General features: G+C 41.0%; 3 protein-coding genes across 16 annotated transcripts in view; 2 read left to right on the top strand and 1 right to left on the bottom strand.

Annotated features, from left to right (window-relative positions):
- tcf7 (transcription factor 7) overlaps nt 1-3772 on the bottom strand; it is a 68400-nt gene extending 64628 nt beyond the window's left edge. For 5 of the 12 annotated variants that reach the window (XM_014136871.3, XM_014136872.3, XM_014136880.3 and 2 more), the window contains exons 1-3: nt 3369-3771; nt 3143-3212; nt 2266-2369 (exon numbers count right to left, since the gene is read on the bottom strand). In XM_014136871.3, the coding sequence (XP_013992346.3) occupies nt 2266-2369; nt 3143-3212; nt 3369-3551 (357 nt within the window). In that variant the 5' untranslated portion in view covers nt 3552-3771. Of the gene's footprint in view, nt 1-2265; nt 2370-3142; nt 3213-3368 lie in introns of all 12 variants that reach the window. The other 7 variants (XM_014136877.3, XM_014136878.3, XM_014136879.3 and 4 more) reach the window with 3 other exon arrangements.
- Nucleotides 3773-18142: 14370 nt separating this feature from the next.
- On the top strand, nt 18143-34484 carry LOC106567523 (non-selective voltage-gated ion channel VDAC1). 2 transcript variants are annotated; one of them, XM_014136870.3, is made up of 9 exons: nt 18143-18280; nt 22328-22397; nt 23316-23365; nt 25638-25790; nt 26168-26220; nt 26453-26680; nt 30689-30839; nt 31017-31074; nt 33484-34484. In XM_014136870.3, exons 2-9 carry the CDS (start codon nt 22331-22333, stop codon nt 33573-33575), a joined length of 852 nt encoding a protein of 283 aa, XP_013992345.1. In that variant the 5' UTR covers nt 18143-18280; nt 22328-22330; the 3' UTR covers nt 33576-34484. The 2 variants fall into 2 exon arrangements, with proteins under 2 accessions (XP_013992345.1, XP_082816366.1); XM_082960240.1 differs by lacking the exons at nt 18143-18280; nt 33484-34484 and adding an exon at nt 20298-20318 and having other exon boundaries at nt 31017-31079.
- A 385-nt stretch (nt 34485-34869) lies between these two features.
- c13h5orf15 (chromosome 13 C5orf15 homolog) lies at nt 34870-64247 on the top strand. 2 transcript variants are annotated; one of them, XM_014136760.3, is made up of 3 exons: nt 34870-35178; nt 55705-56912; nt 62662-64247. In XM_014136760.3, exons 1-3 carry the CDS (start codon nt 35067-35069, stop codon nt 62794-62796), a joined length of 1455 nt encoding a protein of 484 aa, XP_013992235.1. In that variant the 5' UTR covers nt 34870-35066; the 3' UTR covers nt 62797-64247.
- The last annotated feature ends 7842 nt before the right edge of the window (nt 64248-72089 follow it).

Raw genomic sequence — 72089 nt, 5'->3', positions numbered from 1 at the left:
AAGGGCGGAGAGAGACGGGTGGGGAGATGAGGAGGAGTGCATTATGGCGAGGATACCATGAAGAGGGAGAGAGAGAGGAGAGAAATACACAGATCTGGAGGAGTGTATTCTGGTGGCTCTCATTTGGAGCCCTTCATCCGCAGGAGTTTGGCTCCTTCAAACGACCCTCTTCTACTGATCCCCTCAAATGAAACAATGTCTTCTGGTAATCCACAGCATTACACACACCCTAACCCTTCTGGCGTCACAGCTACACACTCAGGAGAAAAGCTTTGTTCGCAGAAAAGCTAGGGGAATCTAGTAAAGCATCTGGGATTGTCTCAAATCGCCTTCTTTTGACACTTTTTCTGGAAGGACAACTGATATCTACATTAATGTTACAGCCAGAACATAATTCCCTGGCATGTCCCATGAAACGACGCTGTAATAATTGTATTAGGACCCGTTGGGCTTAGAAGGAACACGCTTTCCAGCCTCATGTGTTTTCTTTTTAGACATTGTAAAATGATTTCTGTAAAGAGAATAGATTTTTAGTGAAATTCTTTTGAAGGGTTAATAACATTAATTCCAAAACAAAAAAGGAGTGCGATTCAACTGTCTGGGGGAAGAATCAGCTAATTAGACAATCTGTTTAGTGAGGCCTTTCAACTAATTGAAGAAATGTACAAATTTTGTAACAAAATGGTTTCAAATTCTCCTTTCAATAGTCGAATACTAGTCTTATAATAGTCTTATATATTTTAACAAAATGAATTGTTACCCTGTGGATAGTCTAGAGTTTTTACAAGGACATTTGACATGTCTAAACAAAAGTTCAACAGACAAAAATAAATGGAAAGAAAAGAGAATATTTCTTTCATAGTTTCCCGGGAGGTAAATTCACAAATTGCTACCAAAACAAATAACAAAGAAAGGCATCAACCAAGTGAAAACCGACAAATGAACCCAGCTAAAACAATGAGGTGATAGAGCGCCTGAGCTGAGATAGAAGCAGAGTGCCTGAGCTGAGATAGAAGCAGAGTGCCTGCCTCTGGGTGAGGCGAGGTGAAGACAGGCATCACCTTGTTCAACGTAAACATCAGAACTGGTACACCAAACAGGAGGGGATCCACAGCCCTGTTTCCCCTCGCGCCCCACTGCCATGTCCCATGCTATAATCACCATCTCCACCATCCTCCCTTCCTTTTGAAGTGGCAGGTAGATAGATCTGCAGCTACAGTACTGCTATTGCTGCCGGGTAATTACAAGGGAAGCAACAAGTGAGCATTGTGTGGAGCCGTGGAGACACACACACACACACACACAAGGAAGAAAGTGCTCTTTATTCCCAAAACAATCTTTAGAACCTATATGCTTTGCACTGCGGGGCATTTAAGGATAGAACGGGGGAATTCATTTATAAGAAGAAACAGGTAGCAACACATTCGTTTCTGGGCATAACACTGAAAATAATTCAGAGTATTGTGTCTACTTTGTAATGACAACTTTATAATGTCTCAATAAAATGTGTTAATTATTTTATAAATGATCTGATGCATTTGGAGGCATATAAAGCCACTACGTAGGGCCTAACAAATGGAAGACTGTTTTTGGTCTGTATACAATTAGATGTCTCACACACACACAGACACACACACTTGACACTTTTGGGAAATTTGAGTGGCAACATGACTAGGCCTCATACCCAACCCTGTTTAAACCTGAGCTTCTGATTGTGCTAGCGTTTCTTTCAGAACCCTTGGAGTGTTGATGACAGAAACGTTATGACCCGAAAAAAAAGTATGCTTTTTGAAAACGTCATGCCTAATATGAGCGTTTCTTTTCTGTTTTCGCAGATTTAACAGAATGTGCTTCACCTAATCAAAGAGGCATAGTTCCTTGTTAATGTTATAAGCTACCGATACACAGAAAGCATACAAATGTGTGAGCAAAATAAGATTTGTTTTTTGATGTGCTACCGATTCAGGCCATACTCAAACTTGTATAAGGGTGCGGATGTATACTTCATATCAGAGTAATACCATGGCAATACAACAATCAAAATCTACTGGTGTACACATGGCTTTGAATCATTTTTTCCAGACTTTCTAATTTCCTTACAGTTTGTTGTCCTTGCATTTGACTTTCAGGTATAGATGTTTAACTGATCGTGCACCTGTTATCGCAAATTGACTCCTTCTGAGACCTAGAATAACAATCCATTATAACGCAACAGAGTGATTAACTCTACATTGCGATGTGGACGGTAACGTGACGTGGACTTACAGATGGTGACACTGATCCGTTGGGGATGTATGGGTCAGGCAGCATGAGAAACGGGTACCCCGGATACGCTGTTTTATACATTCCTCCATCTTGATGTTTGGAAACTGTGGAGTGAGACAACAAATGTGAGATAACATGTTTACTCATGTTCACTTACCATCCAAATGACTTTCATTTTTTGTTGTTGTTGCCTACTGGAGTTAAAACTGGTATAATAAGCAAAAGTATTTTCAACAAATAATGACCGAGAGTTCTTTGACAGATTCTAGGTTACAGGCTTGTTTTACTACTGTCACATATTTGTGTGACAAAGTGACAGCCCTAATCTTGCATTACAAAAACAGCCAAACCCCAATGCCTTGCTGTTGTTGTTGTTTGTCACACACCACAGTGGTCTAACCACTGATCTCTCAAGTCTTGACTGTTGATGGTAACAAAATGTGTGATGCATCTTTACAGGCTGTCCAAAAAAAACTCCCTTTTAGGTAATCGCATGAGTGGACAAATCTTTGTGATTTATCATATTCAAACATTTCTACTGAACTAGAGCTCATTATAAACTTTAAATAGCGTTTAACTTACCTGCCCTGAAATGTGAGGTTCAGCACAGCCAAAAATCTATTTGTTTTTTTGTTGTTGACAGAATTGGTCCCATATAGGGGCAAGAAATAAACCTAAACCTAAGCTTATGCTTACTTTATGCTTTTGGTTTTCGTTAGGTCTTTCAGAATGAAGTTACTTGAAACATTATTACCACGTCATAACCTATGTAGCCCAGGGAATGCATGGTCACACAATATTGTCAGAAATCCCATGAAACTTATTTCACCTCAGCTGATGTCTGAGAATACGCGAGCCTGTTAACGTTAGTTCTTACCGCCGTCAAGATGCTCCCGGTGTTTCTCTTGATAACCTCTGTGTTCGTTTTGCTGTCCCCGTCTGACCGCCTGAAAGTGTCCAAAGCAATGACAGTAAACATAGATTAGTAACCTGAGAATAACTTTGAACAGGCCAGGCGACAAAAGTTTCGTACCAAGACCCCTTAATAACAACCACTTTCGACCTTGCCAACAGCGCATAAGAATTATCTCTCTTGTACCTACCGCTGCGTTCGGACTTTGATTTGTCTCGGATTCATTCACCAGAGACGACTTGAGGTCAGCTAAGTCCCTTTCTGTGAAAGCGTTTTCTTGAATTTTCTCATCTTGATCGCCTTCATCCTTAAAGGATATCATTTCATCGTTCGCTCCGAGATCATCTCCTCCGCCGCTACTGAGCTGAGGCATGTTGCTTTGAAAATAAAAAATATTGTCCTAGCCTAATCAGCGGTGCGCTCCTTAGGAAAAAAAAAAAAAGAAACGAAACTTTCTATTAACCTAAACCTCCCAAGTTTGTTGCACTCAGATACGGTCAAAGTATAAAACTAAACAAAAGTTGCTCTGCTGTGGAGCGGCCCTGCACGTTGAATGTAATGCAGCCAGGCAGCAACAAATAGCGCATTTGAGCTCAAGACAAGGCGAGGACTCCCAACATCAAAGAGCGCCGACCGGTGATTGACAGATTCAATGACTTGTTGGGGGTTGTACAATTGTTTCCGCAGAGGGTACAGTTCTTAAAGAGACATCACCTAAGAACCCGCTGGGCATTAGCCCATTCATGACGTTTATCACCTCATCATGGATAGAGTTACTTGTTTTTTTAACAAAGGGGACACTTTGTAATCTTTCAGATTATTGTGCATTGATAGATATTTCCCACAACGTTATCTAGTGTGTAACATTGTTATATATTGTTATATATAAATACACACACCACACACACACACACACACACACACACACCACACACACACACACACACACACACACAGAGATCGGGGATGTAGAGTGTAAAACATGATTCCTTCATAGTATGTATCTGTATCTGTATCATATACAGATACAAAACCTAAAACCATCTTATCCCAACATTTGTGAAGTTGTAGAAATATTTATTTGACATTTGTATTTATGTAGTGAGAACATCAGAGACATGTAGGACATCCCCTGTAAACCATCTGAAAAAGACTCAATCTCATCAATAAGAGAGACATGGCTCGCTAGTCTCTACAGCACTTGGATTTTGATTGATGGAAAAACACAATTTGGAAGGGAAAAGATGTAGACTGGGAATCTGGTATCTTGTCAAACAAGTATCTGTCTTTTCAATTTTTTCACATCAACGCATTTTTTATGCTGATACAGTAGCATGGTCTTCTGAGTTTTAATTGAGAATATTTATACGCTCCCATGCTGTGACTTAATATTTGGCTTAATCTGTTGCCTTGAATGAAAATGATGAACCACAACTGGGAAATAGAATTAAATACAAACAGAAAATGTGCCTAGTATTTGCATAAAGCTGCATATTTATACAATATCGGCCATGCATATGAATAAAAAGATTAAAATGAGCTGCTTAATGTATGCAAATCTAAATTATAAATGAGTTGTTTAAACTCCTTGTTTATTCGCTTTGATTAAATATACACAGCTGTTTTTCATCGAACCAGTTTCACTATGTGGCTTACTTCACAAGTTCTTGATTCTTTGGCACTTTTTGTGTGTGTGTGTCTCTCTATGTGCTCACATTGGTTTCAAATATCCTTGAGGTGGCGTATGCACTCGTTCCTTTGTTGGACTTGACTGTGTGTGAGTTTTGGATTTGATTAATATGATAGATCTATCTTTGTCGGACTCCAAATCGTTCCTTATCAGTGTTTGTGTGTGCATTACTCACTCACACACCAGCCTCTGTATCCCCATCTCTTATCTCCTCTATGGGAATTGGAGACATGACGTCAGATGTCAGTAAATTCTACTCTCTGCTCTGTCTTAGGGGCAGGAAACACCAAAAAAGGAAAGAAAACAGACAACAAAAATCACTGTCTGCCGACACTAGCGCTTCATGTCGAGAGAAAAATATGTACAATTGGTAATATTACCTCAGGCAACAGTTCATGCAAACTCAATGCAAATATTAATGGCACATTAATTAGTCACTTGAATGTTTAGGGGTTAAATTTAGAGCAAGTTTCTAAGACCGAAATATGTCTGGGGTGGTGATGTTGTACACTTTACAAGCAACCTAATTATGTGGCTTTACAATGATGTGGAATCCTGCAACGTACATTTCTCAAGTTTCACATACGTCAAACGTGTTTGTTATATGTAATATGTCATTCCTAGTACGTTGACATATCAAGTGACATTTCATTTACATTTAGTCATTGAGCAGGGCAGACACGAGTCAAATACATTTATCAAATACTTCAGGTGCGCTTGATTTAGCTTGACTGGTACTATTGAAGCAATGGAATAGTCCCAAACGTGCAAACTCCTCCTACCCTACACACCAGTCAAAGGTCCTGTGAGCAGTCTTCTGTAAACTTCCGTCATGTTTTAAACCACTTATGTAATACTTTTGTCTAAGTCGGAATGAAGCTTTGAACATCAGCTGAAATGCATAGAGTCCATATTGAACAGAGAGGGAAATTAGATAGAGAAGACGAATACCAAACAAAAATCCAAAGTTCTTTCATTTTCCCTTCTCAGATATCAGTAAGCTCAAACAATTTGGAATCATGGAATGGTTTCAAGTGAAAACTTGGATTTGACTAATCCCTTTTCCATTTCTTAATCATTTGCAAGGGAAACCATTCTCTCTTGCACAGATTTTTATGGCACAAAGGATAAATTGCAGTTCCTACAAAAAAATTATATACTCTGCTTTCTAAATAAACTTCAGGCACATTAAAGCAGCAAACTAATTAAATCACATCCTTTCATTGAGGTTAGGCCACATCGAAGGAAACAGTTCTTAACTGTAGCCATTTGTATGCGCTTTATTGGTTTCCCTTCAACCAAAAACATGTTCTCTCAAGCAACATTCAACGTGCAAAACTGAACCTTAGCAAATCTTTTCGACAGCCTACATTTTTATGTAGGTTTTCCCCCATGAAATATTCCACCCTTCAACACAAGTATGAATGAAGTATGAAGGACCCTTGAATGTGAAACCCTGTAAATGACAATAATTCAATTGGATGAGTGAATTGTTAATGTAAATTGTATGCATCCCAAATAACACCATATTCCCTACTATAGGTGGTGCACTATACAGGGAATAGGGTGCCATTTGGGATGCATACATGGTTACTACATTGTCGCTGTGACCTGGTCAGTTCTCTCTCCTTTTCTAAACTGGAGTTTGCTGAAAAATGACCTTTCTGTCTGTTTATCTCCTCTAGAATGCAGGACAGTTTTTAGACGTTATATCTAGGACTTTTACACAAACGCTATTTGAATACATCTCCGAAGTCTACATTATTGATACATTATGTCCCCTCTGAGTACGTTGTAAGGCCGAGCCAAACTGAAGATAATTAACACATAAAAGGAGCCATAAGGAATGTATCAGTGATTATGCAATGTGCTCAATAAAGTGATGTTACTTTAAATGCTGGACCAATCATTTCACAAAAAGGTTAAGAAGGCAGGTAAAATGCTATGTAAAAAGTAAGCTAAACTTCTGCCTCATTTTGAGTTAAGGGAGGACTTTTTTGAGGAGAAGAAAGCAGCACACCATTATTGGAGATGTTCCATCTTGTCTCACGACTGCTTTGGCTCATGTGCTTCTAAAGATGTTACAGTTAAAAGAGCTGGACTGGCTCATTAAAAATGCTCTCTGATGGGAGCTACCATACCTCTACGTTCCAAATGGCATTCTATTCCCTATATAGTGCACTACTTTTGACCAGGGCCCATAGGGCTTTGGTCAGAAGTAGTACACTGTATAGGGAATAGGGTGTCACTTGGGACGCAACCCAACTGTCTCACATCACACAACGTTTGCTGAAGGAGCAGCCATTTGCTGTTGCAGAGTTAATGAGGGATAGGGAAGTTTATGGACGGGTGAATCTGCTATGGACCAGATGTAGGGATAGTAGTTCAATCACAATGATCCTTATTCATTTCTATGAGTGGGGTATTGTGATAACTGTTCTACCCTAAACCTCCCCTACTCTACTGGGCTGTAGTGTTGGCTGTTACTGAGGAAAAAGCCTGGGTCCTGAGGTTACTGTGCTCTCCCTAGCAGAGCCTGAACCATTGCAGTGGAGGGAGAAACCTGTTGTAATCTGTGAGGCAGGAAACAAAGGGCCTCGTTAATGCAGAGTCTTGCAGGGGCCTTTGATGTGGAGCCAAGCCATTCACTCCTCGCTCCTTCCACACACACAGGCGTGCGTGCACACACACACATACTCACAAACACACACACACATATATGTGCACACTCACACAAACATATGTACGTACGCACGCACACACGCTTGTGCACACACACACACACACACACACACACACACACACACACACACACACACACACACACACACACACACACACACACACACACACACACACACACACACACACACACACACTGCTATTTAAAGACACACTAGATTGAAACAACGATGTACGTTTGTACAAAGATGTGGCACAAGCAGCAAGTTGCTTCAGTGGAAAGATATTTTTTTCTACAGCACCTTTTCCCCTCGTTGAATTTATTCCATTACTTGTTGAACTTATGCTAACATGCCAATGTTGCAATTCTTTTTTCTTTTTTTTAAGTGCAGCTTTTTTGGCACCTCCCCACAACTTCACCACAGTACACTAAGATCACTGACATGCAGAGCTTCAATTTCAGATATTTTCATTAACAAAATAGTACCTTGGATTTGCTCTAAAGTGTGTGAGTCAGCCCTGCCTTGCCTCGGCACCTAACATGATATTAGCGGTTTTACTGATATTAGCATTTGTTTTGTTACCACAGTCCAGCAAGGTCTTCCGTGGGTGGTTAAATAACTCTTCCTGATTACGTTTTCACCCAGGCACAATCTAACTACATCACAGATACCCTGAAAGCCCTAATTTAACCTCATCAGTCTCTGCTAATAAACACTTTGGATTGTTGCTTGAGTGCCATTGACTCAGATGAGCTTCATTCAATTGCTAATCAATCTTCAAAGTCACGTCTGATTTGGTTTTGATATGTTCTCTCTACAGTCTGTCCCTCAGGATTTAGGTCACATTTTACATTGAAAAGAAACATTTGTGTATGAGTGTATGAAAATGTGTGTGCTCTATGTGCTTGTGTGTGCATAAAGCTCCTACATGTGTATTTGTGTGCGTCTCTATGTATGACCATGTGTCATATGTGTGTGTGTTTATGCACAGTATATATTACCTTGTGTGTGTGTGTGTGTGTGTGTGTGTGTGTGTGTGTGTGTGTGTGTGTGTGTGTGTGTGTGTGTGTGTGTGTGGCCAGGGCTCTGGGGCTTGTGCCTGGTGGGACAGCAGCAGGCTCTGACCACAGTGGTGGGCAGCTGAAGGTTGATGCCTGAGGACCCCCTGACTCCCTTCCCCAGTCAAACCATAAATGGAAGTCAGGGGGGGCCTCAGGCATCAGCGGACGTCAGGAAACTCAAAAGGAATTAGTGTACTTCAGCATGTTAGTGGAGTGGCAACAGTGGTACAGTGAGAACAACTAACAAGAAAATATGTGACCACTTTTTAGCTATATAGTTATTACAATGTAGTTAAGTGGCTCATTAGATCGCCGCACAAATCACACGCGCGCCCGCACACCGCACACACTGATGATTTACTTTTGTTATTACTTCAGTTTCTGAAACTGCGTGGAGATTAATATGACGTCCCTTAGAAAGCCACCTAAATAAGCCATCTCACCTCAGCGTCATACGTCGCAATGAATGAAATAATGACAGTTATAATTCCGCAATTGCGTTGTTTCTTTTTTCTTGGTTTGGAGAGTGAAACACATGAATGTCATACATAGAAAAAGATCAGAGTGGCCTTTCACGGGACTTATGGCACGGCTATTAAATGTGTGCGTTCACGGTGGTCGCTTTCTAGTGGTGAGTGGGCGGGTTGGATTTTTTGAGTTGACAGTTCACAGCAGATCCCGGGATCAGTTTTTCCGCTGTTAGTGGACTGTTGTGGCAAAGTAGAGGATGTATACATCTATCAAGGGGATACATGCTTAGTCTCACACACACACACACACACACACACACACACACACACACACACACACACACACACACACACACACACACACACACACACACACACACACACACACACACACACACAGACACACACACACACACACACACACACACACACGCGCACCAATGATCTGGGTATTAATGTTTCACAAGACCTATAGAGAAGCCACCAATTGATACCTGCCAAGATACCAAGAGGCAAGAAAGCAATTGTTCATGTGTTCTGATTGCTGTTATTCCTGCTTTAGGCTAATGAGATGACTTGGCAGACCGCATGCCCGTCCTCAGGGGGGACATCCCCCATTAGACTCCTGTTCACAGGGTCTCACTTCAAGACAAGACATCAACAAAGATCATACATGAGCATCAATCAACATGAAAAGGAATAGAGAAAATCGTATAACATGTCCCCTGTGCTCTGCACAGATTTTGTCCGACACAAGAAGCAATGGATACGAGCCATTCATAAAAGAATAATCGCATGAAGATGAATAAAGGGGTGGATTTTCAGCTCTTTATCCTGCCAGCACCAGTAGTGTTTACAAGTTAATGGATTGAAAGTGTGGGGAGATTATTACAAGCACAGAATCATAAAGAACACAGTGAAAACTCCTCTGTGTGATCTTGTTCATTTCCAAGCCTTATGAGAGACTGGGCTCCAAACATCCTCTCTGAAGCCAAGGTCAAAAGTGGGGAGTGTCGCACAGAAAGAAAAAAAAGAAAGAAAACATCCCAGATTTTTTTAACCAGCTGGCAAAAGCCATGGAAATACAAGGAAAATACTAAGAGAGCTGTTGCTAATTGGCTGCCTGAGGAGTGATGAAAGCCAAGGATCAGACTTGACTTCTCACTCAGGGACAGAATTAGTGGCGCGAAGGCTAAGTAAATGACGATGAGATGTGTGATGAAACGAGACCACTGTAGATACATGTGCTGTACATGGCTGTGTCAATGGTGCTAATCAATGTAGGCTAACAAGTGCTCTGTTGTGTTCCATATTATTCACATGGATTACACCATCGCACAAAGTAGTCAACATGTCAACCATTTCATGTGTTTATACGAGCAATATTCTACTGCTTCTTTTAGAACTGCAGAACACGTTTATTGTACCAATGTACTGTGCGGAACTGGTCAGTGAGCTTACTTCATAATTGATAGGACCAAGGACTCAGCAAAGTGAATAAGGCTGACCCCTTGAGGAACAAGAAGGGAATTAGTGGAAACTGGTTGTACAGTAGCCTACTGTACATTACCAACCTGGTCTTGTCTACCGATGGACAAACACTTGATTTTTGCCCCATGGTATGACTGTAAAAACACAGCTCAGGCTCAGAGAGCACAATGCCAACTTTCGAATTTAAACAAAGAAAATATGTGATTTGTTCTGTTTTTGGTTTGATATGATTACTTAGGAACAGTGCTTTAAAGTCTTAATTATTGTTCTTGTCTGTGTCTCTTTGTGAGCATTCAAAGGAAAGTTCTCTCAAACTGAACTTGCATGTGCTATAGTGCTATATTAGAAGCCACGGGATTCATTTTACCACATTTTGAAAAATGATTTGTTCCCATCTGGGATTGATCCCAATTCCCTGCAACAGATATATTTTTTTTACCCATGGAAAGAGATATAGTTTGAAATAGAAAAACAATTGTATTTATTCAACATTTCGCTATAGTTAGAACACTAATACTTTACATACTCACACGTCATTTTTATCATGACTTTTGTCATGTGAAAAGATATTGACGCCAAAAGAACTATGCCTCAAATGATGAGTCTGCCTTCGTGTTTTTTTTAAATCCCCCAACCTTTTTCCTCAATAGTGAACCACTTTCCAATACAATAATGTTATGACAACTGTTTGTGGTGTTTGATTATATGTTTATTACCAAGACACCTATAGAAATCATCTCAAAATTCTCCCTCCAAAAAATATCTATAATTCATAATTTCATCATCTCTAATTTATTTTAAATTGAATGAGAATAGCCCAATCTACTCAATGCCTTGGGACTAAAAATACTTAACAGTTTCTTTGGTGCCCTTACACTTTATATTATAGAGCTTTTAAGTACAGTAAAGTCAAGATATCATGAACATTTTGCCACGGTGACACCAAGGGCACAGGTCTTTGCTCATGGGAACTGTCAGCTCAGAGGGCCATTTACTTGTCAAACAAAAACAAAATATTATCCAGTGATATTAGATATTTTGCCGCTGTGCACGGTACAATACGGTTGTTGAGCTGGATATATGAGGGAGGGCCTTGTAATCTTTTCGCTGTGACTGGGGCTATTCTGTGTGATACTGGGAAAGGCGGGGTTAATTAAACTAATCCAAAACAAATAAATGTTTGGCAACCCATGAAAGGCTGCGGGAAACGTTCTGAGATTGAACCGACTTTAAATTCCTAAACTTTAGGCTTTGATGGTTTTGACTTGATTCAGAGACTGAGAACAGAGATTGGATGTCCCAACTGGTGCTGAACTGATTTGCCTTTTTTTAAACTCAAACAGGGATGAAAAAAATGATGTACGCTGATGCCTATTGAAAGATTGACATATCTTTCAGCAACCCATCAAAATGCAAATGTTCACATTGTATTTGAATTTTTATGACGTCTGGATTCATGTAGCTGAGATTTTCTTTAATCTGGGATGTTACTACATGGAACTACTATCAGGAGGCAAATCTACGACCGTGTTACACAGGAAGCTGGAGGATGATGTTGTGATAATAGTGTGGTAGTTATATCCTTGCAGAAAAGAAACAATGACCCTTGAAGAGTATGATTCATAGTCAACTAACCTTGTCTCTGTAATGACAGGGGAAACTCAACCCTAAACCATACTTGTGTATTTGGGAGAGTGAGAGTTTGGTGAGAGTTTGTCTGTATATGTGTGAGAAATAGATTTGAATGGGCTGCTTCTCACAGTATATCATCTAGTTGGGAATCAATCTTGGGAACAAACATTATTCTCCCAGGCCTTCTGATTGGCTCAAAATAATTTCAAGTGATGGCACCCTGGAAGCGCTAGACCAAATCTGTTCTGGTTTTATGATGGGCTAGATTACAGGGTTGCTCTGGCAATGGCAGCAAGAGATTCACCACACATATATCAACTGTTGTTATTTCTCTTGATTTTCTAAACTGGAACAACTGAAAACATTCATTGAGGCTAGATAGACCTCTTATCTTTACTACTGATATGATGTATTGGTCTTGAATGGTGGTTGGTGGAGCAGTGGTTGATATAATAGCCATTGTTGTTGCATGGTGTTAAGGACTCTTGGTTTTCACATATTTGCTCCAAACTGAAGTTTTTAAAAATATTTTGTCAGGGCTGAGCAGTTACGGTTTTGGGGAAAGAGATAACTATGTAGAGCTTTGTAAATGTGTTATTCTTACACTGAGCAAGCCAAAGATGCACCATCACTAAAGTTGGCTTTAGAGTCCATAGTGACTCGAACTAGAAAGACAAAAATACATCATGTTAAATAATGTATGTCATTTCGTTATCCGGGACCAGAATTAATAAAGGGGATCTATTGGGGCCATTGGGGAACGCTACGTCTCCTCCTCAGAACTATAAAAGATGATGGACTGAGACTGATATTTCTCATACTGAGGGGAAAAGCAATGATGTATGTTTAGAAGTTTTATTTAGGGTTGCTTGGATGTGACAAGACGGTCTGAGGATGTACTGTATGTTCGTTACTCAGAGACGCAAGCCTGGCATTTAAGGTTTCCTGTCTATCTCCTCAAAGCTAGCACATATGCCAAGCCTTGGAGTAGACATCTCCTTTTGTTGTCTGATTTCTTTACACTTTAGATAAAGGAGCTGCACATTTCTCAGTAAGGTGTTACACAACAAGCAAAACGCTTGTTTCCACTGCATAACAGTCTGGAAGTTATCATCCATCATTGCCTCTCAGTTGCTGTTTGCTGTGTTTGAAAATATGTTCATTTCAAAAGGGTCGAGTGTGATTGATTACATTTTCCTTTCTCTGTGCTACATCTTGTCAAAGTACTGTAGTATTTACTTGATAATGAATCTTAATTAGGGCTTTGTTTCTTTTGTGGTCCAACCTTACCTAAAGGTTGCAAATGGTATCAACACATCAACCATGCAGCGGTAGAGTAATGAAATTCAAAATCCTAGGTTTCTTCTTGGCCATGTCTAGTGGGTTAAAACCAGGCTTGTTCACAGTAGTAAGTGCAGGCATAGAGATACCGTTCCATCCTTTGCCCCTTTGATGTGCAGACACCTGGGGGGGGGAGAATATGGAGAATCTGTTGATTAGATGATCACATTCAGTACACATGTTGATGTTGGGTACAGTGAGGTGCAGGCCTCTCTGAACTGTATAGTTGTTGTCCAATAACGTCAATGCTGAACGCCTCTCCCTTCTCTGAGTCAAACCTGTGTTGTTATTATGAATGGCAAAAATATCATCATTGTTTGAATGATCAGTTGTTGTGTTGAAAATATTAATCTAGACACATTGGCCCTTCATATGTTTCTATTAGTAAACAGAAAGATTGATAACATATCTATGGAATTATTACCACAGTGTTACACTGCGAGGTGATTTGGGAAATAGAAAGTGGGCGATTGCAGAAATACTTTTGTTCCCACAACAAAGCTTGTTCTATACTGGAAAAAGGTGCATCTGAGCATACCCAATTATCAGCACAGATCTCTCCACTACTGTGAAACTGTCTGTTACCCATCTTACTGCAATCCCTGGACTACAGTGCATGGTAGCTAGATAAAGATCTCAGTCTCTCACACTTAGAACAAAACATGCAGGCATAGCAAGAGTGACTCAAGGCTCAAATGTGTGTGTGTGTGTGTGTGTGTGTGTGTGTGTGTGTGTGTGTGTGTGTGTGTGTGTGTGTGTGTGTGTGTGTGTGTGTGTGTGTGTGTGTGTGTGTGTGTGTGTGTGTGTGTGTGTGTGTGTGTGTGTGTGTGTACGTATGCAAGAACAGCTTTGACCACAGTCAAGCCTTGACATGTCTCATACCTTCTACCAAAGTTCAGCCAGGAAACACACACACACACATCTTTTCCCCCCTATAATGTTAACAACTTCTGCAACGTTGAACTGAAGAGAAAAACAAACCCTTTCAAAGTACACCTTTTGTCACATTCTTGAATATGATCAGACCAAGGCGCAGCGTGAGTATAGTTCCACATATTTATTTAAGTGAAACTAACAAAACAAAATAACAAAACTTACAAAGACCGTGAGGACGTAGTGCCCAAACACACACTAACAATCAATATCCCACAAAACACAGGTGGGGAAATAGCTACCTAAATATGATCCCCAATCAGAGGAAACGATAAACAGCTACCTCTAATTGGGAACCATATTAGCACCAACATAGAAATAAACATACTAGATCACCCCCTAGTCACGCCCTGACCTACTACACCATAGAGAACCAAGGGCTCTCTACGGTCAGGGCGTGACACCTTTCATATTGTTTTAGCTCATCTTTGGCATTACTAACTTTATGTGCTAGGGCAGGACAGCCAACAGCGGACTATGGGGGTTTCAAAAAGTCAAGAAGTCCAGAAAAGGTTGACTGAATCTCCTACTAACTACTTATTGTATTCTGTGTCACCCCCTCTCTAAAAAACATTTCCAATCATTAATAGAAATGATGTTTTACTTAGAAAAGTGCGAGACAATAAACCATCCCATCTTCAAAAACGTCAGTTACCATATTCAATCATTGCCTATAGTTAATGGAAGTTAGAAGGTCTTTGGAGAGCGGCTGTTTGAGTAGGAACTTGGGGAAAATAAAATGATTTATACAACCATAACCAGAGTCTGGGTTGCGGACTTCCATTCAGCGCTGAATGGAAAAAGCATCAACATACATCAGGCTCCAGTGAAGTCATTGACTCACGAGGGGCTTGGTTGGATGGGAGGGTTTTGGACCTCGCTTGAACCGCTGTTTTGAAAAAGATGACATAGTGCTTTATTTATCCATATGTTGTAAATTATGGCATCTGTTTATAATTTCTTTATTTACTTTGTAGATGCGGGCCCTGGGTTGATTAGCATTTTCTGTTGTGTTTGTCATCTTTAGATACGTGATTGGCAGTTGGTGATGGCTGTTTGAAGTGTGCATTGGTTGGCTTTGATGCGTGGGGATGAAAGGAGAATCCAGATATTACTTGAGGATAATTTTAAAATGAATTTGGCTTCATATGCAGGCGACTGAAAGGCGACAAATGAGAAATTGGTGGTAAAATGTGATTCAGGATACAATGACACAAGAACAGCAAAATGCAATTTTGCATGTTCAAGACAAAAGAGCAATTCAAGAATTTAAGGAAATACCTCAAAGCTAGAATCCTTAATTGAAACAATAACAAAACCGCTTCTGTTTTGGTAAAAAACTAAGAAATGCAACCACTCTTAAATTCATAGACAGAGCTATGGATGCAAGGACTAACTATCCATGATATAAAAAATGTTGAGTTTAAACCATGTTTTGAGGCTATACAGTGTTTGTTTTAATTTACATTGTTTACAAATATTGCAGCAAAACAAGATTATATTTTGGGTTCTGATGTGGTACGACAGTTGAACTAAGCTCACGAGGCATTTCTAAGTTATATTCTTCAAGAATCAATGGGTATATATATATATATATATATATATATATATATATATCATACATTTATAAGTCCAAAAATGGATGTAGCAACTAAGGATTGTAGCTTTAACTTGAGTTAATTAAAACAATCAGTCGATGTTGGTAAATAAATAAATAAATATAAGAGTCTCTACGTCAATGACAGAGTGTTTGTTAGTTCGGAATCATGCTGTTTATAACTGCTCTGCTGTTATAATTAACATCATTCATTATTGTTTACTGACATGACTTACTTCAAGCCATCTTAAAGAAAATTAAATCACAAAAGAACTGCCTCAAACACGGCATGATATTATCTTGGAATTAATCAATTATTACAGAAATTAAATGACAAAAACAGCTCCTATTTACTTTGAAGAATTAGCTCAAATGAAATAACATAAATGCCACTTAAAGTACTATCAATTAAAATAAGAATTGAAATGTTGCTATTAAGATTAAGGCAAATATAAAGACTCTATCAGATAGTTATGTAACTACATAACACTTAAATCATTTTCATAGTAGTTGTTCTTTTCTGGCTGACAGTATGAGAATGTTCACATAAATTATTTCAAAATGCTGAGGCTTTTTATTTAATTTGAGGTGTTGCTATTTTATGTGATATTAATGTGTTTATTAGTCAGAGAAATACAACATGTTCCTTATTCTTTTCAACTGAGCTAAAACCCAACAGTATATGTTATTTTTAGCAGTATATTCAACATATGATTAACATTGAAACCAAATTGATTTTCTTTTTAGAAATACAAATAGTTTAAGTTCATACAGTAACTAACCTTTTCTAATCAATCAAATAACTTCAAGAAAATACTATATGAAGATTTATCAAATTATTAAAATGAATTTGAAGTTCTTATTTTTTTTGCTAATTTGAGGAGACTTTCACTGTGCTTTCTGGAAACAGAGAGGAGTCACATTACATTGCTTACACTGTCACCTACTGGCCAAAACAGCTCAAAGCTTCTCCCATGCCCTCATTCAGTCTGCGGCCTCTCCTTTGGTTCTTTGATAAGGCAGTTTCATGGTCCCCTTGTCCTCTGAAGATATTGTAGTGCTACTAACCTTCCTAGAAGCCATTCGAGCACATTTGGGATTGCAAATGTTCATAAATGCTTGCAAAACAAACGGCTTTCCAAATGTCTTTATTTGTAGGGTATTTTGCCTATTTCGTAGCAGCAAAGATAAAAACATAATTCAATAAAGGGAGACATAATTACCGTAGGTGCATATCATAGTTTCGAAGATGAACATGGTACTGAATGCTCTCCATTGGCCTAGCTTTGCATTTCTACTTCCTGGGTCACCTGGGTGCCTATAGACACGTACCGTAACCAGCGATTTAATAAAAATAAAAATATATATATAAATATGTTATCTTGAGCATAACTAATCTGACATCGAAAGTGAACTGCTATAGACGGTATCACATTGTAGTTATTTTCACTAGATAATAGCTGGAGGTATTTGCTGCCAGCTGCACCCTAACTATGACAGAGGAAGTCGTGGGGTTTGGCAGGGTTCCACACAACCACTTCCACACTATTCTATGAAAACAAGTTACACACTATTTCACAAAAAGCTTTGCACCTATGCTGCCATACACAACACTCATGAGGCTCACAAGAGTGCAGAACACAGTATAGAAACTGGCACTGAGGTGACTTGTATATGACAAATAAAAGTTCAAAATTGCAACTGCATGATAGGCTTACACATAAAAAGGCCTTCACAATATGCACATTTTTAATGTATAAATTGCGTTAAACAGCCAGGATTTGCTGGGGATACAGATAATGCCTTACAGAAGTCGATTGTGATGAGTGCTCAACGTCACCTCCTGCCTCTCCTGTGCAACGTTGATGCGACATTCCTGCATTCCAGCGATTAGGCTACTCGTTGACCAGGGACGGTTTTGTTATAAGCCCATAATGATGGGGATTGGTGAGGAGGTGGGACGAGCTGATTCTAGATCGGCTGTTAACGGTGGCGGGTTTGAAGCCTACCGATGACGCGCTATGCGGACGTCAAACGATCGACAGCGCGTGCGCCACAAAGACAACGCAAGAGTCATGCCTCTTTTTTTTTCATACGCTTGCTTGACTTCTAGCGTGTGAAACGCTGTGGCACCTCCTCTTACCCCTCCCGTTGTCGAGTTGACAGGAATCTCCTCAGGCAGGGTTGGAAAGCACTGACAGAGGTATGTTGAAATGTAGCTAGTATTGTGGCATATTATGGGGCACTATTGTTCTAGACATTGACCTCTTGGCTTGAGTCGGAAGAGATGGCACGCGTATCCACCACGCAACCAGTAACGTTGCGTTAGAAGCAGTCCAGGAGGAGAAATGCTGATCAGCAAACCGCAAGCTAGCCTGATGAGTTAGCTATCTGGCTAGCTAACTACGTGAACATGGCCTCGAGTAACTACCTAATACCCTGACGCATTCTTATTTGAATTGAATGAGCTTAGGTACTGTTCTCTGCATTTTGATTAAAGTTACTAGCTATAGCCAGCGATAATGTGCAGTGTATGCGCTTGTCCCGCAGTCCACCAATTGCTTGCCAACCTCTGCAAGCGAGCAAGTTTTCTACTTCGTTAGCAAGTAAGCTAAAGATGTTTAAGCACAAGCAGTGATGTTTCTGCCGCCTTGTTGCATAACCCCTTGGACATCACCAGGCAGAAGGACTGCTCGTATCAGGCAGCAGGTTGCAGATTCTGTGACAACTGTCTGGGAAACGTGTACATTGCATTTCCATCTCTCTAGTGTACATGGAACGTGAGACCCGTTGTCAGACAGATGGTTTAATGCAACAATGCTAACGTTCTCAATTGACTGCTTGATCAATCTCCTATCTCAAGGTCCTGTCAGTCGATGTTCCCTTGATATTTCTGTTCAGATATGCTTATTTGAAAAAGCTATCGTCTGATGAGATTTCATTGACTTTGTGCAACGGAGTATTTCTATCTCAAGAGGGACCAGAAGGACACATTATGTGGCTTTCCTTGAAGACCCTGTTATGTAGACTAGCTAGTACATTCCTCAAGACCCCACGGACATTATTCTCTGTATGGCCTAATATTCTAACCTCTCCCACCAATAATGATCCTCAAAGGTTCAGTGCTTCTTCCTGTGTGTGTATTTGTGTAATGTGTGTGAGCGGGATGTGTGTGTGTGTATTCTGGAATGCCTGATGTTTGACACTTCCTGTCTCCTACCGTGGTCCCCTTCGAGCGAGTGCCTGTTGGTCACTGAAGATGGCTCGTATTAAAAACTGAATTCTGAACTGAAATGTGCCTTCCGCATTTAACCCAACCTCTGAATCAGAGAGGTGCGGGGGGCTTCCTTAATCCACATCCACGTCTTTGGCGTCCGGGGAACAATCTGTCGTTCTGCCTTGCTCGGGGGCAGAATGACAGATCTTTACCTTGTCAGTTCTGGGATTCGATCCAGAAACCTTTCGCTTACTGGCCCAATGCTCTACCACTAGGCTACCAGCCACCCCACTGAATTTCAAAGCATGTAGAAATGAGAGATGTGTAATAATTGGTTTTGGGTGTCACTAAACCATGCATTTACACTGAACAAAAATATAAACTAAAGTGTTGGTCCTATGTTTCATGAGCTGAAATGAAGGGTCACAAATGTTCCATACGCACATTATTATACATTTTTTCTAGTTTTGTGCACAAATGTGTTTCCATCACTGTTAGTGAGCATTTCTCCTTTACCAAGATAATCCATCCACTTGACAGGTGTGGCATATCAAGAAGCTGATTAAACAGCATGATCATTACATGGGTGCACCTTGTGCAGGGCACAATAAAAGGCCACTCTAAAATGTGCAGTTTTGTCACATCACAATGCCACAGATGTCTGAAGTTTTGAGGGAGCATGCAATTGGTATGCTATTGCCATATAATTGAATGTTAATTTCTCTAACATGTGCCACCTCCAACATCGTTTTACAGAAACCGTCTCAGGGGAGCTCATCTGCATGCTCGTCATCCTCACCAGGGTCTTGACCTGACTGCAGTTCGGCATTGTAACCGATGTCAGTGGGCAAAAGCTCACCATCGATGGCCACTGGCACGCTGGAGAAGTGTGCTCTTCACGGATGAATCCCGGTTTCAACTGTACCAGGCAGATGGCAGACAGCGTGCATGGCGTCGTGTGGGCGAGCGATTTGCTTATGTCAACGTTGTGAACAGATTACCCCATAGTGGCGGTGGGGTTATGGTATTGGCAGGCATAAGCTACGTACATCGAACATAATTGGATTGTATTGATGGTAATTTGAATGCGCAGAGATACTGTGACAAGATCCTGAGGCCCATTGTCGTGAATTCATCCGCTGCCATCACATCATGTTTCAGCATTATAATGCACGGCACCATTTCGCAAGGATCTCTACAAAATTCCTGGAAGCTGAAAATGTCCCAGTTCTTCCATGGCTTGCATACTTACCAGAAATTTCACCCATTGAGCATGTTTGGGATGCTCTAGATCGATGTGTACGACAGCGTGTTCAAGTTCCCGCCAATATCCAACGACTTCACACAGCTATTGAATAGGAATGGGACAACTTTTCACAGACCATAATCAACAGCCTTATCAACTCTATGCGAAGGAGATGTTTTAAATTTTTTTTAAATTTCAGTTTTATTTAACTAGTTGAGAGCAAGTTTTCATTTACAACTGCGACCTGGCCAAGATAAAGCACAGCAGTTCGACACATACAACAACACAGAGTTACACATGGAATAAACAAACATACAGTCAATAATACAGTAGAAAAAATAAAAATCTATATACAGTGGGTGCAAATGAGGTAAGATAAGGGAGGTAAGGCAATAAATAGGCCATGGTGGCGAAGTAATTACAATATAGCAATTAGACACTGGAATGGTAGATGTGCAGAAGTTGAATGTGCAAGTAGAGATACTGGGGTGCAAATGAGCAAGAGATAGATAGATAGATAAATAAATAAATACAGTATGGGGATGAGGTAGTTGGGTGGGCAGTTTACAGATGGGCTATGTACAGGTGCAGTGATCTGTGAGCTGCTCTGACAGCTGGTGCGGGAGTTATTGGTCTCCAGCTTCAGTGATTTTTGCAGTTCGTTCTAGTCATTGGCAGCAGAGAACTGGAAGGAAAGGCGGCCAAAGGAGGAATTGGCTTTGGGGGTGACCAGTGAGATATACCTGCTGGAGCGTGTGCTACGGGTGGGTGCTGCTATGGTGACCAGTGAGCTGAGATAAGGCGGGGCTTTACTTTATGTATCGGGCTGCATGAGGCAAGTGCTGGTCACACCAGGTTTTCTGATCCACACCCCTACTTTTTTATTTTAAGGAATCTGTGGCCAACAGATGTCTTTATTCCCAGTCATGTGAAATCCATAGATGAGGGCCTAATGAATTTATTAGTAAAATCTTTGAAATTGTTGCGTTTATTTTTGTTCAGTGTATGACAGGGAGAAAGGTGTAGTAATTTATCATTAATATTCTATTAAATAGTGTTTGAAGGAAGTGATCGAGGCTGTAGGCTATGTGGCATGCGCTGCTGTACAAAATAGCCATTTGGGCTATAGGCTATTCTGTTTGCAAATTAGCATTGTGCACACGTGTGTAGAGGGCAAGTGTTCTAGTTTAAGCCTAGTCTTGGACGAAAAAGCATGATCAATGCCGAAATCCTTTATGGAATCTGCAACAAGCAGATTTTTCCCTCCTGTTACTCAACATTGAAGTCTCTGCCCACACATTCTCTTATAGCAAGAGTGGAGTTGAGGTTGTCTAACAAGTGATAAAACACATCTAACCTTCCATTTAGAAATCACTTATTGATTCATTAGCTGACCCTTCTGTGTTTTTGCGTTTTTAATTTGGCTGTCAGTCCAGTGTATCAGGTTTGGCTGCTGTTGTGAAATCTCTAGCCCGGCAAGGCAAGCACATCACCCTTTTTCTGATGAGTCAGAGCAAACGGGTTAGTCTGTTCAGGCAGATGTGAGGCATGTCTGCCTGCCCCTCCCCCTACCGGGCCACCCCGTCCATCAATGACCTCAAACCTCTCCCACCTCCTCCCCCACACGCAGTGTTCTCTCCTCAGTTGCTATGTCAGTGAAGGCCTAGCACACTGCTAATGCTTTATGTATGCCATTGCTATCTCACAGAGCTTTGTGCTAAGCAGTAGCCTAACACAAAGCTGTCCTTTTTTTCCCTTGTGATTTTTTTTATTTTATTTTTTTACAGATAATGGCCGTTCCTCCTACCTATGTTGACCTTGGCAAGTCCGCCAAGGATGTCTTTACCAAGGGATACGGTGAGCACTGAGCAGTACTACTTACTATCCACTATTTCCTAGATCATTCTTCAACTCAGCCTTTGCTCCTGTCCTGCAGAGAATCAGGAGTGGACTGTAGTCGTACTGGCCTAGTGTTATAGCCATTTGGTAAACCCTCTAGTTTAGACTGGCTGTCCTTAGGCAGTTATTGACTGAGAGACACAAAGCTGTACTGAGCTATTGAGGCCTAGGCCTTATTATGGGGATTCCCAGGTAAATCCCCCAGGCGAGGGTGGGACGACCAGCACACTGCCTCACAGAGATGGATGGGAAGGAAGCTGGTGCGGTGAACTGTGCCTGACGTGACAATGTACTCTAGTGTAGAAACTAGGGCTGGGAAAGATGCCAGTATCGCAGTACTCGTTAGTATCGTGGCAAGGAAACAAAGCACATTTAACTTTAGGAAAACAGCCCAAATGTTGGAAACAAACATCCATTATGTAGTCATCCTGAGTCACATTTATGGAGAAAAATATTGTGATACTGGTATTGTCACAGCCCTAGTAGAAACCACATCAAATCAATAAACTCAATCTATCAATGTAATGTAATAGTTGTAATGGATGTGTGATAGGCTAGACTGGTATTTCTCAGAGAGGGATGTATTGAACAGTGGTTTACAGTGCATTCGGAAAGTATTCAGACCCCTTGACTTTTTCCATATTTTGTTACGTTATGTCACTTCATAAGCACTGTATGTGTTTATGAAGTGATAAAATAAGTCTGCAAGAGACGGCATGCTTATTTTGAAAACAACAGAAGCCATGCGTTAACAGATTGCTAGGAATGTTAGTGGAAATAATGAACTGAACAGGAATATATCATCAGTTTAAAAAGCACTCATAGAATATATTGTAATTACAACAGTTTGATTTAATTTTCTTCCATGCCTTTCAGGTTTTGGTCTCATCAAGCTGGACTTGAAAACAAAGTCAGAGAATGGACTGGTAAGTTCCACTGCAATCCGTATACCCCTTGAGCCAAAAGAAGTGAACAGGTCAGGGTTCCATAGCCACAGGCAGAACAGTTGAAACTGGAGTAGCAGCACGACCAGGTGGACTGGGGACAGCAAGGAGTCATCAGGCCAGGTAGTCCTGAGGCATGGTCCTAGGGCTCAGGTCCTCAGAGAGAGAGAAAAATAGAGAGAGAATTAGAGAGAGCATACTTAAATTCACACAGGACTCCGGATAAGACAGGAGAAATACTCCAGATATAACAGCATATAATAGCATCCCGACACATAAATTATTGCAGCGTAAATACTGGCGGCTGAGACAGGAGGGGTCGGGAGACACTGTGGCCCCGTCCGACGATACCCCCGGACAGGGCCAAACAGGCAGGATATAACCCCACCCACTTTGCCAAAGCACAGCCCCCACACCACTAGAGGGATATCTTCAACCACCAACTTACCATCCTGAGAAGGCCGAGTATAGCCCATGAAGATCTCCCCCACTGCACAACCCAAGGGGGCGCGCCAACTCGGACAGGAAGATCACGTCAGTGACTCATCCCACTCAAGTGACGCACCCCTCCTAGGGACGGCATGGAAGAGCACCAGTAAGCCAGTGACTCAGCCCCTGTAATAGGGTTAGAGGCAGAGAATCCAAGTGGAGAGAGGGGAACCGGCCAGGCAGAGACAGCAAGGGCGGTTCGTTGCTCCAGTGCCTTTCCGTTCACCTTCACACTCCTGGGCCAGACTACACTCAATCATAGGACCTACTGAAGAGATGAGTCTTCAATAAAGACTTAAAGGTCGAGACCGAGTCTGCGTCTCTCACATTGGTAGGCAGACCATTCCATAAAAATGGAGCTCTATAGAAGAAAGCCCTGCCTCCAGCTGTTTGCTTAGAAATCCTAGGGACAATAAAGAGGCCTGAGTCTTGTGACCGTAGCGTACGTGTAGGTATGTACGGCAGGACCAAATCGGAAAGATGGGTAGGCGCAAGCCCATGTAATGCTTTGTAGGTTAGCAGTAAAACCTTGAAATCAGCCCTTGCCTTAACAGGAAGCCAGTGTAGAGAGGCTAGCACTGGAGTAATATGATCACCTTTTTTGGTTCTAGTCAAGATTCTAGCAGCCGTGTTTAGCACTAAATTAAGTTTATTTAGTGCTTTATTCGGGTAGCCGGAAAGTAGAGCATTGCAGTAGTCTAACCTAGAAGTGACAAAAGCACGGATTCATTTTTCTGCATCATTTTTGGACAGAAAGTTTCAGATTTTTGCAATGTTACGTAGATGGAAAAAAGCTGTCCTTGAAACAGTCTTGATGAACAAAAATATAAACGCAACATTAAACAATTTCAAAGATTTTACTGAGTTACAGTTATGAGGAAATCAGTCAATTGAAATAAATGAATTATGCCCTAATCAATGGATTTTACATGACTGGGAATACTGATATGCATCTGTTGGTCACAGATACCATCAAAAAAATGGGCCTCACAATGGGCTTTAGGATCTCGTCACGGTATTCTGTGCATTGAAATTGATCAAATGCAATTGTGTTTGTTGTCTGTAGCTTATGACTGCCCATACCATAACTCCTTCTGCCACCATGGGGTACTCTGTTCACAAAATTGACATCAGCAAACCGCTCACCCACACAACGCCATACACCTGGTTTACGGTTGTGAGGCCGGTTGAATGTACTACCAGATTCTCTAAAATGACATTGGAGGCAGCTTATGGTAGAGAAATTAACATTACATTCTCTGGCAAACGCTATGGTGGACATTCCTGCAGTCAGCATGCCAATTGCACTCTCCCTCAACTTGAGACATCTGTGGCATTGTGTTGTGACAAAACTTCACATTTTACAGTGGCCTTTTATTGTCCCCAAAACAAGGTGCAGCTGTGTAATGATCATGCTGTTTAATCAGCTTCTTGATATGCCACACCTGTCAGATGGATGGATTATCTTGGTAAAGAATAAATGCTCACTAGTAGGGATGTAAACAAATTTGTGCACAAAATCTGAGAGAAATAAGCGGCTTTTTTATTTCGGCTCAATAAACACGGGACCAACACTTTACATGTTGTGTTTATATTTTTCTTCTGTTTAGTTATCTGGCTCATCGACACCTGTGAAAGACCTCTCGGATTGTCCGCGTCACTTGTGATGTGCCAATGTGGTCCTCAGCGATCCAAATCCTCACTAATAATGTCTGATGCTATAATAACGTGATCACATCTGACCTCTGTTTGACCCCAATCCCAGGAGTTCACCAGCACGGGCTCTGCCAACACAGAGACGAGCAAAGTGGCCGGCACCCTGGAGACCAAGTACAAGTGGGCCGAACACGGACTGACCTTCACTGAGAAGTGGAACACCGACAACACTCTGGGCACCGAGATCACTCTGGAGGACCAGGTCAGGACTATGTGTTCTTTAGATCAGGGTGTACTCTAGTCCGTTTTCTTCAATCTGTCATTGTTCGAAGGGTGCTATAAGCCAATGAGTGTAAATATAAAAAAGATCAGCACTCACTGACTTGTTTCATTGATTTTTATTATATATTTTACGACTATATATACACATAACTTTACATGTTTAGTCTTCTTCGTGTGGGAGTCTGTTCCCTATGGGGCCCCCCACCCTGTTAAGTGGTGAAATGCTCATAGCAATATGCCTTTTAATTACGCAACGATGCTTTCTTAATCGTTCTTTCCATCTGTCTCGGAAATTAATTTACTTAACCTCTCCATCTTTCTTAACCTCTCCATCTTTCTCTCACCTTCTCCCTTCAGTTGGCCAAAGGGCTTAAACTGACGTTTGATTCCTCCTTCTCGCCAAACACTGGGTAAGAAGTGGCTATCCAATTAATTCAGTGAAGATAGCATTTAATTGTTTCACAATGTTAATTAATTGCAATCAATGATGTCATCACACAATACATGTTGCCATTTTTTTTGTTCTGCTCAGCTCAATGTAGATTGTTGGATGTATTTGCCATTCTGTCACTGTGATTCCTATATTACCTCATACTCACAAGTTTTTCCTTCCTTCCATTCCTCTCATATCCCCACCTCCAGCAAGAAGAGTGGTAAGATTAAGACTGGCTACAAGAGGGAGCACATCAACCTGGGGTGTGATGTGGACTATGACATTAACGGGACGGCTGTGCACGGCATGGCGGTGGTGGGCTACGAGGGCTGGCTGGCCGGCTACCAGATGACCTTTGAGGCCGGGAAGAACAGGGTCACCCAGAGCAACTTCGCCGTGGGCTACAAGACCGACGAGTTCCAGCTCCACACAAATGTGTAAGTAGATATATTTATTTAACTAGGCAAGTCAGATAATAGCAAATTCTTATTTACAATGACGGCCTACCCCGTCATTGTATAGATGCATAAATATGGTTCAGGTAGGCCTCCGCGCTTCAGCAAACAATGGAAGTAAGAAGGGGGCTCAACAACACTGACAGTAAGCCAGTGATGGAGCTTAACAACACTGACAGTAAGCCAGTGATGGAGCTTAACAACACTGACAGTAAGCCAGTGATGGGGCTTAACAACACTGACAGTAAGCCAGTGATGGGGCTTAACAACACTGACAGTAAGCCAGTGATGGGGCTTAGGGGACCATATATATGGTCTTTAAGACCCTTATCCAAAATGATTTACAGTGATGAAGTATTTTGTATATATGGCACACCCCCAACTCTGTTGCAAGCACCATGCTCCAACCATCTGAGCTTTTTGAACGACTAGTCACTAACATTTTGTTTCCAGCTCTGAACTATGAGAGCTGACGTTGTCTGGACACTAGCAGCCCTAAGCACTTGCAGTCTCTCTGGTCCCTCAGATGCAGACTGGCAGTTATTTTATGTATCCCACATGGATGGGATTTGTCAAAGGGCTTTGTTGGTAGGATAGTAAGCTAACCTCCTGCCGCGACCTTGCCTTCCATTCATGATCACTTTTTTGACAAGGTCAATTAGCTCTGAGACATGGCTATTTAATAATTTGACAGCTCATCCTTGATATACACTGAGTGTACAAAACATTATGAACACCTGCTCTTTCCATGACAGACTGACCAGGGGAATCTAGGTGAAGCTATGATCCTTTATTGATGTCACCTGTTAAATCCACTTCAATCAGTGTAGATGAAGAGGAGACAGGTTAAAGAAGGAGTTTTAAGCCTTTAGACAATTGAGACTTGAGCTGTGTTCGCATACCCATACGAACATATTGTATACTACATAATGAGTATATACTACTTACTATATACTATTAGTTAATTTTAGTATACTGTAAACGAATGGTATCCTTTCAGTTGAGCTTATTCTGTCTACTGGAAGTTGATGCTGTTGCTATGCAACCTATTGTTTGCATAACAAATTACTAGCTAGTCTTCAGGTGTGTTCGTAAATTCAATCTGGAGTGTCAGAGTGCGTTCTGGAGCGCATACTGGAATCTCTGGCCCAGGAGTAGGATTGATCCGAGTGTTCTGACCTCACTGGCAGTCAAGCACCCAAGCTAACTGGCTAGCTACTTCCAGACACAAATGAGAGAACAGCTCACTCTGACCAATTTACCCACCCTAGCAGAGCTGGTAGGCAGTTTTTATGTTATCCAGACTGTTGGTAACTGTAATGGTGCTGCTGGCAACAATTTAATTACACTTTTTTGCTGACATTTACTGACACCGGCCACATTCAACGGGTGTTGAGCGTTTGTAAATTCATCAGTTATTCTGCGCTCTGGTACAGTCAGACCAGAGTGCTCTGAAATCGGAGTAGGTAGCCAGAGAGAATTTACAAACACACCCGAACCACTTTACCACTTAGCTAAGCTATAAATGACGTGAATAATCAAGTTAATAAATGTTGGGTAGTTAGCATAAAGTAAATATACTGGCAAGTCCGATATATTAGTAGCCAAATGACGTTACAGTAGGTAGCTAACATAGCATATCATTACAACAGTATGTACCGGGTATGTGGTTTGTAAGGATAGCGTAGCTAGCAAATTGTCAGCCAACATAACGTGTAACGTAACTTATTTGAAAAGTAATTACTTTATTACATTGCTCAACATTTTCATAACATTTGTCATAATTTGTTAAAGCAACAAATTTGTATCCGCTTTCGTCAGACTTCAGCTGCATATTTTCCGCCATTTTCCTCTTTTTCTGTAGAATTGAATTACTGACCCGAAAAGCACGGAAAAAGTGTCCATTGCTTGTATACTTTGTATTTTGGCGAATGTAGTACGACATCTGGGAACTTTTGGCATGCTAACTATATCCATACTATGACCAATAAGCATATACAAACACTGTTATGGATTGTGTATGTGTGCTATTCAGAGGGTGAATGGGGAAAGACAAAAGATTTCAGTGCCTTTGAACAGGGTATGGTAGTAGGTGCCAGGCGCACCGGTTTGAGTGTGTCAAGAACTGCAACGCTGCTGGGTTTTTCACGCTCAACAGTGTCATGACGTTGGCCTGTGGGTAAGGTTTATGACCCCCATAAATACCTTTCTCCCTTCCCCTCTCTCTCTGACCCTACTGAAGGACTGTTGAATAGCCTTTGTTAAATATAGAGAGCCTGGGAACATCAAATAAATGGGGGAAAAGGAACCATATTTCGGTAATAAAACCAGTTGAAAATATGCGTTGGAACATAATGAATATGGATGTCAGTTCGGTTGTCATCTGAGACATTATGACTGATGACAGGATGTCATAAACTGTACTTGGGAAAGTATACACCCTCTAGTTATCAGAGTCACATGGAATTGTTATGCAATTGAAATGTTTGATATTGAAATTGTTTGTTAGGAGATTAAATGTAATTTTAGCTTCCAATTGAGAGAATTGGGTTTTCATAAGGAAAGTGCCCTGCTTGATCAGTGGCCCGCCCCTGTGAAGAGACAGGGGTCATAAACGATGAAACACATCCTTCTCCCCTCGCCGCTATATAAGAGAATGACACAATGTAACCAGTTAGTTCCACTACGTGAGGTCTGCAGCCTCTGCGTTAAAAGGACACATGTCAAGTACAGAACTAAGCCAACCTCGGCGTGAGCTTTGGTTGTGAATGGTATGAACTTTGAACGCTCATTCACTACAGAAGTGATACTTCCTAGCCGTTGAGTTAGCAGCGGCCGCTGTAGACGTGGACTAGGAAAGGACGGACGACGGATCCAGTCTAACACACGACGAAGATACCACAACGTATCCAATTTACCACCAGAGACATTCTTCCGAGGACAGGAAGATCTGTTGGGCAACCCGGCCAGCATCTACGACCAACCTACCGAAGCGCAGCTCAGAGTAAATATTTATTGCATTTTCCTTTTCCAAATGGGCGGTAATTTAGAATGCATACGATGATGTATTTACGATAGCATAGCTGCTGTTTCTTTTGTTCCTCAGTCTTCCCGCTCTTTCATTCAAGCCCAACCCCCTTTCTTTGTGTAACAAGCCGCCATGTCGGCTCCGTCCACCAGGGACGTTTTCTGTATGACATAATTTGTATTCTGTGTATATGTAATTCTGTGTGATTAGTTAGGTATTTAGTAAATAAATAATTAAACCCAATTTTGTATTGCTGATTCAACTTGTTAGCCAGGTTTTGTGAAGATAACCAAGAATTTACAACTTTCATTATGAGACTGAAAATAAGGTGACGATTAATATTGACTGCTATCGATGTAAAATAATACTAAGTTTAAGAGTTTATTCGGAAGATAACGGCTCTATAAACACTCTTCCGTGGTGTCCCGACTTTCTAGTTAATTACATTTACATGATTAGCTAATCAGGTGATATTAATTACAGAGAAAGGATTTTATAGGATAGCATGTCATTTCACTTAATCCGGCATAGCCAAAGACACGACAACAGTTTCCCGTGTGTATCAAGAATGGTTCACCACCCAAAGGACATCCAGCCGACTCGAAACAACTGTGGGAAGCATCGATGTCAACATGGGCCAGCATCCCTGTGGAACGCTTTCCACACCTTGTAGAGTCCATGCCCGACGAATTTAGACTTTTCTCAGGGCAAAAGGGGGTGTAACTCAATATTAGAAAGTTGTTCCTAATGTTTTGTACACTCAGTTTGATAGTTTAGACTGTGAATATTGATCTTCTGATTGCAATTCATGTGATATTAGGTAGTTGTAACAGTTCTTGTTTTAGTTTTTTTATTGAACATGAATACTGGAATGGATAGTGATGTTGCAATATACTTGCATACATGTTAGTTCCCCATTCTCATAGTAATAATGACTAACCTTCTTTTTTTTTTTATGACAGAAATGACGGCACCGAGTTCGGGGGCTCCATCTACCAGAAGGTGAACGACCAGCTGGAGACAGCAGTCAACCTGGCTTGGACCGCTGGCAACAGCAACACCCACTTTGGCATTGCAGCCAAGTACCAGATTGATGCCGACGCATCTTTCTCGGTAAGGGGCCACTCTATCTAGTCCTCTTACTGGCTGAGACATGACCTCCGCCTGGGGTCACATTCAGGGGACAGGTAGAGGGAGTTACTAGGCTAATAAGTTTAAAATGATTTTTTAACTTTTTAATTTTTTTATCCTATCATAATCATGTTTCTAATCTATACATTTCTCCAACAGGCCAGAGTGAACAACTCTAGCCTCGTGGGCCTGGGATACACTCAGACTCTGAAGCCTGGTTAGTAATTTTCAAAAGTTTTATTAAAATGTCTTGTGAAATATTATTTTTCTCCATGCCAGTGTAGATGAAATGTGCAGTTGAAATACCTTTCCACTGTATTTAGGGAAGAAATGACAGAACAGCAGCGTGCACTTGATCTTTGACCTCCTCAGCCAGTCAATGAGCCCTGATCTTGTCACTTGTCACTAGGGCTGTTGCGGTGACCGTATTACCACCACACCGGCGGTCACGAGTAATGAAGGCAGGCAAATTCCACGTGACTGTTTAGTCATGGTAATTAGGCTTCTCCAAGCTCTGATGCTGCTGATGGTCATTAGTAGCCTACCAAACTTGCTAACTGCCTCGTCCTCAGCACTCTATTGTCCCTTTAATCACTCTGACATCAATGCAAATGTATTTGAAAATCTAATCAAACACTTCTTGAGAGCTCATGTTGCACAACATTTCAGTAGGCTATGCAATTGCGTGAGAAAACAGAGTGATGGCCTCTATTAAAAAGAGGAGCATCAGCTTTCTATAGGCTAGGCCTACTATATTTATTTCTCAACTTCCCTAATATTAATGTTTATATTTACAACAGGAGTATAGCCTACCTGGCTGGCATGAAAATAAACCACAGGGAAAAGCATCCTCCATTCTCTATTTAAGTGCATAGATTCCATGTATTTTTTTCCCCGCTGTGCCTATTTCGATACAGGTGCATGATAAGGGTCCATTCTAAATCAAACACATTTCACATATGATGTAGTATATGTAAAGACAAGATTAAATCAATAATAGTCTGATGGGTGACAATATTGACCTATCACTTGTGAATTATATATTATCTATTTTTTGACTTTTTCGAATCAGTCGCACACCGCATGTAGCCTAGCCCATAGGCCTATATGTTTTAATACTGTTTGTATCACAACTAAAGTGGCTAAATAACTTCTTAAAATGAAGCACATTAATCCGCTTTACAAGGGGTGTAGAGCCTAACTGGCATACATAAGCAGCATGTGAGTTTCAAGTTTGGGGAAGATCATTTTCACCATAAAAATGTACTTTTTATAATAAAAGAATTGCATTTGTGGTCACTTGATAATGGTGTTTTCTGTTAATGGAACATTTGTGCTTATAGCCTACTACCATGTGCACATTGCTGCGCCTATAATGTGAAGAAATAGCCTAATAGTTTATCAAGATTTAAAGCTAAATGTTCTGATTTGTTGCGTCAGCCACATTGCGTAAAAATTGTTTTTTTGATACTAGTGGTTGTATTAATTTGGGATCTATCGAATCCCACAACTGTCCCAGACTATGTTTGGAATATTTAGTTCTTGCTTAGAATATAATAGGTCAAACTTTTTACGATGGGGTGTATTGACATTGGCTAGTGCTTTTGCTGTTCTTTAGGCCTACTCATCTTGTTGGCTGGCAAAAAGTATATGTGGACAGTTCTTCTAATATCTTCAATATGCACCTCGGAATTGGATAAGGACGCGTGCAGTTGTGTCCCCGATGTGTCTGTCTTCACTTGTAGCCTGTGAGAAAGACCTGATCACGTAATGGAGTGCGCAGCACTCAGGGAGAAAGGCACAACGGCCACTGGCCACAAATGGCATGGATTTTTTTAGGGTGCATTATGGCCACAGAAAGGGGATGCCGCTGTGAAATTCTAAGCATTATCAAGTGCTTGTCAAATTGCGAATGAGTGACTACTGTAGTGTGTACAGCCTGTGCAAAAAACAAGGCAGAGCTCATGCCTTCCAAGCTACTTTTTTCAAATCAACATTAGTCGCATCATGCAGCCTTACAATGTATTAAAAATCAAACATATACTCCAATGTTTGTAGAACAACTAAAGTTACATTAATAACTCTAAATTATGCATATAGGAATACCTATTTCTTTGTTAACCGCTCAACACAGAATAGCCCCGTGTGTGCACTCCCTCAAATCTTTTGGAGAAAATATCCTTTCTATTTTATTCAGCTTTTTTCAATTGTATTCTTCAAACTATAAAATAATAAAAATAATGCCACGGAATTCTTAGCAAATCTTGTCTGCTAAATTAACTAGTGTAGCCTATAGCCATTTGGCATAGCCAGATCAGGACCTAACATAAGGACAACTCAGAGTATGCTATTCTGTTCTTCTGAAATAAGACTACATTTTCTTCATATCATGCTTCTTTAGACCTGTATAAAATAAATAATGGATTTATTGTGAAGGTGTAGGCTATGTTACATGGATTTATTATACTTTTTCAAATGTAGGTATTCCAAAGGTCTGGAAGCCAGGAGATGCTAAATGTTAATTTGACATTAACTTGACAATTACCGGCTGACAATTTCGTGATCACCACAGCCGTACTTGTTACTCCCTCTTGTTGATGTATTGTCTCTGTCTCTCTGTCTACAGGCATTAAGCTGACCCTTTCTGCTCTCCTGGATGGGAAAAACATTAACACCGGCGGGCACAAGCTCGGTCTCGGCCTAGAGTTTGAGGCATAAGGCAAGGAACACAACAACCCCAAACCTCCAAATATTTTATTGAAATAGCTATCCTCACAACCTTGTTTCCCTTACAGTAGATGTGCTTTGGTTGAGGTGAGGCGGCACACGTGGGGAAATCACACTACAGTTGATATTCCACTTTTACAGGACCATTTCAGATCAAATATTTTTCGGAATACAGGGCCCAGTTTAGTATAAAACTATAAGATGTTTTAAAGGTCGGCAAAACATAAAAATGAAAAAGGTCTGTTAAGGTCTTATGCATTTGTATTTCACTACAATCATGTAAACACTAATATATTTCTATTTTTTTTTTCCCAAAGCGGATAAGAGAAAATAAGATACTGTAGATAAAATAAAAAAAAGGATTTGGTAAACATACAGTTTACTTTCTGTCCACATGGTGGGGCTGTTGCATTAAACAGATCATTGGTACTGGATTACAACATTAACATTCCTTGGTGAAATATTCCTCTGTAATGGAGAGTTCTCTCCTTGTAAACACTCTGACAAAGAAGGGAAGTGTCTAAGATATTATATTATTATGGGATGGGTAAGTGGTCCTTCACTTAAGCAGCATTAGCTCTGAGGCACTAAATAGGGCACTACTTTTTGGGAATATGGTGCCATTTAGGATAAAAACCTGTTTTTGACTCGTCTGTCTGTGCATTTGGTGTGAATTATTTTTTATTAACAATATTCTTGAATACTTAACCTGCCTGTGAAGTTTAAGGCAAACCTCAATTGTTCCTAAAGAGAAAGGTAACATGTCCTGCACACTATTCAGCATCCCTCTTAATACAAATGCTTTTACAAGGAATGGTAGTCTTCCGATGATGGTGTTGGAACAGACAAACTCTGTGTACCTGACGTTGTTACTCCCTGTTCAATAAAGAACATCTTGAATGCCTTTGTGCTTTTTTTCACCCATAATGCAATGATAATGGAAACAAAAGCCTTGGATTTGCTGTAGGCCTATATTCATATCTACCTTAGATTATAACTGTTAATTTCTCTACCATAAAACGTCTCCAACATCGTTTTAGAGAATTGGGCAGTACGTCCAACCGGCTTTACAACCGCAGACCACGTGTGACCATGCCAGCCAAGGACCTCCACATCCGGTTTCTTCACCTGCGGGATCGTCTGAGACCAGCCACTTGGACAGCTGATGAAACTGAGTATTTCTGTCTGTAATAAAGGCCTTTCGTCTGGAAAAAAAACTACTTCTGATTGACTGGGCATATCCATAGATTAGGGCCTAATGAATTTATTGATTTCCTTATTTGAACAGTAACTCAGTAAAATTGTTGATGTTGCGTTTATAGTTTTGTTCAGTATACATAAAGCTATCTTTCCAACTGATCAGAGAGTCCTCATCCCCACTCAGGTGTCAAGTACAAAGGAGCGTTCAGTTTCGGTTGTCATCTGTTCCACGTAACCTGTTTGCATTTTAACCACGCCCCTTAATGATCACTCACAAACAAGATGGCAACTTGCAGGAAGATGGGACGGAGCTGGAAAATTCTATGTTTCGTGTTTATCTTGTTACAACTGTTTCCTCCCAACTGTATTTCGGCTCCGCTGGCAACCCAAAACGGTATGTTTAATATTCAAAGCGAAGTTACCATGGATTATGGTTAGTTTTATGTTGAGACCGAGCTAGATGAGCTAACGTAGCTAGCTTTCACCTGAACCAATATCTATGTGCGTTTAGCTTTCACCTAGCTACAGTAACTAGTCGGCGACCAGTTCCTGCTGTGCCGCTGACTGAGGTATATGGGTGCCGCCTAGTGACTTGCCAAGGTGTCAGATGAGGAGCATGGCAGCCAACTCTGTCAGAAATAGAAGTCGGTTAAAATGTTACAGGCTTAATCATCTAATCTGTCATCAGTGACCATTAACGTTACCTAACGGACGTTACAGTTTCCAATCCTAGCCACAGAGGGTTCGCTAGTTTGGCGTCAAAGTGAAAGTAAAGATTCATTATGTCACGATTCTGCTGATAATTTGGTAGTTAGCTAGCTAGTAGCACAATACTTTAGTGTTAGAATCATATAATTAAGTATTAGAATATGCATTTAATAGTATCTCAATGGTTAGAATACCCACTTTATAGATACTATTTTGGTGATAACAAGCCAGCTACAGTTAGCGAGTTATGTTTGGGTCTTGGACCCTAATTCCAGGTTTGACTCAGAGAAACGGACTGTCCGTCCAGGTGTCCCCCAACATGTATCTGAAATAACAAGCATTCTGCCAGTGAAATGGAAACGCTGTTCTCTAAGCAGAGGCCCACTAAGGAAACGCCAACAAAATGATTTCCTTATCACAAGCCTACTTATAAAATGTTTTAGTTTCTGCCTGTACATCATTTTAATATCAACATGTTTTACTTGAATAATGTTGTATATATGGTATTGATATAGAGCTTGTTTTCATGGGATACTTTTCCAAGGTCCTTATTGCCTTATGAAAATGTCTTGAGGATGAGGAAAATATCATTATTTTTGAGACCAGAGCAGATTTTTTGGGGGGATAAAACAACTCTGGCCTTATCGCCTCATATAGCCAGTCATGTCCCTTTTGTGCCACGAGTTCCTCTTTTAGGATCATTGTTCCTCTTTTAGGAGCATTGCATTATGCCACATTAATGCAAAGCGAAACCATGTGGCCTATTCCTACGGGCATCCAAATTGACATGACGTGCTATCCATAACAGTGTCTAATCATTCTCAACAGTAGCCCATTCACTGTGCGGGCTGCTGAGATTGCCCCCAGAGTTTATTGAGTTACGGAAAGAGAGCCCATCTGTCGACCTGTCATCCTACTGCGTTTAACCTGTTAGGAGAGCATTTCTTTACATTTACATTACATTTTAGTCATTTAGCAGACGCTCTTATCCAGAGCGACTTACAGTTGTGAATACATACATTTCATTTTCTTTTCATTTCATGCATTTTTATTTCTTTTTTGTACTGGCCCCCCGTGGGAATCGAACCCACAACCCTGGCGTTGCACACACCATGCCGGCGTTGCAAACACCATGCTCTACCAACTGAGTATCACAATACTCGATACTAAAACGATACCACAGCAAAAAAAGGCATATTAGCCAACGGCACAGAATGACACTTGATCCAGACATATAAACTCAGCTACTGCTCTTTGCAATCGTTGGGCATCATTACATTAGAAAAATGTTACGTCAATATTTTTCAGAGACGGCTATGTATTCATTTAATCAATTTGCCTTTTACCAATTTAACGACATAACAACATAATGGTAATTTATTTGAATGGTAAAGCTCTGGGTAAATCAATACAGGTGAATGTGTATTCGGTAGGAATGTGTGCATGCATTGAGTTATTGAGCTTGTTTTGGCTGATGTCATCTGTAGTCTCATGAAAATCTGTTTCTCTGAAATTTGGGGCTTATTTGTATAGAAGTAGCTTATTTTAAAAAATTGCGCACTGTCTTTAACCAGTAATCTTGGGATGTTTTTTAAAAATTAGTTTTAACTAAAACTAACCATTTTCCTAACCATAACCTAATTATCCTAACGTGCTATGTTATTTCTACTAACCTGATACCAAGTGGCGCAGCGGTCTAAGGCACTGCATCTCAGTGCTAGACACAGCCTGGTTCGATTCCAGGCTGTATCACAAACGGCCGTGATTGGGAGTTCCATAGGGCGGCGCACAATTGGGCCCAGCGTCGTTGGGGTTTGGCCGGGGTAGGCCGTCATTGTAAATAAGAATTTGTTCTTAACTGACTTGCCTAGTTAAATAAATGAATACCAAATTCTCCTAACCTGCTACGTTAATTCTCCTAACCTGCTGCGTAAATTCTCCTAACCTGCTACGAAAAGTCAATTCTGAGATCCCTTGTACCCAAATCTGACCATGGGATCCCTAGTCAGTTCGCTGAGGCAGTAGAACATCTTAGAGAGATGTGAGAAAGAGACTGATTTTTAAGTGAATTAATAAAGTTTTGGTGGCAATCATCTTTGAAATCAGCATATTTTACATTATGGTTTGCAAATTATCACAAAGTACTAGGCTAGTGAATTTATGTTAATTTTAGCTGTCAGCTAGTATAGCAAGGAAAGTTAGCCTACAAGGCTGGAAGCTACTGGTATCTTCTTGCATTGTAAAGTGTTCTTGCATTGTTATGCGAAAAGTAATTACATTTCAACTAATTAAACTACTGATACCTCTCACCAATTCACCTATGGGACAGTTCAACATTTTATGACCACAAATAACAATAACTGTAGTTAAACCTACAATACAATCAGAGCCGGCTGCAGACAATGACCAGCTAGGTGGAGATCTGATTTTCAACATTTTGATGCAATATATAAAATGTATGCAACGAATTTTCCACCAACAGGTTTCTGCACAATAACCAATAGGCAAAACATACAGACTTTGGGCGCTTCAACATGGTTTGCATTTTCAACACTAGAATCTGCACAGTTTGGCTGCTGGAATTATATACTGAACAAAAATATAAAATGCAACATGTAACAATTTCAAGGATTTTACAGAGTTACAGTTCATGTAAGGAAATCAGTCTATTGAAATAAATAAATTAGGCCCTAATCTATGTATTTCACATGCCTGGGCAGTGGTGCAGCCATGGGTGGGACTGGGAGGGCATAGGACCACCCACTAGGGAGCCAGGCCCTGGGATCTTGTATTTCAGCTCATGAAACATGGGACAAACACTTTAGATGTTGCGTTTTTATATTTTTGTTCAGTATATTTTGGACGAACGTGCGCAGGTAGCCTACAGGAGACTTTTGAACTAGCCTAATCAGATTACAACTTTGACTGGTTGTGTTTATGCCACACATAAAAGGAAATACATTTTAAAAGTTAAATGACAAATATTTAGGCTATATGCTGTTGAAGAGTTATGGGTTCGAGATGCGCAAAGATTAGCTGGTCGGAACGGAAAGGCAGAGCAAGCTTTCCTGAATAACTGGGCCTGCGGGGAGCATACAGTGACAAGAAAAAGTATGTGAACCCTTTGGATTTACCTGGATTTCTGCATAAATTGGTCATCAAATTTGATCTGATCTTCATCTAAGTCACAACGATAGACAAATATAGTGTGCTTAAACTAATTAAAAATATTGTATTTTTCTTGTCTATATTGAAAACATAATTTAAACATTCATAGTGTAGGTTGGAAAAAGTATGTGAACCCCTAGGCTAATGACTTCTCCATTGAAGTCAGTCAGCTAACCTGGAGTCTAATCAATGAGACAAGATTGGAGATGTTGGTTAGAGCTTCCTTGCCCTATAAAGAACACTCACAAAATTTGAGTTTGCTATTCACATGAAGCATTGCCTGATGTGAACCATGCTTCGAACAAAAGAGATCTCAGAAGACCTAAGATTAAGAATTGTTGACTTGCATAAAGCTGGAAAGGTTTTCAATAGTATTTCTAAAAGCCTTGATGTTCATCAGTCCACGGTAGGACAAATTGTCTATAAATGGAATAAGTTCAGCACTGTTGCTACTCTCCCTAGGGGTGGCTGTCCTGCAAAGGTGACTGCAAGAGCACTGCCAGAATGCTTAATGAGGTTAAGAAGAATCCTAGAGTGTCAGCTAAAGACTTATAGAAATCTCTGGAACATGCTAACATCTCTGTTGACGAGTCTACATACCTAAAACACTAAACAAGTATGGTGTTAATGGGAGGACGCCCCAGAAGAAGCCACTGCTGTTAAAAGAAAACATTGCTGTATGACTGAAGTTTGCAAAAGTGCGTTACTGGCAAAATATTCTGTGGACAGAAGAAACTGCAGTTGAGTTGTTTGGAAGGAACACACAACACTATGTGTGGAGAAAAAAGGCACAGCACACCAACATCAAAACCTCATCCCAACTGTAAAGTATGGTGTAGGGAGCATCATGGTTTGGGGCTGCCTCAGGGCCTGGACAGCTTGCTATCATCGACAGAGAAATTATTTCCCAAGTTTATCAAGACGTTTTGCAGGAGAATGTTAGGCTATCTATCCACCAATTGAAGCTCAACAGAAGTTGGGTGATGCAACAGGACAACGACCCAAAAGGCAGAACTAAATCAACAACAGAATGGTTTCAACAGAAGAAAATACGCCTTCTGGAGTGGCCCAGTCCTGACCTCAACCCGATTGAGATGCTGTGGCATGACCTCGCGCAGTTCACACCAGACATCCCAAGAATATTGCTGAACTGGAACAGTTTTGTAAAGAGGAATGGTCAAGAATTCCTCTTGACCGTTATGCAGGTCTGATCTGCAACTACAGAAAGCATTTGGTTGAGGTTATTGCTGCCAAAGGAGGGTCAACCAGTTATTAAATCCAAGGGTTCACATACTTTTCCCACCTTGCACTGTGAATGTTTACATGGTGTGTTCAGTAAAGACATAAATGTATAATTGTGTGTTAGTTTAAGCAGACTGTGTTTGTTGTGACCTAGATGAAGATCAGATCAAATTTTATGACCAATTTATACAGAAATCCAGGTATTTCCAAAGGGTTCACATACTTTTTCTTACCACTGTACTTGGCAATTGGCCACATTATTGTCAGTAGCAGAGCGTGGGTAAAATCACTGGGGAAGCCAAGATGTTCATTCATATGCCTTGCGACCGTGATATATACAGTTGAAGTCAAAGTTTACATACACCTTAGCCAAATACATACACCTTAGCCAAATACATTTAAACTCAGTTTTTCACAATTCCTGACATTTAATCCTAGTAAAAATTCCCTGTGTTAGGTCAGTTAGGATCACCACTTTGTTTAAGAATGTGAAATGTCAGAATAAAAGTAGAGAGAAGGATTTCTTTCATCAAATTCCCAGTGGGTCTGAAGTTTACATACACTCAATTAGTATTTGGTAGCATTGCCTTAAAATTGTTTAACTTGGGTCAAACGTTTTGGGTAGCCTTCCACAAGCTTGCCACTAAGTTGGGTGAATTTTGGCCCATTCCTCCTGACAGAGCTGGTGTAACTGAGTCAGGTTTGTAGGCCTCCTTGCTCGCACATGCTTTTTCAGTTCTGCCCACAATTTTCTATAGGATTAAGGTCAGGGCTTTATGATGGCCACTCCAATACCATGACTTTGTTGTCCTTAAGCCATTTTTCCACAACTTTGGAAGTATGCTTGGGGTCATTGTCCATTTGGAAGACCCATTTGCAACCAAGCTTTAACTTCCTGACTGATGTCTTGAGATGTTGCTTCAATATATTAACATCATTTTCCATCCTGATGATGCCATCTATTTTGTGAACTGCACCAGTCCCTCCTGCAGCAAAGCACCCCCACAACATGATGCTGCCATCCCCGTGCTTCATGGTTGGGATGGTGTTCTTCGGCTTGCAAGCCTCCCCCTTAACAATTGTCATTTTAGCCAAACAGTTCTATTTTTCTTTCATCAGACCAGAGGACAATTCTCCAAAAAGTACAATCTTTGTCCCCGTGTGCAGTTGCAAACCATACTCTGACTTTTTTATGGCGGTTTTGGAGCAGTGGCTTCTTCCTTGCTCAGCGGCCTTTCAGGTTATGTCGATATAGGACTCATTTTACTGTGGATATAGATACTTTTGTACCTGTTTCCTCCAGCATCTTCACAAGGTCCTTTGCTGTTGTTCTGGGATTGATTTGCACTTTTTACACTAAAGTACGTTCATCTCTTGGAGACAGAACGCGTCTCCTTCCTGAGAGTTATGACGGCTGCGTGGTCCTATGGCGTTTATAATCGCGTACTATTGTTTGTACAGATGAATGTGGTACCTTCAGGCGTTTGGAAATTGCTCCCAAAGATGAACCAGATTTGTGGAGGTCTATAATTTCTTTTCTGAGGTCTTGGCTGATTTCTTTTGATTTTCCCGTGATGTCAAGCAGAGAGGCACTGAGTTTGAAGGTAGGCCTTGAAATACATCCACAGGTACACAGCCTAACTGACATCATTTGAGTCAATTGGAGATCAGAAGCTTCTAACGCCATTACATCATTTTCAGGAATTTTTCAAAGCTGTTTAAAGGCACAGTCATCTTAGTGTATGTAAACTTCTGACCCACTGGAATTGTGATACAGTGAATTATAAGTGGAATAATCCGTCTGTAAACAATTGTTGGAAAATGTACCAGTCATGCACAAAGAAGTCCTAACTGACTTGCAAAAAGTATAGTTTGTTAAGATATTTGTGGAGTGGTTGGAAAAATGAGTTTTAATGACTCCAACCTAAGTGTATGTAAACTTCAGCTGTAGGCCAAAAGGCTGAGACAATAAGATGCCACAGTGGCAGAATAAATGGTCATGTAAGTTAATGTTTCCTACTTTTTCGGACCACTAAACAACTATTGATTTAGAACCACAGAGAGTTACCGCAAGTCACAAAGAAAACAGGAGCTGCCTCCACTATTCCAGCACCATTTACACATCATCAAATCACCTCTGCTTTATCTAATCTAGTGACAACTGAAACATATCAACCTTTTAGTCCAATTAATGTAAGCTAAATATTATGTGGCTGTCCATGGCTCTGATTGCTGTGTGTGTGCAAGTAGAAAAACATGTTGACTCACCCTACTTGTAGAGAAACGGCAATGCCATCCTCTCTTTCATGTTGATCACTCTGTCATACAGTACACGCGTACGTTTTTTTGTTGTCCTAGGCTTCCTGGCTAAAATGCTTGCTCGCTAGCCTAACTTCCATTCTTGGGCAACGTTAGCTAGTTAACATTAGCGTTCTACATCTAGCTTCATATTGAACTTCCATCCTCTCAGGCCAGGGGCACAACAATGTATGAATTAATGATTGAATCAGAATCGCTGTTATAATCACTGGCCACTACAGAGAATTAAGTAAAACCACAAGTCCCTATCTCCATCCATGGCTAATTTAGGAAAGGGCCAACTTTAGCTAGCTGGCGAGCTAGCCACTGGAGGACAACAACAACACAATGAGATGCAACAATTCAAGTTTTTCTGTCAATGATGTATGCTCTCAATAGGATTAGTTGGGAGTGACGCCAAATCCAAGCTGGCCTCCCTTAACTTTTTTTTTGGTGCGCCAGGACCATTCAGTTGAGTTTGCTCAGTTTCGCTCAACGCTGATTGGCACATTTTTGTTTTTTGTCAAGGGAGGCCAGATACTCCGTGGCATCCCTTGCCTTCAATGCTACGGGCGGCAACAATGTCATACTTGTTTGGAACAGACAGCATCAGATAATGGCCTACACGTAGAGAGACAGAGGGGCGCCGTTTCACTCGCTCGGATGCTTTCTCCTGTGTGATGCATTCAGCCTCTTGCGAATTGAAGGAAAATTATGAAACACAGAGAGGAAAGATACATTATATATCCAGTACCAGTCAAGTTTGGACACACCTACTCATTCCAGGGTTTTTCTTTATTTTTTTGTAATTTCTACATTGTAGAATAATAGTGACGACATCAAAACTATAAAATAACACATGCAATCATGTAGTAACCAAAAAAGTGTTCATCAAATCAAAATATATTTCAGATTCTTCAAAGTAGCCACCATTTGCCTTCATGACAGCTTTGCACACACTTGGCATTCTCTCAACCAGCTTCATTAGGAAGTAACCTGGAAACCATTTCAAATAACAGGTGTGCCTTGTTAATTAGTTTGTGGAATTTCTTTCCTTCTCGATGAGTTTGAGCCAATCAGTTATGTTGTGACAAGGTAGGGGTGATATAGCCCTATTTGTTAAAAGACCAAGTCCATATTATGGCAAGAACAGCTCAAATAAGGGAAGAGAAATGACAGTCCATTACTTTAAGACATGAAGGTTAGTCAATGTGGAACATTTCAGGAACTTTGAAAGTTTCTTCAAGTACAGTCGCAAAAACCATCAAGCGCTATGATGAAACTGGCTCTCATGAGGACCGCCACAGGAAAGGAAGCCTCAGTTACCTCTGCTGCAGAAGATAAGTTCATTAGATTTACCAGCCTCAGAAATTGTAGGCCAAATAAATGCTTCACATAGTTCAAGTAACAGACATATCTCAACATCAACTGTTGAAAGGAGACTGCGTGAATCAAGCCTTCATGGTCGAATTGCTGCAAAGAACTACTAAAATACCTCAATAAGAAGAAGAGACTGCTTGGGCCAAGAAACACGAGCAATGGACATTAGACCGGTGGACATCTGTCCTTTGGTATAATGAGTCCAAATTTTAGATTTTCGGTTCCAGCCAGCGTGACTTTGAGACGCAGAGTATTTAGAATTCAAGGCACACTTAACCAGCATGGCTGCCACAGCATTCTGCAGCGATACGCCATCCCATCTGGTTTGCGCTTAGTGGGACTATCATTTGTTATTCAACAGGACATTGACCCAATACACCTCCAGGCTGTGTAAGGACTATTTGACCAAGAAGGAGAGCGATGGAGTGCTACATCAGATGACCTGGCCTCCACAATCACCTGACCTCAGCCCAATTTGAGATGGTTTGGGATGAGTTGGATCGCAGAGTGAAGGAAAAGCGGCCAACGAGTGCTCAGCATATGTGGAAACTCCTTCAAGACTGTTGGAAAAGCATTCCAGGTGAAGTTGGTTGAGAGAATGCAAAGAGTGTGCAAAGCTGTCATCAAGGCAAAGGGTGGATACTTTGAAAAATCTCAAATATATACAATTTGAGGTTTAACACTTTTTTTTGGTTACTACATGATTCCATGTGTTATTTCATAGTTTTAATGTCTTCACTATTATTCTACAATGTAGAACATAGTAAAAATAAAAACCATTGAATGAGTAGGTGTGTCCAAACTTTTGACTGGTACTGTATGTTCGCTAGCTGGACAGGCAAACGCCGCTGAGTACTAAACTGTAAACCAATCACAATTTGTGTACTATCTCTGCTTATCACGTCTGCCAATCACGTTATTTGTATCTAAGGTAGTAGAGAGGAATCTCTGTCTGACAAACTGCTCTCAAGTAAAGTATTTTTAGTTATTTGTAATCAAACTATGAAGTTATTGATTGTATCACGTTTCTATGCAAGCTGTAAAAGGACTCCCAACTCTGAACACAGAAACCATAGTAATGTAGCTATCTTGCTCGTTTTAACAAGTAGATCTGTTGCTAGCTAGCAGGATCAGATAGCTTTCTCGCTAGCTTGTCATTTCGGTACATGGAGCATTTTAGCTTTCTGTTTATTCCAAGTAATAATTTGAGACTACAAAAATCTATAGGTAGCCTAGCGGTTAAGATTGTTGGGCCAGTAACCCGAGCCGACTAGGTGAAAAATCTCTGTGCCCTTGAGCCTCCTGTAAGTCGCACTGGATAAGAGCGTCTGCTAAATGACTCAAATGTGAAAAAGGTAAACGTCCCTCTGCATCGGTCACCATGGTGGGATCTTTTCAATACGCGTATGTGGCCTGGGCACACAAATGCTACTAGAGAGAAGCATGTGTTGATGACAGTTCTACATTCTCCAAGAGACCCAGGCTTTTGGCATAGATAGTAAAGCTCTCATTTCTGGACTGTAAGGTTGTGCCCTCCATTGCACTCCACGACTCCAACACCATCATTAAGTTTGCCGATGACACAACAGTGCTAGGCCTGATCACCGACAATGACGAGACGGCCTTTTGGGAGGAGGTCAGAGACCTGGCCGTGTGGTGCCAGGACAACAACCTCTCCCTCAATGTGATCAAGACAAATGAGATGATTGTGGAATACAGGAAAAGGAGGACCGAGCACGACCCCATTCTCATTGACGGGGCTGCAGTGGAGCAGGTTGAGAGCTTCAAGTTCCTCGGTGTCCTCATCACCAACAAACTAACATGGTCCAAGCATCTCAAGAAGGTTGTGAAGAATCCCCCTCAGGAGACTGAAAAGATTTGGCATGGGTCCTCAGATCCTCAAAAAGTTAACACTGCACCATCGAGAGCATTCTGACGGGTTGCATCACTGCCTGGTATGGCAACTACTCGGCTTCCGACTGCAAGGCACTACAGAGGGTAGTGCGTACGGCTCAGGACATCGCTGGGGCCAAGCTTCCTGCTATCCAGGACCTCTATACCAAGTGGTGTCAGAGGATGGCCCTGTTCTCTCTGCTACTGCATGGCAAGGGATACCGGAGCGCCATGTTTAGGTCCAAGAGGCTTCTAAACAGCTTCTATCCCCAAGCCATAAGACTCCTGAAGATCTAATCAAATGGCTACCCAGACTATTTGCATTGCCCCCCCCCCCCCCCCTTTACACTTCTGCTGCTCTGTCATTATCTATGCGTATTCACTTTAATAACTCTACCTACGTGTACATATTACCTCGACTAACTGGTGCCCCCGCACATTGACTCTGTACTGGTACTCCCCGTATATAGCCTCGCTATTGTTATTTTACTGCTGCTCTTTAATTATTTGTTACTTAAAAAAAAAAAAAAAAAAAAAAAACATTTTAAATATATTTTTCTTAACTGCATTGTTGGTTAAGGGCTTGTAAGTAAGCATTTCACTGTAAGGTCTACCTACACCTGTTGTATTCTGCGCATGTGACAAATACAATTTAGATACTTTAAATACTGCCTGAGACGCCTTTGCGATTTGTTTCCGTCCTTAATAAATGGGGAAGCACTTATTTTTTCCGCATATATGTGCATGAAACAAACATTATGGAAAACATGTCTCGCACTCATAGTTAATAGAATAATGGATTGGCACCGTTAACTTTTAGGTTAGTAGGAAAGTTAATCATTTAAACCATCTAAATATACACACATTCACTGAACAATTAGTATTTGAAACTCAAACATTCATTTCCCAACTACTTTTTATATAATCCTACAGGCTCTTTATCATTCTCCATATATTATATTCTAATGCTTCCAACATTATGTATGCCCACCATGGAATTGGGCAGCTGCTGTTTGAGAACTCATCTGGTTTAGAAATCAAACTCTGATTATATTATTGCAGAGCATGACTGGTCCACCACCCAAAGGACATCCAGCCAGCTTGATACAACTGTGGGAAGCATTGGAGTCAACGTGAGCCAGCATCCCTGTGGAACGCTTTCGACATCTTGTAGTCCATCCCTCAACGAATTGAGGCTGTTCTGAGGGCAAAAGGGGGTCCAACTCAATATTAGGAACGCGTTTTGTGCACTCGGTGTATAGCCAAGGCTACTAGTTTACGAGCTAGAGAGAAGGGGAAGAGATGGGCGAGTTGCCAGCGGAGATGCATGAATTACAGTGAAATATCCGCCAGAGTTTAGGCTACTCTTTATCAATAAGTGGTTGCACCAATTTTGGATAAAGCACTCAAATTAAAATGTAGGCCTAGTGTCAACAGAACCACCCATTGCTTCACTAAAATGTATTGTTTGTATTTAATGGTTGTCAATTTCCAATTCATATAGTCCAGGCCAGTGTTTCCCAACCCTGGTCGTCGAGTACCCCCAACAGTACACCGTTTTGTTGTAGCCCTTAACAAACACACCTCATTGAACTCATTGAGGGCTTGTCGGTTAGTTGACAAGCTGAATCAGGTGTGCTTGTTCATTGACCTAAGCCTATCACCAACCTGTTCTCAGAGCATTTCGTATTATTCTGTACAGAAATGCGGGACACTCCATTTAGTATTATATGTTACGTTTCATATGGTATGTATTCATTTGTGGATTTCTACCCACTTCATATATGTTACAAATTACAATTCGTATGATAATTTGCGAAACGTACAATATGTAACGCTTTACGTTAGCTAGCTCAAGTGGCCTTGTGGTTAGTCTGCCCTGAGATTGGAAGGTTGTGAGATCGATCCCCCGGCTTATACCAGACTGTAAAAAATGGGACCTGAGGCTTCTCTGCTTGCCACTCAGTATTAAGGGGATAGACTAGCATCCTGTCCAGGGGGTGTACATGTAGATCTAGCTGCCTCACGCTATAGAATCAGGAGATAGGGCAGGAGGCTATGGGCATTCTGGCTTGCTCTAGCCAAGGCTTGTGCAAGGCCACTAACTAACATTAGCTAGAGGTTAGGGGAAGGGTTAACTAAAAGGATTAGGGGAAGGGTTAGCTAACATGCAAAGTAGCTAAAAAGTAGTAAGTAGTCGAACAGTTGCTAAAATGCTAAAGTTGTCCGTGATGAGATTTGAACATGCAACCTTTGGGTTGCTAGACATTTGTGTTATACTCCCACCCATGCACACTCCTTTTGTTTTTTGCCTTAAGTAACCTTCTTTTGTATGTAACCATACCAAACGTAACATCTTGGATTTACATTTACTATGTTATGTCTAGACTGAGACCAGGCTAATATCACTGCTGTCTATCTTCCCCTTAACTTTCCTTGTTAATTTATATGATGGGCTACATTGATTTTAACATTTTCCTATAATGTAGACTCATTTTTGATTACCTACAGAAAGGAGTTGAAGCTAAGGCAAGGTTTTAATGTGATTTGCTTGAGTCTGAGTGAGAATCGCTGCAGGCGGCTTTCATTGATGGATCATTTTAGGTGGGTGGGTGTGAATGTATGGTTTGCTAATTCTCTCTATGTCCATTCCAGAAAGTTTCCTAAAATAGGGCTCTCTTTAATTAGATAGAAAGAGAACTGTAGTCAGCGCCAAGTCTAGGTCCAAGAGGATTCTAAACAGCTTCTACCCCCAAGCCATGACTCCTGAACGTCTAATCAAATGGCTACCCAGATTATTTGCACTGCCCCCCTCTTTTACGCTGCTAGTACTCTGTTATTATCTATGCATTGTCACTTTAACTCTACCAACATGTAAATATTACCTCAATGAACCGGTGCCCCCTGTATATAGCCTCACTATTGTTATTTTACTGCTGCTCTATAATTATTTGTTACTTTTTTCATTCCTTTTTTTTGTATTTTTTCTTAACTGCATTGTTGGTTAAGGGCTTGTAAGTAAGCATTTCACTGTAAGGTCTACACCTGTTGTATTCTGCGCATGTGACATACAATTTGATTTGAATGATGACAGCATTGGTGTCCGTTTTGCATTTCGTCTCTTATTAAATGGGGCGCAAAGAATGAAACGTAGCCAAGCTCCTTTAATGATTTGTACTATACGATGGTTATCCTAGTATTTTCAGTAGCATATTATTTTTCTAGTAGGCCTGGTATATGATTTTTCTCTCATTACTGTGTCCTCTTTAGCCACTTTCAACAACATAAAATCGAATGTTATTGGTCACATACACGTATTTAGCAGATGTTATTGCGGGTGTAGCGAAATGCTTGTGTTCCTAGCTCCAACAGTGCAGTAATATCTAACAATATACACAAATCTAAAGTAAAATATAAATATTTCAATATTAGGATGAGCAATGTCGGTGTAGCATTGACTAAAATACAGTATATACATATGAAATGAGTAAAGCAGTATGTAAACATTATTGAAGTGACAAGTGATTATATGTCTATAGGGCAGCGGCCTCTAAGGTGCAGGGTTGAGTAACTGGGTGGTAGCCGGGCAGTGATGGCTATTTAACAGTCTGATGGCCTTGAGATAGAAACTGTTTTTCAGTTTCTCGGTCCCAGCTTTGATGCACCTGTACTGACCTCGCCTTCTGGATGATAGCTGGGTGAACAGGCCGTGGCTCGGGTGGTTGATATCCTTGATGATCTCTTTGGCCTTCCTGTGACATCGGGTGCTGTAGGTGTCCTGGAGGGCAGGCATTGTGCCCCCGGTGATGTGTTGGGTAGACCGCACCACCCTCTGGAGAGCCCTGCGGTTGCCGGCAGTGCAGTTGCCGTACCAGGCGATGATACAGTCCAACAGGATGCTCTCAATTGTGCATCTGTAAAAGTTTGTGTGGGTCTTAGGGGCCAAGTCGAATTTCTTCAGCCTCTTGAGGTTGAAGAGGCGCTGTTGCGCCTTCTTCACCACACTCTCTGTGTGGGTGGACAATTTCAGATTGTCGGTGATATGTACGCCGAGGAACTTTAAGCTTTTCACCTTCTCCACTGCAGTCCCGTCGATGTGGATAGGGGCATGCTCTCTGCTGTTTCCTGAAGTCCACGATCAGCTCCTTCATTTTGTTGAGGGAGCCTATTGCCACTGAAAATGACCGCAGCAGTATATACTTTGCAAGTGACTGACGCATTACATTTTTCTAAATGTTATTTTAGGGAGGGGGGGGGGGCTTATGACACGAATATGGCACATCTATCAGGTAACAGTAGGCTGTATCCAATTGATCAATCGATTCGAGTTGTAATGTCAGCAATATAATAATGATGTTGATATGAGGTAGAAAGATCCTAGCTATATATAGGCTAGGATGATGATAGGCCTAGAATGGATTGATGCATGTCGCATATAATTACTCTTGGAGTGCGTAATTGCCATGCTGTTTACATCAAATGCAATGGTGCCAAAAATGTAACAAACTGCGGAATAAAAGCTACAGTTACCAGTATGCTTCTTTGAACCTAAAATAAATAAAATCTAATCAAAATTCCGAGGTGGAAAAAGTACTCAATTGTCATACTTGAGTAAATGTAAAGATACCTTAATATAAAATGACTGAAGTAAAAGTAACCCAGTAAAATACTACTTGAATAAGTCTAAAAGTATCAGATTTGAAATGTACTTAAGTACAGTGGTGGAAAAAGTACTCAAAAGTCATACTTGAGTAAAAGTACAGAGTAAATGCTATACATCAAATTCCTTATATTTAGCAAACCAGATGGCACGACTTCCTTTTTTTGACAGCTAGGGCTAACTCCAACACATCATTTACGACGGAAGCATTTATGTTTAGTGAGTCCACCAGATCAGAGGCAGTAGGGATGACAAGGGACGTTCTCTTGATAAGTGTGTGAATTGGACTTTTTTGTCCTGTACTGCTAAGCATTCAAATTGTAACTAGTACTTTTGGGTGTCAGGGAAAATGTATGGAGTAAAATGTACATAATTTACTTTAAGAATGCAGTGAAGTAAAAGTAGTCAAAAATATATATAGTGAAGTACAGATACGCCGTTCCGCCTGCGGAACCCCTAGCCAACAGCCAATGGCATCGCACGGCGCGAAATACAAAACTAACTAAAATACCACAATTCAGTTTTCTCAAACAATCAACTATTTTACACCATTTTAAAGACAAGACTCTCGTTAATCTAACCACATTGTCCGATTTCAAAAAGGCTTTACAGCGAAAGCAAAACATTAGATTATGTTAGGAGAGTACATGGACACAAATAATCACACAGCCATTTTCAAAGCAAGCATATATGTCACATAAACCCAAACCACAGCTAAATGCAGCACTAACCTTTGATGATCTTCATCAGATGACACTCCTAGGACATTATGTTATACAATACATGCATGTTTTGTTCAATCAAGTTCATATTTATATCAAAAAACAGCTTTTTACATTAGCATGTGATGTTTAGAACTAGCATACCCATCAAACTTCCGGTGAATTTACTAAATTACTCACGATAAACGTTCACAAAATACATAATTATTTTAAGAATTATAGATACAGAACTCCTTTATGCAATCGCTATGTCCGATTTTTAAAATAGCTTTTCGGCGAAAGCACATTTTGCAATATTCTGAGTACATAGCTCGGCCATCACAGGCTAGCTAATTTGACACCCACCAAGTTTGGGACAACCTAATCTCAGAATTACTATTAAAAAAAATCGGATTACCTTTGCTGTTCTTTGTCAGAATCCACTCCCAGGACTTCTACTTCAACAACAAATGTTGTTTTGGTTCCAAGTAATCCATAGTTATATTCAAATAGCTCCGTTTTTGTTCCTGCGTTCAGGTCACTATCCGAAGGGTGACGCGCGAGCGCATTTCGTGACGACAAAAAAATTCTAAATATTCCATTACCGTACTTAGCACTTAGCAAACGCTGTTTAAAATCAATTTTTATGCTATTTTTCTCGTAAAATAGCGATAATATTCCAACTGGGCAACATTGTATTCATTCAAAGGCTGAAAGAAAAAAATTGAGTAGTCTCGTGGACACGCATCTGTGTCACTGTCCCCAGGCTGACCACTCACAAATTCTGCTGCTGTTCTTTGCCCAGAGACAGCAGACACCCCATTCCACTTTCTGGCGCCTTCTGAGAGCCAATGTAAGAGTTAAAGTGTCACGTTACAGCACAGATGCTGTAATGTCGATAGAGATGCAACAGAAGGACAACAAATTGTCAGACAGGGCACTTCCTGTATGGAATCTTCAGGTTTTGGCCTGCCATATGAGTTCTGTTATACTCACAGACACCATTCAAACAGTTTTAGAAACTTTAGTGTTTTCTATCCAAATCTACTAATTTATATGCATATTCTAGTTTCTGGGCAGGAGTAGTAACCAGATTAAATCGCGTACGTTTTTTATCCGGCCGTGAAAATACTGCCCCCTATCCCAAAGAAATTAGGTACTCTACACCACTATCAAAATTGTATGAGTAGACCCTTCCACAGTTGAGGTTTACTGTATTATAATAGCCTGCAGATGCTCAATGCTATTTTTTTAAGACGACGTTGTCACGCAGATGTGAGTCAGGTGTTGGTATCACAACACGTTATTGGCTCTTTCCCCCGCGATAATGATGCAGCCCAGACTCCTAGTGCAGGCTAACGCCTCGATCACACTGACGGCGTCATTGCGCAACAAATGGTGCGCAGCATCATCTGGATATGTGTGCAACAAAAGTTCAACATTCACCTTCTGCTACCATTTCTGTCAAGCAGTCTGCATACAGTTTTGATGCATGCATTAGATAAATCCAACATACTGTATGCACCACACAGAACGCACTGCAGCTGCCTTTGCAGCGCAATGCTGCAAGGAAAACGCAGTGTTCCATTGGAAGTGAATGTACTTCTGGTGTACCAAAATGCAATGGCGCTGTCGGTGTGATAGAGATGTAAGTGGAGCAGGCACGTTGCGCGCTCCAACTATAACGGGGACATTGGCTGCTGCGCAGATAGACTTGATCCGTGACAAAAAATAAATAATCTACTACCGAACCGTTTTTCATATTTTGGTATGCAACACTAGACTAGGTACAGAGATTGCAAGAGGGAAGAAATCATCCCACTTAAGGATATTGACGAGACAACGTGTTGCGTGATGTCTGGATGTCCCTACACAGAGCAGATGGGCCATACTTTCCAGTCATTTACTTGGCTATTTAAAGAGGTGTTTTGTCTCACACCCGTCTTTCCATAGCCACGGGAAGTAGGGCTGCTGAGCGTGCTGCAGCACTCCCTGATTTAAATATTTTTTTTTTTTTTCTTCCCACAAAAGTAGTGCACTGGGCCTTTACTACTGTTTGAGCGGATCGAAATAGCCGTCTGCAGCATGGGGAGAAATAATTATCCCAACCCACCCCCGTCCCTAATCATCTTCTGACGGCCATGCCTCTTCTTATTCAATGTTGATGCTGGCAGTAGCTTCCAGGAATGAATACTCCCGTTCTTTGTGGCTACTGCTAACTTGGCCTCAATTCCTCAGTTTCCCCGCCCATCTTAACCCACAGCTTGGCCGATGCCTATAAAAGTCCCATGAGTATAAAATCATGTTGACTCTGGTTGAATCGGGTCATTGATTTAAGAGGACCGGCCAAAGGCGTGAGATGGCAGCAGCTAGAACAAACATCCCTCTCATTGTATAAAACGTTCAGTCAGGCATCCAGTGACAAAATGCATATGAATTAAGTTGATATTTACTGTACAGTACACTGCACATTTCTACAGTGAGAAGTGTATACTGATAAACTCAGAGTAGGGTGTCCACCCGCTCTGCCCAGCGTGGGTGAAAACACGGTTTGGTGAGGAAATTTCACTTCCTTATGTTATTAAAACAAATTTGACTAAGACAAGTAAGATTATTAATGTTCTGAATTGCTCAGTGGGGTCCTTTTCTAACAAATTGAACGACCCTAGGTTTATAAGCGCGGATATCGACTCTGCCGCACGAGCATGCTTTTGCGGCACAGTCGATAGCGCGCTGGACTTCGGGCTAGAAGGTGGAGGGTTCGAGACCTGCTCCCTGCCTGTTACATTACAATATCATTAACATTATATCCAAAAATTCAGATTTCATAACCTAATACATCCGATAATAAGCACCGAGCTCTGATATACAGTACCAGTCAAAAGGTTTTCCTTATTTTTCCTATTTTCTACATTGTAGAATAATAGTGAAGACATCAAAACTAAGAAATAACACCCATGGAATCATGTAGTAACCAAAAGTTAAACCAATCAATCATATTTTATATTTGAGATTCTTCAAAGTAGCCACCCTATGCCTTGACAGCTTTTCACAATCTTGGCATTCTCTCAACCAGCTTCATGAGATTGTCACCTGGAATGCAATTCAATTAACAGGTGTGCCTTCTTAAAAGTTAATTTGTGGACTTTTTTTTCCTCCTTAATGCGTTTTCAGCCAATCAGTTGTGTTGTGACAAGGTAGGGGTGGTGTACAGAAGATAGCCTTATTTGGTAAAATACCAAGTCCATATTATGGCAAGAACAGCTCAAATAAGCAAAAAGAAATGACAGTCCATCATTACTTTAAGACATGAAGGTCAGTCAATGCGGAACATTTCAAGAACTTTGCAAGTTCCTTAATGTGCAGTTGCAAAAACCATCAAGCGCTATGATGAAACTGGCTCTCATGAGGACCGCCACAGGAAAGGAAGACCCAGAGTTACCTCTGCTGAAGAGGATACGTTTTCATTAGTTAGCTGCACCTCAAATTGCAGCCCAAATAAATGCTTCATAGAGATCAAGTAACAGACACATCTCAACATCAACTGTTCAGAGGAGACTGTGTGAATCAAGCCTTCATGGTCAGATTGCTGCAAAGAAACCACTACTAAAGGACACCAGCTGTATCAGATGACCTGCTCTCCACAATCCCCAGACCTCAACCAAATTGAGATGGTTTTTGGATGAGTCAGACCGCAGAGTGAAGGAAAAGCAGCCAAGAAGTGCTCAGCATATGTGGGAACTCCTTCAAGACTGTTGGAAAAGAATTCCAGGTGAAGCCGGTTGAGAGAATGCCAAGAGTGTTCAAAGCTGTCATCAAGGCAAAGGGTGGCTATTTTGAAGAATCTCAAATATAAAATATATTTGGATTTAACACTTTTGTTTTTGGTTACTACATGATTCCGTGTGTTATTTCATAGTTTTGATGTCTTCAATGTTATTCTACAATGTACAAAACAGTAAACATAAGAGAAACAACATTGCATGAGTAGGTGTTCTAAAACTTTTGACTGGCACTGTAGGTGGGCAGGTTTCTCCTAACTTTTGAGGCTTTTACATTTTGTGTGCGTTGTTTCCGTGGGTCGGAAAAAGCTAAATAAGCATGACACGAGCTGAATTAAATGGCTTTGAAAATAAAAAGCTTGGTATATCCCAGTTGACATTTCAGAGAGAGGTGCTTGTTTTTGAAAAAGGACAAGGATTTCAATTTAAAATGAAAAGCATATACTAAAATGCTACATGTCATGTCTCAATCGATATCCCATCATACATCTATATTTTATGTTCTGCGGATTCGAGATGAAAGATGAGTTCAACGGGAAATTGAGCATGTCAGGTAGCAAGTAACTTTAATTCTTGCACAGAATCCAGCCTATTTCATTTTTTCTCACTTTTTCTCTTGATTTAGTCACTGTACTTTTAGCCATCTTACAAGGGTAAAAATTCATTAACGGATTATGAGGTTTGGACCATTGGTACACTTTTTTGTTTTTATATGCATTTTTGATTGGACACCCTACTCGGAGGGCAAAGAGAACCTACTATTTTCTTTTATCTAACACAAAACACATTCAAAGGGATGGTGCTATGACAACCATTACTGGTCAGATGTAGAGTGGTAAGATGTGTGTGTCATGTACAATGTGATGATTAGGCCTAGGCTATATAACTTGGCTACAATGTGATGATTAGGCTATATAACTTGGCTACGTTTTTCCACTAAAGATTTCACCACGCTTATTTTCAAATCTCCTGTAGGCTACGAAAAAGACTAAACCTCGTGACTGACTTGTTTTGTAAAGTGTAGAATGTGAACAGATGTTCAAATGAGTGTGGTGACTGTTTTCAATTCCTACTTCTCTACTTTTCAGCACTTTCTCTGGATCCATCAGTTGATGGTTTAGAACCCTTGCCTTTGGCACCAGCCAGCAAGGATGCAGAAATGGCCATCAGCACTGGTACAACAGACGGCAAAGCAGACACAGTAACCAGTGACAATGCTACAACACCTAATGCAACAGTAATTAAGGCTGTAACAGCAGATGCAAAGGACGCTGCTGCCCCACCCATCAAGGACGCTGCTGCCCCACCCATCAAGGACGCTGCTGCCCCACCCATCAAGGACGCTGCTGCCCCACCCATCAAGGACGCTGCTGCCCCACCCATCAAGGACGCTGCTGCCACCCCCATCAAGGACGCTGCTGCCACCCCCATCAAGGACGCTGCTGACACCCCCATCAAGGACGCGGCTGACACCCCCATCAAGGACGCGGCTGACACCCCCATCAAGGACGCGGCTGACACCCCCATCAAGGACGCGGCTGACACCCCCATCAAGGACGCAGCTGACACCCCCATCAAGGACGCGGCTGACACCCCCATCAAGGACGCGGCTATCGATGGTGTAATAGCACGTGATGATGCACCATACGCCAAAGAGGAGGTTATAGCTGAATCCACTGCCATTATTGCTGAAACAACTGTTGGCAAGTATGCAATAACTGCAGACAAGAACAAAACCAAATTGGATAAAGCAGGACTGACTCCTGAAAAACTACCTCCCAAACCTGCTGCTTCAGATGCTGCCCCGGCCATGACTGCAGCTCCAGCCACCAGCACCACCACAGTCAAAGCCCCAGAGCCTGCGAAGCCCATCCTGGAGAAACCAAGCCCTGCCTCCAACACCAAGCTCGTCAGCCCCATGGACCCTACAGAGGATGAGCAAGGGCCTGTCAACACCCTGGAGTCTCAGACAGAGACAGGCATGTACAACAGAGACAATGAGCAAGACGGTGGTGAAGACGACTATGACCTGGGACCAGGTGTTGAGGTCCCTCTGGACCAGAACCAGAACTTTGGCAGCCAAGACCTCAACGAGGAGAACGACGACGGCATAGTGGACGCCGACGATGACCAGGTGGTGCTCAGCCCAGCAAAGAGTGCTGGGAAGATAGACGTACGTATGAAGGACACCAACATCTACACCACCCAGGACGAGGACTCCCACTTCTTCTTCCACCTGGTCATCCTGGCCTTCCTGGTGGCCATTGTATACATCACCTACCACAACAAGAGGAAGGTAAGCAGAGGGGGAATACTTTATTAATCCATACGAGACTGTTTGTTTGATTTCTGATGTACCGAACTGCTTCAATATACAGACACAAATGTGTACTGTTGTGGGTACTCGAGGAGTTGTGAAATGCCTGGCCTAGGCTTATAAAATTGACAACAACTAAATCGGCTATGGACAGGTTGCATGTATGTTTCTATCAGCCATTGATCAATACATTTTAGTGAAGCAATGGGTGGTTCTGATGACACTAGGCCTACATTTTAACCTCTTACATCTAGACGTTCCGCTAGCGGAACACCTGCTCCAATATCCAATGATAGGCGTGGCGCGAATTACAAATTCCTCAAAAAACCCAAAACTTCAATTTTTCAAACATATGACTATTTTACACCATTTTAAAGACAAGACTCTCCTTTATCTAACCACACTGTCCGATTTCAAAAAGGCTTTACAGTGAAAGCAAAACATTAGATTATGTCAGCAGAGTACCCAGCCAGAAATAATCAGACACCCATTTTTCAAGCTAGCATATAATGTCACAAAAAACAAAACCACAGCTAAATGCAGCACTAACCTTTGATCTTCATCAGATGACACGCCTAGGACATTATGTTATACAATACATGCATGTTTTGTTCAATCAAGTTCATATTTATATCAAAAACCAGCTTTTTACATTATCATGTGACGTTCAGAACTAGCATTCCCACCGAACACTTCCGGTGAATTTACTAAATTACTCACGATAAACGTTCACAAAAAACATAACAATTATTTTAAGAATTATAGATACAGAACTCCTTTGTGCAATCGAGGTGTCCGATTTTAAAATAGCTTTTCGGTGAAAGCACATTTTGCAATATTCTGAGTAGATAGCCCAGCCATCACAGGGCTAGCTATTTTGACACCCACCAAGTTTGACCCTCACCAAACTCCGATTTACTATTAGAAAAGTTTGATGTTCTTCGTCAGAATGCACTCCCAGGACTGCTACTTCAATAACAAATGTTGGTTTGGTTCAAAATAATCCATAGTTATATCCAAATAGCGGCGTTTTGTTCGTGCGTTCAAAACACTATCCAAGGGTGACGAAGGGTTACGCGCCCGACGTGTTTCGTGACAAAACATTTCAAAATATTCCATTACCGTACTTCGAAGCATGTCAACCGCTGTTTAAAATCAGTTTTTATGCCATTTTTCTCGTAAAAAAGCGATAATATTCCGACCGGGAGTGGTTGTTTTCGTTCAAAGAGAGAGAAAGTAAACATGGAGTCGACTCGTGCACGAGCCTCAGTCTCATAGTACTCTGACCGGCCACTATCCAAACGCGCTAATGTTTTTCAGCCAGGGCCTGCAAAGCCACGATTCAGCTTTTTGCCGCCTTCTGAGAGCCCATGGGAGCCATAGGAACTGTCACGTAACAGCAGAGATCCCCTGTTTTGGATAGAGATAATCAAGAAGGCCAAGAAATGGTCAGACAGGGTACTTCCTGTACAGAATCTTCTCAGGTTTTGGCCTGCCATTTGAGTTCTGTTATACTCACAGACACCATTCAAACAGTTTTAGAAACGTTGGAGTGTTTTCTATCCAAAGCTAATAATTATATGCATATTCTAGTTTCTGGGCAGGAGTAATAATCAGATTAAATCGGGTACGTTTTTTATCCGGCCGTGAAAATACTGCCCCCTAGCCATAACAGGTTAACCAGCATGGCTATCAAAGCATTCTACAGCAATACACCGTCCCATCTGGTTTGAGCTTAGTGGGACTATCATTTGTGGGACTATCAAAGTAGCGCGTTTGGATAGTGGCTGGTTACAGTACTGTGAGACTCAGGCTCGTGCCCGCGTCGACCGAAAGCTTTGTTTTCTTTCCTCTGTTTAGCTAAACGGAGATTCCCGGTCGGAATATTATCGCTTTTTTACGAGAAAAATTGCATAAAAATGGATTTTAAACAGCGGTTGACATGCTTCGAAGTACGGTAATCGAATATTTAGAAATCTTTTGTCACGAATTGCGCCATGCTCGCGACCCTGATTTACCATTTCGGATAGTGTCTTGGAACGCACGAACAAAACGCCGCAATTTGGATATAACGATGGATTATTTTGGACCAAACCAACATTTGTTATTGAAGTAGCAGTCCTGGGAGTGCATTCTGACGAAGACAACAAAGGTAATGAAACTTTTGCAATAGTAAATCGGAGTTTGATCAGGGCTAAACTTGGTCGGTGTCTAAATGGCTAGCCGTGATGGCTGGGCTATCTACTGAGAATATTGCAAAATGTGCTTTCACCGAAAAGCTATTTTAAAATCGGACATATCGAGTGCATAGAGGAGTTCTGTATCTATAATTCTTAAAATAATTTATGTTTTTTGTGAACGTTTATCGTGAGTAATTTAGTAAATTCACCGGGGGGTATGCTAGTTCTGAACGTCACATGCTAATGTAAAAAAGCTGGTTTTTGATATAAATATGAACTTGATTGAACAAAACATGCATGCATTGTATAACATAATGTCCTAGGGTTGTCATCTGATGAAGATCATCAAAGGTTAGTGCTGCATTTAGCTGTGGTTTTGTTTTTTGTGACATTATATGCTAGCTTGAAAAATGGGTGTCTGATTATTTCTGGCTGGGTACTCTGCTGACATAATCTAATGTTTTGCTTTCGTTGTAAAGCCTTTTTGAAATCGGACAGTGTGGTTAGATTAACGAGAGTCTTGTCTTTAAAATGCTGTAAAATAGTCATATGTTTGAAAAATGGAAGTTTTCGGATTTTAGAGGAATTTGTATTTTGCGCCACGCCCATCATTGGATATTGGAGCAGGTGTTCCGCTAGCGGAACGTCTAGATGTAAGAGGTTAAGTGTGGGGAAACGATGGGAAATACACATGCGGTGATCATCCGTTCACCCACACCACACCCTTCTCACAAAGACATGGCGGTTGGAACTAAAAATAACCAATTTGGACTCAAGACCAAAGGACACATTTCCACTGGTCTAATGTCCATTGTTCGTGTTTCTTGGCCCAAGCCGGTCTCTTCTTATTGGTGTCCTTTATTAGTGGTTTCTTCGCAGCAATTCAACCTGTGAAGCATTTATTTGGGCTGGAATTTCTGAGGCTAGTAACTCGAATGAACTTGTCCTCTGCAGCAGAAGTAACTCTGGGTCTTCCATTCCTGTGGCGGTCCTCATGAGAGCCAGTTTCATCATAGCGCTTGATGGTTTTTGCGACTGCACTTGAAGAAACATTCAAAGTTCTTTACTTTTTCTGGATTGACTGACCTTAAAGTAATGATGGACTGTCAGTTTCTTTGCCTATTTGAGTTGTTCTTGCCATAATATGGACTTAGCCCTATTTGGTAGAAGACCATCTTCTGTATACCCCTCTACCTTGTCATAACACAACTGATTGGCTCAAACGCATTAAGAAGGAAAGAAATTCCACAAATTAACTATTAAGAAGGCACACCAATTAATTTAAATACTATTCCAGGTGACGACCTCATAAGGGCAACTCTGTTCTCCTGAAATGGACTACATTTCTTCTTGTCATGCTTCTTTAGACCTGTCTAAAATAAACAGTGGCTTTATTGTGAAGGTGTAGGCTATATTACATGAATTTATTAGACTTTTTAAAATGTAGATGTTCCAAAGGTCTGCATCAGTGGCTTGTAGGCTATGTGTAGAAGCCAGCAGATGCTAAATGTGTTATGTTAATTCATGTCAATTACCGTAAGACCGACAGTTATTTGCTTGACAATCACTGACTGACAATTTCGTGACCGCCACAGCCCTATTCGCACCCCCTTTTGCCCTCAGAACAGCCTCAATTCGTTGAGCCATGGACAAAAAGGTGTCAAGCGTTCCACAGTGATGCTGGCCCATGTTGACTTCAATGCTTCCCACAGTTGTCAAGTTGGCTGGATGTCCTTTGGGTGGTGGACCATTCTTGATACACATGGGAAACTGTTGAGCGTGAAAAACCCAGCAGCATTGCAGTTCTTGACACACAAAATGGTGCGCCTGGCACCTACGACCATATCCCGTTCAAAGGCACTTAAATCTTTTGTCTTTCCCATTCCCTCTCTGAATGGCACACATACACAATTCATGTCTCAAGGCTTAAAAGTCCTTCTTTAACCTGCCTTTTCCCCTTCATCTACACTAATTGACGTGGATTTAACAGGTGACATCAATAAGGGCTCATACTATAGCTTTCACCTGGTCAATCACTCAGGGAAAGAGCAGGTGTTCCTGATGATTTGTACACAGTGTATACACACACTGTAATGGGAATTTCCAGGTGAACAAAAGACGAGCAGTCGCAGATAATGTCAATCAGGTTTATTTACAAGTTGCAATAGGGAGACGCCACCCAGCACAGATGCAGAGAAAATGTCTAACTGGCCTCTGGTAGATAGGTCCTTTATGTCCTCCTAATCAGACTGCACCAAATGTTCTCCAAACACCAGCCCAAGAGGCTTGTGGGAAGTCCAAACAAAAGGGTGTCTTTGTCAGCTGCTACAGAATCACAGTGTTCATAGAATGTCATCAATACGACAGTGAATAATCAGTGTCCTCGGTCCTTGTACCTCCAGTCTGGCGTCAATCACTATCAACATATGAGAATAGTCCATTACAAGTCTAGTGACCATCAACCCGCACCTTGAGTGTTGCAAACAGAACACAGAAAATGTGACGTATTACAGAAACTCAAAATATGCTAAATATTGTTTTGATCACTAAATCAGGGATGGGCATCTGTCAGGGCCCCCCTTTTTGTAGGCCCGTGGGTCAATTTACAACAAAAAATAATAATAATTTGTGGGGGAGGGATTCAGTCAAGTTCTCAACTTACTGTTGAGAGAGAATGGTACAATACACAAAGTGCCTTTTAAAAAAGATATATATATTATTTGCTGAATTTTTTTTTTTTTATATATATATATATATATTTTTTTATGTCAGCTGCTGACAGTCACTTAATCAGCTAACAATTATTTTCAAGGTAGTCTAGACTGCTATCTAAACTTGTAAACATGGTTGAATTACAGACCGGGGGCCCCCATTTTTAAACATTTTGTCACTCTCATTCAGATATAATATTAAAAACTGCAAACATTTCTTTATCTACCCTATGTCAAAATGTGTAGAATTTCAAGAAATTAGCTGAAAAAAGTTCTCTGCCCCATGGCAAAATGTGTAAAATTGCAGCAAATTTACTTTTAAAACAAAATGTCACTTAGGGGCCCCAAAAGGTTAGGGCCAGCTCTGACTGCATGTGAGGGGATGGATGTGGGTACACAGTCCCACGAGCCAGATTTTTTTTTTGGGGGGGCCCCACCCCTATAAAAGTTGCCCAATTTTAAATATGAACTTTAGTCATCTTAAATATTAACATTATGCAGAAATGCATATTGAGTGACTATTTACTTCCCTTTTAGGTAGCCTAGCTACATTGTTAGCGTGGGTAGTCTCCATTCATTGTCCTTTTTGTGTTCCTTTGAACATCACCCTGATGGCGCTTATTTTAGTTACTTTTGGTTCCGTATGTATCAAGCATCTCAGAGTAAGAATGCGGATTTAGGATCAGCTTTGCCTTTTTAGATCTTGATGAATAGGGTTACATGGACAGTGGGGACCTGATCCTAGATCAGCACTACTACTCTGAGACGCTTTATGAATGGACAGCCCAGTATTCAATAAAAAGGTTAACTTGAATATCCACTCTCCCATCTCTCCAGATCTTCCTGTTAGCCCAGAGTCGGCGCTGGAGGGATGGCCTGTGTTCTCGCAACAATGTGGAGTATCATCGGCTGGACCAGAACGTCAACGAGGCCATGCCTTCCCTCAAGATGACTCAAGATTACATCTTCTGAGCAGAGAAGGAAGTTGAAAGAACTAAACAAGCCTTTTTCCAGCTGCATTGTTCAAACGCTTGCTTGCCCCACTTTTCCTTGCTTCAGGAAATCCTGGGCAGGAGGGAGTTTGATTGTACTACCACTCTGTAATCTATACACGTTTTCAATGTTTGCCCACGTATGCTGGAAATATTATTTTCTGTTTTGTTAACCATAGTCCTAGTTTCTGAAATTAATTATGATTTAGTATTTGATTTATTTGGGTGGCCTATACTGGTCTGTATGAAATATGTTCTCACCATGTTTAAGCCTTACTGTCCTTCTACACTTATTGTTTTGCACACTCTTAAGTGTTTGTGCTGATTGCAGATTATACACTCAGAAAATTGGAATGTAAATATTGTCAATCAATACCAAGATTAATAACCAATGATACTGTACTTTACTTGCTAGTCACTAATCTGCCCTGCAATGAATGAATGAATGAAGGCTATTTGTAGTGGTTCGCCTCAAAGCCCTCAATCCACAAAGCATTTGCAGTTGTAAAAGTGAATATTGTACATATGTAGCGTACTACACAATATACATTTATGTTCAGAACTTGTGGTTATTTCTTACGCTGAATCCATTAGACAAGTGAGGACTTTTGACATGACAGAGCCCACCACATTGTGATATGGTGGCAGTAATTCCCTTGCCTGAAATTGTATTTTTCCATAATCTGCCATTTTACTGGTTTTCTTATTAACATGTTGGCCAGATTGTGCTATGCACTAATCCCAGTGCTGCCCCCCCTTTTTTTTGTATTTGTTTTATGACTTTGAAGTCTCAGATGTCAGGTAAAAATTCCTCACTGAGATTTCTCCATTCGTTTCTCAATGACTTCGAACCATGTGGACACTCGACCGCAGTGCTCTCCTTCTGTAGGACCTTTTTTCCCCACGCTGCCTAATGTGCATGTAAAACACATTCTACACAGATTACTTTAGGGGACAGAGAACTGATTGTTGAATCTGGGGACGTACCCTATTCCTTATGTAGTGCACTACTTTTGAACAGGGCACTAGGGCTCTGGGTAAAAAGTAGTGCACTATAGATGTAGGGAATATGGTACCATTTGGATAACAACCACCGTCGCTCACTCGTCATTACCTTAACGAGTCTTCAATTCTAATGCCATATCCTATGACATGAATCCAGAATCAATCAATTCTCATGCACTTATCAATCCCCAATACTTTTCCAGCTGTCTTTTCAGGACCGTGGAAAAGCATTGTAATCTGAGTGTCACGGCAATAGCTAAAGCATGGAAGGGAGGTTTTGTCATGCATGGAACAGGAAGTATATTGTGTAGCTTTCATATGGCATTTGGTGGATGGACATTGCCTTTGCAATCAACTGTAGAGATTGAACAATCGTTTGCCGATGAAGCACAATTGTATGTCAATAAAGCACAATTGTATTTGGGGGCCCCTTTTTGTTTTTCCTCTTGCTAATGCTTTGTTTTCTAAGAAATATATTTAGAAAAATCTGTTTAGTCTGTTTCTTGTAAGTGAACATAACGTCCACACCAGGTTTTAGGAGTCATCAAAAAACTGTTCGTCATTAGTATTGAATGCTTTGGAAATGTCCTTGGAAATGAGCCTGTCGTGACCACATGACTCTACCCTATCCACTCAATCATTCCATTGCTATTGTTTTGTATGATGACAGCAATACTTACCTCTGTCATATCCTTGTTTGTTGATCGATCCAAGCACCCCAGTGAGTAATCCTGAATCCTAAGCAGTGTCAATAGCATTTTGAACTTGCATGGTGGTTCTGCGTTAGAAGAGGTTGGTATGAGCTGTGTCTTGGGGGGGGGGGGGGGTGGTGGTTCTTGAAGGAGGCACATACCAAAGGGTAAGGCTGCAGTTAGTCATATGGCCCTTGGATGGCAGTAGAGACCTACAAGTCAGTGATCAGACAATTGAACAGCAGCTCAACCATTCAAGAGAACATTCAGAAATGCACTTCCAGCTTGAGTACAAGACTGTTTTAGCTTGAACGGTTATTCCATCATCCTAAAACTTAGTATGTTAATAACCGTGTAAGCAAGTAGAACGTACTTATGTAGTTAAATAAAAATAAATAATGTATTTACATGGTTGATTTGCATGTCAATTGAATTGAAACCAAAGATTCTATTTATACATGAAAGCACAAGATAGTGGGTAAATGAGACAAATCTGTAGTGATGTTGAAAAATAAAATGGGATGTCAAGGTTATGCAGGGTGGTTGATTCTGGCTGATATTGGGAATATAAAGCTTTCCAGTTTGTAGTCCTAAAAAACGTAACGTGAAACTGGTTCGTTGAGCCTTTCTTATGGGGAAAGAACGGGGTTTTGGGATGAATGTCAAAAATAAGGTCTGAGGTTAACACAGGCTTAGGAGATCTTAAATGTATTGTTCTATGAGATAATATCAGTCGGTTAACATGGCCTTTAAGAATTATGAAGCCTGTATGTGCTTTATGGACTTATTTTGATTACATAAATTCACAAAAAGTTACTTTAGCTGATGAAGATTATCTCATAGAACAAAATGTTTAAGATCTCCTAAGCCTGTTTACCACAGACCTTATTTTCGGCATTTATGTTTATCCAAAACCCCCATTAATTTCCCCATAGGCTTTGGCCAGCGAGCCATGGCGGAGTCAACCCCCGTTAGTGCCTACAAAAAAATAAAATAATCCACACAAACAACAAAAAAAGGAATTAACAATAATAAAAAATATATATACACTCATACTCTGCTCAGGCTCTAGGGCCTGAGAGGGTGGGACCGCACAAGATCATATAACTCGCCAGATATGAAGTATTTTAATCCCAGAAGTAGTTCAGCTGCATAAACAATGAAGTCGATCTTTCTTGACTTCTTTTCAACTTGTGCAGTGCCGTTTACCACCATCGCTATAAAAGACACAAAGTCCACTTTCTTCACATGAAGATTTTCTAGGTCCTGTTGGTGATTCACTACCACAGGACCTTCAGAGATACTCAATTTCTCTACCCTTTTGACAGCCTCTGCATTGGAGACACTTTCAACTGCACTGATTTTGGCAACCTCAGTCTCTTTCACCCTACTCAGGCATTCCAAGGATTTCGCCCCATTCTCTTATGGTACACATTAGGAATCACCTTCAAAGTGATCTTTGCCACACATCCCACATCTCCGCTTCTTCTGTCTGCAGACACATTTTACAACGATGACATTGTAATGGCCTGGATACAAAGCTCTGACGGGATAGTACACATATCCCAGCTGCACTCATGTTGGGAGGGACTCCACATAAAATAAAAAATAAAAAACTTTACTGCCAATTGACCACCATTAATATTCTGTAGTATATCCAGAAATTACTCCCTTGACAGGTGCCCTTCTCCGTAGCTCAAAGAACGACACAACATAATCATCAACTCGAGTGAGACCCAACCCACACCTTTTCTGATTAGCAGAAACACAAGAAATCAAAACAAGCACACTTCTCATAATCTTTACTGATTTTACTTCACCCAAGGCTTTCTCCACCATTTTGGATATGTTCAACAGATTCACCAAGTCGGGCACCAATACACCCTGAAAACGTACTCCTACCAGATATGATGGGGTATTATCAACACTACACATTTTCTTTTCAACTTCAATTTGGCTTATTTTCCCATTCTTTTGGACAAAAGTCTCTTCATCCCCACTTCCACCGCCATCCGATTCAAGTTCCACATCCGCTTCCGCCATCCTTCTGGATTGCTCCTTAAAAAATCTAAATCACTAAATGCTCTCATTAAACCTGGATATTTTGGCAGAACAGATGCCACGGGGGCTCCCCGGTGCTGACATTTCAATATATGGACTGGGTTCTGGGGGGGAAGCCTCCCCCTCGCAGATAAAGAAAATCGGGAATAAAACCAATACTTATCAAAGCATACCTATCCGATATGTTCTGGCTGTTGCTTTATCTTCAGAGGGAGGTCAAGGTGTGCGAAAGTTTGCTGTTGACGGAAATAGTTGGGATTTATGGAATTTTCATAGGTGCTGTATGTTTCAAAGAGGACATTTGTGGACCAATGTGTGCGCACATAGGTGAATGCAATATGTTAATGCAGAAAAATATCCCTTCTCTTTATGTCCTCAAAATGTTGTTTTGGTTCACAGAGGCCTGTGTCCTCTATGGATCGTTATTTTTTATTAAAATTCTTCGTAATGGATTTTCATATTGTGTGAGACTTGGTTCCGACGAGGGACTAGTACGAAAAAATATCTGAACATTTATGCACTCAATACGGTAAGTCACTCTGGATAAGAGCTTCTGCTAAGTGACTAAAATGTAAAATGTAAACGTGGTTGATGCTCCACAGGAAGTGCCGTTTACCTTAATTTTAGAAATTAACATAGCCAAGTAGCCCTACCACAAAATGTGGCAATTGTCGGTAGTATGCAGTAAGATGGATATCTCTGATCTCCTCTACCCTCTAATTACTTCACCGAGACTTAAAATGTCCTGTCCCTGTTGCTTTCAAACTAAAAATCACCTGGATGACATATACTGTACTTTCCTTTGTATACACCAGGGTTCCCCAGCTGGCAGATGATTTTTTTGGGCCCCCCAAGTTTTCTTTTCTGCAGATACTCTCAAGCTCTGTCAGCTTGGATGGGGAGCATCGCTGCACAGTTATTTTCAGGTCTCTCCAGAGATGTTCGATCAGGTTCAGGTCGGGGCTCTGGCTGGGCCACTCAAGGACATTCAGAGACTTGTCCGGAGGCTATTCCTGCTTTGTCTTGGCTGTATGCTTAGAGTTGTTGTCCTGCTGGAAGGTGAACCTTTGTCCCAGTCTGAGGTTCTGAGCACTCTGGAGCAGGTTTTCATCAAGGATCTCTCTGTACTTTGCTCCGTTCATCTTTCCCTCGATCCTGATTAGTCTCCCAGTCCCTGCGGCTGAAAAACATCCCCACAGCACGATGCTGCCACCACCATGCTTCACTGTAGGGATGGTAATGACCAGGTGATGAGCGACGCCTGGTTTCCTCCAGACTTGATGCTTGGCATTCAGGTCAAATTGTTTAATCTTGGTTTCATCAGACCATCAGATCTTGTTTATCATGGTCTGAGAGTCCTTTAGGTGCCTTTTGGCAAACTCCAAGCAGGCTGTCTTGTGCCTTTAACTGAGGAGTGGCTTCTGTCTGGCCACTCTACCATAAAGGCCCGATTGGTGCAGCAGAGATGGTTCTCCTTCTGGAAGGTTCTCCCATCTCCACTTATGTAAATAAGATATTTCTGTTTTTTATTTTTAATACATTTGCAAAAAAAATCTAAAACCTGTTTTTACTTTGTCATTATGGTGTATTGTGTGTAGATTGATGAGGACAAACATAATTTGAATCCATTTTAGAATAAGGTTGTAATGTAACAAAATGTGGAAAAGTGAAGGGGTCTGAATACTTTTCAAATGCATTGGATGTGATACAATTAAGTGATAATGCCCAAGAAGCCGGTGTATTGGCACTATATCCAATACATCCTCCAAACACCGGCTTCGAGGGCATTATCACTTTTATACAATGGGTTACCAACATATTCAAATAATGATTGACATATTTTCATTAAAAACGTTATTTAGATTACTTTATTCATACTATTTCATCCTTCCACAAGATATAGTCCCGACATAAATCTAGGGTTTCTACCCAGTCTGGCTGGTCGTTTGTTCTATTGGTTTGGTTGCTAGAGACGCGACCTAGTCGTTCGTTCTAAATGTTCCATTGCCATACCGGTTGGCAACATTCTTATTCCCTTGCTTGCTAGCTAACCAACTATGGCTAACTTACAGTCACGCAAAAAGTGCAATCAGAATAACAGCAAAGTAACACCATTTACATTTGTTTAAGCTGTTTCTAGAGACATTTATTTGGACACATCCATAACAATGAGGCGCGATTTCACCTGGCATAGAAAATGTGCTCTCTCGTCAGGACACTGTTGTTCAGAGGAGCTAGCCAACAACACAACTAACACAATCACTTCAAACTGAAGCTGGAAAGACGGTAAACTAGCAGCACTTCGTTTCGTTTAACCTTTCTTCAATTTACATTCATTTGTATATATCCATAAAAAGCTGATTCATGATTTCAACTGGTTGAGAAAAGCTGCCTGCCTGTCTGTCTGTCTGCCTGTCTGTCTTTCTGTCTCGTCCCGACTCCCGACTCGTTCATTACTATGGGACAGCTGGAGATTGAATTTGAATATTGAAACAATGTTGCAATTGTCGGAGAGACAGACAGCAAGGTTTATACAAATCCACTGTTGAAAACTAAATGTTAGTCTAAAAGAAATGTGACATAATGTCTCGATGCTTTTTATAGTGGAGATCAAGTTTATTAATTGTTTGGCTGGGCTGATGTGACAGTGAATAGGCATTTTAATGTCATAGATTTAGCCGGTGGTAACTTGTGGAATAGACACCTGCTGGAATGCGGTTTTAACCAATCAGCATTCAGGATTAGACCCACTCGTTGTAGAAATGTAAGCAAGGTTTGAAATTATTATGTTTTACTCAAATATTATATCTGTTTGGGATTCTTGCGGTCAATTTGCAGTCTACAAATGATTTTTAATTATGTTCCTGCCCCCTGACCATCCGCTCAAGAAAGAATCAGCCCGTGGCAGAATCTAGTTGATGATCCGTGGTCTAGACTGTCTAGTCCTGTTTACCTTATTTTATCTGGGTGTGTGGTTTTAATATTGACTATAGCTTTACTGTCCTGAGTTTCTGTTTGGGGAAAGCCTATAGAGTGTACAGTGTTGACTCTTGGATTACCTCTTGTTTATAAACACCACACCATATGTCTTCTTTGCTGTAATGAAGGGGCCCGTTCTCTGAGGGGCCCGTTCCCCTGGAGCCTCCCTAGCTTCTCTCATTATGTTGTCATCCTCCCCTTCATTACTCACTCACCATCAAAGCACCTCCCTTCCTTTAAACCCTCCTCCTTCTTCTCTAACAAACTGTTGGCTCAGAGGTTGCCATTGGTTTGTTGATTTAAGATGATGAAACGGTTATCATCCGTTAAAAAAAAAACGTTTAAATGTAACCTTCTGTCTTCTTCAGTAACTCTTACGTATTAGCAACTCCCCCTTCGTAGTCTTAATTAGCACGTTGGTCCGGCTGCCTCCAGTTCTGCTCTCAGCTGATTGCTGTTAAGCATCCATTGTGTTTGTGTGTGTGTGCTTCTCCTCGCTCAAGACAAAATTGGCCTGCCGCTGAAACAAGTTGATGATCCCTGCTATATGGCTTAGCTTGGGATGGTTGGTGGAGGCCAGAGGAGGCTGGTGGGAGGAGCTATAGGCTGGAATCGAATACATATCTGTGTGTGTGCTTCTCCCTTGCCTCCACCTACCTTCCCATGCTAAGCCATACAGTGTCTGGCTGCTTGGTTCTGTCAGACCTACTATATTAGCTGCTTCATGCCTTAAGTTCATTGTCAGCATCTCCCCAATTTACTTTTCTCCTTCCGTCCTCTCAGAATAGTGCATTAGCTCTTGTTGTTTGTCTTATATCTCCTCTTCCCTTTCTCTCTTGTAGGAAGGAGTAAGTTAGTCCACGCTGTCTGTCAACTCTGTATGGGCTATTCAAAATCCTTTCTACTCTCTCTACCAGTAGTGTCTTCAGAGTCCCGCAGGATCCATACATCTCTCTTATTCACTTTGGATCTATAATCTTAGCTCTGTCCAAATCTCTCAGACTAGCTTCTTCTCGTGTCTTTATATGCTACTTTGATCTTACCTTCAGTCTCTGATGATGAGGTGCAGTTTTTCTGTCTGTGTATTTGTAGGTATGTCTATGCATTAATTGGAGGGAGATTTCTCACTGACACCATCTGCAGTTCCCTCAACATCTTGTCCCTCCCATTTTAAATCCATGGGATCACCTTGTGACGAGGCAGGGTGAATGTATTGGGGAGTCATGGCCTGGACGTTATAACTTCTTTCCAAACACATTGTTTGTCCCTTGTCAGTCACATCAACATGGACATGCGTCACCCTCTGTCCCCCGGGCAATAAAACACCTGATTAACAGGCTCGGGCATGACTAGTGACTAGAACACTGAGCAATCTCAGCATTCTGAAGGAACAACGTGGTCTCAGGGCAATTCGTATTATTCTGTAAGTAAATCTGTAACACCCCATTTAGTATCATATATTACGTTACGGTAGGCTACATTAGGAATGGAATAGCGGTCGTACAATATCATACAAATTATCGGATGCATAGTATCATACGTCCTACCCGGTTGTACAATAGCATACGAATTGGATGATGTTACTTATCATACAATTTGGAGGACAGGTTGCTTGTTGTACTGTAACAACAAATTAAAAATACAGGGATAATTTACATTGGTGGTTAGGGGAACTAAAATGACAAAGGTTACAGATGTAGGATCTTCATTTGAGCCAGTTTTGCTACAGGAGGGAAATAATCCTGCAGCAACAGGAAATGCAAATTATTATGTGTATTATAATTAATGGACATTTTTGTAGGGGTTGATACATTTCCCATCAGGGCAAATCAAGTCTGAAGTTTCAAAGTGGAAATGAAGAACTTTAGAAGCCTTTTTAAAACTCAAATACACTAGAAGTTTACATTTCTGCTGTGCAGGAAGATTCTCTGCAACAAAATAATTATCAAACTAAGATCCTACATCTGTAGGTGAATTTACTTAGCAGGATAAATTAATTGGGTTAGGGGAAGGGTTAGCTAAAACGCTACGCACTCAAACACACAACCTTTTGATTGCTAGACTGTCACGGATTACGCCCACCCGTCCTTCTCAACCAACCTCCCTACTTTCGTCTCTGTCTAAAGTAACTAGACCATTAGTAGGTATCATATGTCTTGGAGGTGTTCAGAAATACGTAAAGTATGTTTCATATGGCTCGGAGACCAGGCTGAAAGGAACACCATTAAAATTCCAGTCATTGACTCTATGGAGTTCCTTTTGGTTGATACAGGTCCTATAAGAAAGAGGGGGAAATCCAGCTGAGCATGTGGGATGGAGGACGGAGGTACGAAGGCCCGTGGTCATGCCGACGCTGCAGAGGAACAACAATAATGATGAACAATATATGGATGGAGGTGTGCAAAGGTCACATGCTGCAGCCGAAATAAGAATGAAGTAAATTCCAATGTCAGACTCTGTAATGTCCCCTCCCCCCCATTGAGCTGGTGCATATTCAGCAAAGGAGGCCCCTTACACACCCTCTTCTCCACCCACC

Source organism: Salmo salar, chromosome 13 (genome assembly GCF_965601325.2).
Source record: "Salmo salar chromosome 13, fSalSal1, whole genome shotgun sequence".
Classification (NCBI taxonomy): domain Eukaryota; kingdom Metazoa; phylum Chordata; class Actinopteri; order Salmoniformes; family Salmonidae; genus Salmo; species Salmo salar.
The sequence above is the reverse complement of the archived record's forward strand: the minus strand, read 5'-3'. Positions and strand labels throughout refer to the sequence as shown.

What these genes read in the sequence shown, in the direction of transcription:
- LOC106567523 (XM_014136870.3), top strand. Translation starts at nt 22,331, where the DNA reads ATGGCCGTTCCTCCTACCTATGTTGACCTTGGCAAGTCCGCCAAGGAT. An exon ending in CAAAGTCAGAGAATGGACTG is followed by an intron (nt 23,366 to 25,637) that starts GTAAGTTCCACT and finishes CCCCAATCCCAG; the next exon opens with GAGTTCACCAGCACGGGCTC. An exon ending in ATGCCGACGCATCTTTCTCG is followed by an intron (nt 30,840 to 31,016) that starts GTAAGGGGCCAC and finishes TTTCTCCAACAG; the next exon opens with GCCAGAGTGAACAACTCTAG.
- c13h5orf15 (XM_014136760.3), top strand. Translation starts at nt 35,067, where the DNA reads ATGGCAACTTGCAGGAAGATGGGACGGAGCTGGAAAATTCTATGTTTC. An exon ending in TCCGCTGGCAACCCAAAACG is followed by an intron (nt 35,179 to 55,704) that starts GTATGTTTAATA and finishes TCTACTTTTCAG; the next exon opens with CACTTTCTCTGGATCCATCA. An exon ending in CCTACCACAACAAGAGGAAG is followed by an intron (nt 56,913 to 62,661) that starts GTAAGCAGAGGG and finishes CCATCTCTCCAG; the next exon opens with ATCTTCCTGTTAGCCCAGAG.